The 66958-nt window shown below is 33.6% G+C and overlaps 5 protein-coding genes and 4 non-coding genes across 9 annotated transcripts in view; 2 read left to right on the top strand and 7 right to left on the bottom strand.

The window, feature by feature from the left end:
• Positions 1-47, bottom strand: part of LOC132602082 (uncharacterized) — a 1245-nt gene extending 1198 nt beyond the window's left edge. The window contains exon 1 of the mRNA XM_060315102.1: positions 1-47. This exon is cut by the window's left edge and continues 926 nt beyond it. Coding sequence (XP_060171085.1) covers positions 1-47 — 47 coding nt within the window.
• A 7341-nt stretch (positions 48-7388) lies between these two features.
• Positions 7389-7491, top strand: LOC132604683 (U6 spliceosomal RNA). Its single transcript, XR_009568797.1, has one exon. It is a non-coding gene; the product is annotated as a U6 spliceosomal RNA (small nuclear RNA).
• A 1353-nt stretch (positions 7492-8844) lies between these two features.
• LOC132602081 (norbelladine synthase-like) lies at positions 8845-10228 on the bottom strand. The gene is made up of 2 exons (XM_060315101.1): positions 9867-10228; positions 8845-9318 (listed from the first exon to the last, which is right to left on the bottom strand). Exons 1-2 carry the CDS (start codon positions 10048-10050, stop codon positions 9029-9031), a joined length of 474 nt encoding a protein of 157 aa, XP_060171084.1. The 5' UTR covers positions 10051-10228; the 3' UTR covers positions 8845-9028.
• A 1805-nt stretch (positions 10229-12033) lies between these two features.
• On the bottom strand, positions 12034-12105 carry TRNAG-UCC (transfer RNA glycine (anticodon UCC)). Its single transcript has one exon. It is a non-coding gene; the product is annotated as a tRNA-Gly (tRNA).
• A 6232-nt stretch (positions 12106-18337) lies between these two features.
• LOC132604710 (U6 spliceosomal RNA) lies at positions 18338-18444 on the bottom strand. Its single transcript, XR_009568816.1, has one exon. It is a non-coding gene; the product is annotated as a U6 spliceosomal RNA (small nuclear RNA).
• Positions 18445-29772: 11328 nt separating this feature from the next.
• On the bottom strand, positions 29773-31020 carry LOC132602080 (norbelladine synthase-like). Its single transcript, XM_060315100.1, has 2 exons — positions 30807-31020; positions 29773-30148 (listed from the first exon to the last, which is right to left on the bottom strand). The coding sequence occupies exons 1-2, from the start codon at positions 30976-30978 to the stop codon at positions 29871-29873; spliced, it is 450 nt and encodes a 149-aa protein (XP_060171083.1). The 5' UTR covers positions 30979-31020; the 3' UTR covers positions 29773-29870.
• A 9125-nt stretch (positions 31021-40145) lies between these two features.
• On the top strand, positions 40146-41580 carry LOC132602079 (norbelladine synthase-like). Its single transcript, XM_060315098.1, has 2 exons — positions 40146-40438; positions 41023-41580. The coding sequence occupies exons 1-2, from the start codon at positions 40255-40257 to the stop codon at positions 41310-41312; spliced, it is 474 nt and encodes a 157-aa protein (XP_060171081.1). The 5' UTR covers positions 40146-40254; the 3' UTR covers positions 41313-41580.
• Positions 41581-56932: 15352 nt separating this feature from the next.
• On the bottom strand, positions 56933-57035 carry LOC132604696 (U6 spliceosomal RNA). The gene has a single exon (XR_009568807.1). It is a non-coding gene; the product is annotated as a U6 spliceosomal RNA (small nuclear RNA).
• An 8338-nt stretch (positions 57036-65373) lies between these two features.
• LOC132601202 (uncharacterized) overlaps positions 65374-66958 on the bottom strand; it is a 2306-nt gene continuing 721 nt past the window's right edge. Inside the window, exon 2 of the mRNA XM_060314311.1 lies at positions 65374-66654. Within this exon, the coding sequence (XP_060170294.1) occupies positions 65374-66654 (1281 nt within the window). The remainder of the gene's footprint in view (positions 66655-66958) is intronic.

The raw sequence follows: 66958 nt of genomic DNA, 5'->3' as shown, positions 1-66958 counted from the left end.
GACAGCTCCACACCTTTATTATCACACAATTTTCGCAGATGTTTCATAATAATACTCCAATTTCCTCTATGCTTATCTTATACAGTATAATTTAAACAGAACCTAACTTCAGTTTCAATACAGAATTATGTCACCTAGATGAGATACTTATAGTGACAAACAAATCCTAATTTCTATAGCATTCGGGGCCGCTAAACAAAACCTAGTTTCTGAAAGAAAATATTTTATTCATAAACTCATAAATTTTTTGAATGCTCAGTACAATCTTCACAATATGTCTGGTTATGAGAATAGCTAGCAGCATCTTATTTATACTAGTATGAAACCTATCTATCTATATTATTTTAAAAGCATGAATATAAATGTTGATTCATGTTTGATCTTTTTTTATGCTTTCTATTGAGTCGAGGGTCTTTCGGAAACAGCCGTCCTACCTTGGTAGGAGTCAGGTCTACTTACATTCAACCCTCCCCAGACCCCACGTTGTGGGATTTCACTGGGTTGTTGTTGTTGTTGAATATAAATGTTGATTGACCAAAATACCCTTTAAATATTAAACGGCTTTTATACTCTTTTAGTCTAACTTTATCATATTTCCATTCTCTATTTTAGTGAATAAAAAAACGAAAAAGGGCCAAAATTACCCCTGAACTTTGGGAAATAGTTCATTCATACCCTTCGTTATACTTTAGGATCAATTATACCCTTACCGTTATACTATGGGGCCAATTATACCCTTATGTCTAAGAGCTTCCACGTGGCATCATCCTAGCCCTTCAAAATTATTTTCCCCTCAAATAATTTTTTACCCACTAAAATAACCCAACCCAACCCGACCCGAATTTTTTTTTCCAGCCAAGGGGTAATGGGTTGGGTCCGTATCACTTTGGCTGGAAAAAAAAATCGGGTTGGGTTATTTTAGTGGGTAAAAAATTATTTGAGGGGAAAATAATTTTGAAGGGCTAGGATGATGCCATGTGACAGCTGTTAGACATAAGGGTATAATTGAACCCATAGTATAACGGTAAGGGTATAATTGACCCTAAAGTATAACGAAGGGTATGGATGAACTATTCAGGGGTAATTTTGGCCCTTTTCCGTAAAAATAATACACGTTTGAAAATAGGATCGTAAACAAACACTACTTCTTAAATTTGAGTGTCAATCTAACTAATAGCCTATTTGGCCAAGCTTATTTTCCCCCCAAAAGTACTTAGTTTTTCAATAAGTGCTTATTTGAAAAAAGGTGAGGTGTTTGGCAACGCTTTTGAGAGAAAATAAGTGTTTGCGGAATAGCAGAAGCAGTTTTTCATAAGCTAAAAAAAAACAGCTTTTGCCCAAAAGCACTTTTTTAAAAAGTACTTTTGAGAAAAAATACAAAGAGAAGTACTTTTTAAAAGCTTGATCAAACACTAATTGTTGTTCAAAAGTATTTTTTTTAATTAATTGGCCAAACACAAACTGATTTTCGCCAAAAATATTTTTTTAAAAAATACTTTTAAAAAAAAAATATTTTTTAAAATAAACTAATTTTACAAGCTTGGCCAAACAACCTGTAAGCTTTCACGTTTAGATAAGGAAATATCACCGGTGACCGTATTGGCCTTATTTAAATAGTAATCTCACTTGGACGAAGAATTATAATTGGAATGACTTCCAAGTTCCAATTCTAATTTTAGATCTTTCTTGTGAATCGAACATATAAGTACTTGTACAAATTAAATTAGGCTATGTTCATATTTAATCAAATAGTGTAAATTTTATACACCGTCAACATTAAGGACCTGGCATAGTAAATTGCATTTTAATAGTGTCCTCACCAACGCTTATGCAATGTATATGATTTAGTTAAAATATACTTAGACGTGGACACTAAATGGATTAAGAAATTAAAAAATGCCACAAGTTTTAAAATAATAAGTCTACTCATTTTTTTGGTAGACTATTTTTCTAATATCATGTGGTACATTTTTTCTAATGGGTCAGATCTGGTTCGTTTAAAAAATGGGTACTTATTTTTTTTAGAGCCACAGAGATATCTTTTAAATAAACCAGACAATCCATAAGAAAAAAATTGTCACGTGGTTTTAAAAAAATGAGTAGACTTATTTTTTTTTAAAGTCACGTGACATTTTTTTAATTAAAAAATAAAATAACGATTTTTAAAAAAATTTCATCACAAAAAGGGTATATTTGCACCATTTGTGTAACGACAGGGGTATATCTGCACCACTATTTTAACGAGAGATATCTCTGCTATAAATCGCAAAGTCGAATGGTATATTTGCACCTTTGTCCTAAAATAAATATATAATTACAAATAATATTATCCAATATTTTTTACTATGATTGAAATTTTCTGAGAATAACGTGCAACTATACGTTTATAGAGACTAGTTTTGAATATAAAACGGGAAAACCTACAACTATATAAATTTAACTATAATTCTAACTAGACATAAATTAAAATATCAAATCCTAATCAATTTTGGCTTGCTACAACTTTGAATTATTTTTTCCAAAACAGTTTAAATCTCACAATTTCCACAGAAGTTTCATAATAATTAAATGGGTGTCTGATGTCTAGTCTAGGATCTGTTTAGCTTAAAGATATTAAAACATAAATTAGACCTCACTTTTTAATTTTAACTATTATAGAAGAGTGGGTGGGATCGTCGACAACCCAATAGTTAAAAAAAAAAAGGTGGGGTCCACGTGAAGAAGTAGGAGACAATTGCAGAAGAAAAAGAAAAAAAAATAGGACATTTAAATAATGATAATAAGTTCACAAAATGATAAAAGTACGCTTAGAGAAAATTTAAAGAAGAGAAATTCAGGAAAAAAAAAATAACGATTTAATTGAACACAAAAACCGCTAAAGAAGTCATAAAACCAAAAGATTTAAAACTTATACCTTTGGGTAAGGATAAAAATGCACTAATTTTAGACACATATGTCTCACACAAATAATGAAGAATAACATTAAGAAGACGAAATATAAACGGTCAAGAAACGTATACACATATTTTCTTAAAATGATGAAGTTGGTCTATACTTAATAATTTAAGACTACAACAGATGCTAACACATGAAAGCATTTTTCAGTGTTGTTAAGTAGAAAAAGATGATGACATGAAACTCGGTAGGAGAAGATGTATTTCAAATCTTTTAATTGGAGAACCAAACCAGGAAAGTCATAAATGGAAGAAACGGACTAAGTAAAATAATTTATTGATATTTTCAATTAATTGAATTATAATACTTTCTATATAAAAATTCCATAATTATATTACTAAAAGGTACTCTCTCTGTCCTAATTTATGTGACATAGTTTGACTATGCACGAAGTTTAAAAAAGAAAGGAAAGATCTTTGAAACTTGTGGTCTAAAATAAGTCATAGATATTTGTATGGATTTAAATCATTTCATTAAAGGTAAAATGAGAAGTTTCAAGTTAAATGATTTCTAAACATAAAAATATATCATTTTTTTTAGACAGATTAAAAAAAAATGTAATACTATTTTTTGTGTTGGGCCCGTGCTAGCACGGGCTATCATCATCTAGTTTAATGTGGAATTGTCACGAAGATGATATTTTTATACTGATATGTCCAAACGAATCCTTATTTCTCTGGGATTTGGAGCCCCAAACGAAATCAAAATTTTCCGGGAATTGGAATACTCTAGGGTTTAAATAGTTAAATAATTAAACTTTTTTTTTTCCTAAAAGAAATAATAATTGAACTTTCAAAACCAAAATAATGAGGAGATATTTATGTTTCACAATGGAGAATTTAAACTAATCATTTAATCCAAAACAATGTCCGAGATGATGTAGGTTAATTATAATAATTAATACTCTCTCTCAATTTATGTGATATACTTTTTTTTTTAGTCTGTTCCAAAAAGAATGATACATATCTATATATATATAAATAATTTAATTTGAAACTTCTCATTTTACCCCTAATGCAATGATTTACCGACACACAAATATCTATCACTTGTTTTAGACCCCAAGTTTCAAAAGTCTTCATTTCTTTTTTAAACTCACATGTCTAGTCAAATTATATTACATAAATTGGGATGGAGGGAGTAGTGTTTAAGAATATTTTTTATTTTTATTTTTTTTTGGAAAAAATGATTTAAAGTCATTTTGAATGAGCTTATGGCTTTTGACTTATAAGCCATAAGTTAGAAATTCTAGCTTATGGCTTTTGACTTAAAAATAAATTCTTAAAAGCACTTTTTTATTGGGGAAAGGACACGAATGGCCGGTCGGCCCAAACTTATCCCACTCAATGGCCTAACTTTGTACAAATCCAAATTATAACCACCAAAAAAATTCCAACCGTCAGTCACTTTCCCTTCTTTTTCTGCCTTCTCCATTTTTCTTCTTCCTCTTCCACCTTCTCCTCCTCTTTCCTCTTCCACCTTCTTCTCCAATTTTATTTGATGCCTTGAGAGGACGCCTTTCAATTTTAGTTAATACAAATTATTTTTACAGGAAAATGTTTACCTCATCAAATATCAAAACTGGCAATTGACAAACCAAAAGTAATATCTAGAGCCATGTTGCTCCAAATTTTAAATAAGCAGATTGAAGGATGCAAATAAAATAGTATAAAATAAACAAAAGAAAGAATGAGTAAAATATACGAACAAGTGCAAAAGATAAAAAACCAACAGTTCATAAGGGAGCACGTACGAAAGGACACATATGATTGTCGTTTTTTGTGAGCTGCAGGTTATGAAAATGGCAGAGGATTCATATGAAGACGTCATTGCAGGACTGGAAAAGCTTTGATGTATAGAAACTGTATCATATGTGTATATAATATGTAACCATGCTGTATATGTATATAAAATATATCATATGTATAGGATCTGTATCACGTGTATATAATATGTATCCCCGTTGTATATGTATATAAAATGTATCATATGTATATAAACTGTATCATTCTTGTATAGAAAGTGTATATATAATTCCAACATGTGTATATAAACAGTATCATTCTTGTATAGAAAGTGTATATATAATTCCAACATGTGTATATAAACTGTATCAGTCTTGTATAGAAAGTATATCATACGTATAAAAAATGTATTATTAAAACCATATCATTGTGGTATATAATATGTATCACTATTGTATATGTTAAAAATAAATATCATATCATTATTGTACAATATATGTATAATAAATATATAATCAACGTATAATTTATGTATCATAAATGTATGATTAATTCTAGCGTATGTATATAAATTGTATAATTCTTGTATATAAAGTGTATATATAATTCCAACATATGTATATATGTTGTAGCAGCCCTTTAGTAGCGGCGTTTTGTGGCAACTTAGTCGCCACAAAAAATCTTTTTTTTTTATAGCGCCTAGGCTGTTGGGCCGGCTAGCCTTGGCATTATTTTAGGCTGACCCGCCATTTTTTCGCATTAATTTGGGCCGACCGGACACCTAGTGGGATTAAGCCCAAACAGTAATTAAATGTGGGATTAGTTTTGCTGAGTGGACACACAGTGTCCTTTCCCCTTTTTTATTTTACCCAAACACTACAAAAGTGCTTAAAAGCTATTGACTTAAAAGCACCTAACATAAGCCTATCCAAACAGGCTCTCAACATACCGTACTAAATATAAGGATGATCCAAGATATATGTCCCGATAATATATCTAAGTTTATACATTTATCAATTGTAAAAGTAAGTTTAAGAAATGCACTATATATGATGTTGAAATATTCATTCAATTAATAGAAATTGCAAAAATTTGCATATGATATGAAATTAGATATTCCAAAGTAGGAGTTATAAATAACTATTCATCCAAACAATTAAATGTTGATAGTACTAACAAAATTATAATTTTAGAAGTCTATTAATTGAACCTCCAAAGCCACATATTCTTTTGTTGCAAAATAAAAAAAAATAAAAAAAATGAAGAAATCATCAATTGTGTTATATTCACTTGAGTGGAAAGATATTGAATACCTTTTTACGATATAAGTTATTATTTTACGAGATACAATTTATCTGAATTTAAGATATCAATTATAACAAATATAAACTAAAAAAATAAAATTTTCTTTTTTTCATCTAAATGAATCAATTATTTTGATTTGCTTTTTGTTATTGAATTGTGTGGGATTGCATACATTAAAGAAAAACTTACGAAAATAATCGTTGTCCACAAGTGCAGCTTCGAAAAGTTTTTCAATTTGCACTTGAGTATGAAAAAAGGAGTCTAAAATTGGGTTGGTATAAGCTATCCAAAGAAAATATAGTCCTCAATCCGTTATCGAGCTCTGTTCGGTAGGCCAAGCAAATGATTATATTGTTCATAGCATGATAAATAACGTATTGATCAAACATTTAGCAAGAGTGAGCTTGTTATGGAGGTGCGAAACTATTTTGATCGTTTTTTCACTACAAGATCCTTTTAAACGAGCTTCATTTAATCTCGAGCGTTTAACAGATCATGCATGAGATCCCAAGTTGACTACTACACTTATGGTTAATATTTTTTTTCAGTTTGGAAATACTAGAAGCAAGGCAATTGCAATAATTAGAAGATCCAAAATCTCAAGTACATCGGACCAAGGAATAAGAGAACCAAGCTAGCCTAAAGGCGCTTTGGCGCTTTACACGTATACTTTTAGAAGTATGTGTTTTAAATACTTAATAACTTGTAACAATTAATGTCTTATATATGTACATGTATTTTAATTACCTAGTAAAAGATTAATTATGTAACTACACTTGTACAATCAAAACATATTACATCTTTTTTTTTTTCTTTAAACTTTTTCTCTCAATCTTCGAGGGAAGACCAAAAATCACCTTCCCAAATACACTCAACTCCTTTTTAGCATTTTCCTCTGTATGGAGAACAAAATTATATCGTAGCATAAAAAGGAAGTAATTGCACAGTCTGTCCATAAAATGGGCCCTTCAAAATCGAACTTATGCATATAGGGCCATAAGTTCTTTAAGGGCGCCGACAAAACTTATGATATTATAACGCGTAACTTATGTCCCTATAGGCATAAGTTCGATTTAGAAGGACAAAATTTAAAGACCAACCCATTTGAAGGGCAAAAACTAAAGACCAGCACAAAATGCAGACAAAAGTGCAAATGACCCCAGCAAATACATTTTGTCCAGTGAAGTAAGATAAGAAAGAGGCTGGCCCATTACGATTAAGTCCAGGCTCAACTGGGCTTCGTTCAGATTAAATTGAAAAGATGAAAGCATGAATTTAGGCCCGTTCCAGCGAAAACACCAGACTAAGCAAGCTAGATTTCCCACATCGAATGCAGAAGCTTCGTAACTGAGTTTATATTGCGCACCATTAACAACTCGCTTTGTCCCTTCAGGGACATCTGATAAAATTGGAACGATACAGAGAAGATTAGCATGGCTCCTGCGCAAGAATGACACGCACAAATTGAGAAATGGTCCAAATTTTTTTCAGATGCTCCGGTTTAACAAAAAAAAAAAAATTTTTTTTGACTCGTCTTAATATGTTGAAAGTTTTACTAGAGGTCCGTTTCCAATCGTCAGCGGTGATGCTCTGGTTAAAAAAAAAAAAAAAAAAATACTTTTTTGCTCTTCCTATTAAGTCGAAATTTTCACCTGAGGTTAGTTTACGTTTCCGATCGTCAGCGGTGATGCTTCGGTGAAAAAATACTCCCCCTTTCAATTTATTTGTGTGGTTTCTAACTTGATATGAAGGTTAAGAAAGTAAAAATAACTTCCGAATCTTATGTTCCTAAATGAAAGATTGTGTACCACAATGACCTTTAATTGTGTGGTCTTGAACATGAGAGCTGTCAAAAAAGGAAAGAAGCATTTTTTCTTAAAACAGACTAAAAAGGAAAGTAACACAAATAAACTGAAACAGAGGGAGTATTTTTTTCATTTTTCTCGTCCTATTATGTTGAAATTTTACCGGAGGTCAGTTTTCGTTTTCTAGTGTTTGAAAACGGTGATTATACTGTTGCAAAGTTTAAGTTTCGGAAGTGTATAATGAAGATTGTATTTGAGATTCTTATTTTTTGTGAGCTATTTGGGGTTGCAAGATTTAGCTCAAATGGCAAAGGCTTTCTCTTTTTATAATTGTATATCAATTTACATGTCAAATACTTCCCAAATTGGGTAATAAATGTTGTGAACATATAATTTAACGTTTAATCAGAAGGAAGTGTTAAAATTTAAAAGAACATTTCTGTTGTTTGGTGTTAGAAATTAAAGAAAAAAAAAAAAGGCAACTTTAAAGGCTGACTTCTGTTTGGTACTTAGTTCTTTGCTTAAATTCAGTTTAATTACTTGGAATGGGCAGGATAAAGTGATTATAGAGTGGGAGTTATTTTGGTATGTTCAAATTATATCAGATGGGTATAGTATGGTTATGCTTATGCATACGTGGTGTGGTTATTTGAATTGGAAAATAATGTGTTTCAGAAAATGTTCTTTTTGTGACATTCATTTATCTCTCTCATATGTTTTCCTATATCCATGTGGATTGTTCATTGTTTGCTCATCGTTAGACAATTCTTAGGTAGGTTACTTGAGGAATTTCTTATCTATAACTTCAATTGGCAAACAGAGGGACTTGTATCTTAAGTCACAGGCCCAAGCCCTGCACCAAGCAACTAACTCTGGTACTTAAGTGGAGAAAGGTAGAGGGATGGACCCATCTTGCCCGAGTTTCGGTTGCGATTGGTCTAGAGAATTGGCTCCAGATGAATTTCTCGGTCATAAAAAAAAAGGCTCACTGAAATTCGCAGACTAATGAAGCTCCGTTCGAGCGATACTCAGCAAAGAGGGATATCCAAGTTAAAATAGGAAAAAAGGACAACAAACTAACAAGAAGATGATAATGTTATTTTTGCATTACATAAATGTAGCTTTCTTTAGTCTAGCCAGCTGAAGTACTGTTGAATTTGATGGAAATAAAAAATAGAAATTCGGTCTTCTCAATTAAAATGATATGACTTGAGGGACTCAATTATGTGTTTTGTTTGTCAAATAAGTCTTGGCAGATCTGATAACAGTCTGCAATGGCTCAACCATTGTGAATGCATGACTTGCAAGCTTCACATCTTCCACTTCATAACTCACTGTAAACTTTGTAATGCATGAATTTTCATCCTTCTCATTCACCTCAAACCTTATTCCATAAAAAGTATAGCCAAGATCAACATATCCACCTTCAATCACCTGTGATTGCTTGTATCTTTTCTCATCATCCACTATGTTGAATCTCTCCTTGAAATAAGGTACTCCTGGTGTACCTGTTTTAACAAAAAAAAAAAAAAATCAATATAGAAAAAATAGATTTGATTGTCAAATGAATGAAATATTTTGTCAACATCCCATACAATGGGTTAATCACTAAGGTCTTATACAATTTTATGTTGGATGATTTCCACGGGGGTTCGTATTACCCAAAGCACTGGAGTGATCCAGTAACCGGGAAAGGGGCCTAGAAGTGTCTACTACTCTACCACACTACACTTGGTTGTAGCGCTGAGTACTACACGAGCTCGTAAGTACGAAATTAGCTTTGTCTAAGAAGCAAAGCGACCTCATCTTTCTTGCTTCTGGCGGAGCTTCTAGCTCTAATAAATACAAGAGGTTTAGCTCTAATAAATACAAGTGTGATTTTAGTTGTATGATCTTTTTTCACAAACGATCAGCAAAAAAATAACGTAGGACATCTGTAAATGAAAACATAAGATCTTTGTAGGACTATATTCTTCTGTTCAGATTGTAAAAATGACATAATATATCTTATCTCGGTAAACATCAGTGTTTGAGATTATGATATGGTTTTACGTACCTTCAGGAAAAGTGATTTTGAGGACGGTTCCAGTACTACCATCACCTTCAACTACATCAACTTTGTTAAGAAGAGTAGGCAACTCTTGCACAATGAACCTAGATAGATGCAATGTGCCATAGAGCTCCCATGCTACATTTGCAGGCACATTCACTTCTATCTCATCTGAAATTGTCCCCTTCATCCTTCTAATGATATTGGCAGAGCACAGAGGCAATATACGCAGCTTTTTTAGCAAGCGATAGTTCGTGAAAGAATATGTTATGAGCTTGTTTATGCTTGTTTTAGTTTTTCTAGTGGCATTTATAGGAGTGAAACTTTTGATTAGGTAGAGAAATATAACTGATTTGTTATGAGGGATTTTGAAGTCAAAATAAAAATTAGGCAACTCTGTCAATGGGCTGCACTCGCCAAGTTTGAATTTGAAGATTAGTAAGTTTTTTGAGAAAACAGAAGAAAAGCAAATTGCAGGAGGGTCCCAGAATTCAATCTTGGCTGTAGAAAATTGTGTCCCATAAGTTGGGGCTAATTAAATACTCCCTCCGTTCTTTTACTTGTCCACTATACTAAAAATAATTTTCTATTTTTACTTGTCCACTTTAACATATCAAGAGAAAGACAATTTTTTTCCCCTTGTTTTACCCTTAACATTAATTATTCATTTTCAAATCATCTCCCAAATTTATTGAGACTATACACCAATTAATAAGGTAAAATACATACTTCATTTATTAATTCTTAAAATGAGTGTAATGTCAAAAGTGGTCAAGTAAAAGTCGCTACTAATAAATATTTTTTTGGTTTATCTACATGTTTCGTAAACATGCTTATAAGTCAAAATAAGCTCAAAGTCACAAGTAGATCGATCACATAGTTTTGCAACTTATAAATAGAGGCCGAATTGATATTTTTTATTTATGAGTTCTGAATCACAATTTCTCTTGGTTACTGGGTTTTGGATAAATTATTAATACATATCAAATAAACATAACCACCTAGTATTTTTTTTTTTTTTTTGCCTCTGTTAGGAAATCCTGAGACCTCATGATTCTCAAATCACTTCATTAACCACTAGGCCTCGCCCTTGAGTTTAATTTATACTCCAAATGATGTTTAAGACATTAATTATTATGTAGTACATTTGCTTATAGACCCTACAACTATTAAGGGGATTATTTTTACTTTATCGCTCACTAAAGGAGAGCCAAAAATCTCTTTATATTATCCACAAATACAATCGATCTAGTTTTAGGCGAGTTTGAATAAATTTTATGATAGTCTTTTTAGAGATGAATTATGAGGTCTTTTGACAGAGACACATTAGATTTATCTGCCTAACACGTTTTTTTGGGTTTTGCTTTTCTACTCGTCCTATTCGGTTGAAGATGTCAATCTTAAAAATTGCCCTTGGGGCTTAGTTCGGTAGAAAGAGTGCAAACTCTTAGAATCTGCTAGTTAGGCGTACGTGACGAGCTGCAATCACAAAACTTAGATATTTAAGTGGAGAAAAGTATTAGGGCATAATTAGTCACTGAATTTAAACGTGTGCCAACTGATCCTCGATAATTTCTTGGTATGAGGAAGAATCTCAATCTTCCAAATTATGCTTTCACCATGGTTGAGCTGTAATAGACCATCCTTTTTGTTTGGGCCTTTTTTTTTTCATTGCATGGTCGTCTAAAATGCGGCCTAAGAAATAGCAATGTATCAGGGGTTGAGAGTACCTTCCGCTCAGGAACAAGAAATGGAGCTATTAAGTGTTGGTACCGCTTTCCTTTTTCTAGCTCTTCTTTGGGTTCCCTATCGATGCGTGCAAGCGAAATGGAGGTGATCATAGAAACCAATCGGGTTCCGTGAAAAAATCGCAATATTGTATTCGTCTAAAAGAAAAACAAAAACTGCATTTTTATTATGGTCTTACAAAACGACTACGTTGTTAAACGACCTAATTACATGCCCCAAACCTTGGAGGGACGGATCGGCACCTGGTGGCTTAACTTGACTGAGCGAACCAATCTTTAAAAAAAAAAAAAAAAAAAAAAACTATGAATGTGATTCATGCATGAGAAAAATCAAATCTTTTCGTAAAACTTTTTTTTTTTTTTAAGTTTGCAATGTAGTAAACGACACTGTTTCGCACTTATCAATAAGAAAACCAAAAAGCAGATGCGTCTGCCGGGAGTCGAACCCGGGTCTATTGCTTGGAAGGCAATTATCCTAACCGTTGGACTACAAACGCCTTGTTGTGTACAGTCTCGGTTTTTACTGTTCTCATACATTTATTGGATTGATGTGAACGCCCACGTCAGTAAGTTTTTATCTATCAGCCATTGATTCTCCACTATGACCAGTCGACCACCACCATTTGATTGGATAGAGGTGAATGTGCTAGGGACACAAAGCATGTCAGCTGCTGTGGCGGTTCCAAAAATTAGAATGTGATAGTTGAGGTTTGAACCTATGATTTAGAATATTTGATTACTTGCGTTAACCAGTAACCAGGAGTTGATCGCGGGTCTATTGGTTGGAAGGAAATTATCCTAACTGTTTGCTAGATTCATATATGAACAAGAAACAATAAAAAGGAAAGTCTTATATTTATGTATGGCACAAGGCGCATATACATGTAAAGGATTTTAACTCGAACAAGTATAAACTATCAGGTAATATATCTATGTAAAAAGGATCACTTATTTTAAAAATCTCTAGAGCAAATGAACCACTAGCTCCAAAGGAAGTCTATAATATTTTTGCTTTAGCTTTTGCTAATGTTAAGGGTTGAAATCTCCCTATGAATTGGACGATCACATGCTTTCAAAGGGTGTAATCTCACTACCTCAATACCCAAGAATCACCTTGTGGGTTCTTCTAGTAATTGACCTAAAAATTAGCAACAGCAGCTACAATTATAAACAAAAATCAATTGTTTATTTCTCAACTTATAGTTATAGTTGTGCACTGACTTTTTACCTTGTTTTGTATAGCTATTGCTAGGCACACCATGAGCTGAGAGAGGATGTTATTCCTTTTTCTTCCACATATGTAACTGAACTTACCCTATATTACATTAGATAAGATTGGGAGCAAGTCATGGATATGTGAATGGTTCGGAGGTGGATACATTCAATTTCTAATAGAGTTTTCAAGAACCATATAAAGTATATGTGCAACCATGTAATACCATTTGACATAGGTGGATCAAGGCAAAAAGAGTCCAGAAACGCATGTACTAATTTGCATCTTACATTCATTTTCTCTGGCTCATTTCGAAGCAATCAACCCGATATACTTAACTATAGGAGTAATTAGAAACTGTTGGACTACGTACCCGGGTCTATTACTTGGAAGGCAATTATCCTAACCGTTGGACTACAAACGCCTTGTTGTGTACTGTCTTGTTTTGCACTTAAAGTGAGGATGAGAGATAAAAGAAAGAAAAAGACAAGGGTAAGAAACTTGAAGAGAGGAGAAAGGAGAGGAAGTGATGAGTGAAAAGACGCAATAGTGAAAAACAAGACAATACACAACTTAAAGTGAGGATGAGAGACAAAAGAAAGAGAGAAACAAGGGTGAGAAACTTGACAATTCAAGAGAGGAAAAGGAGAGGAAGTGATGAGTGAAAAGACACAATAGTGCAAAACAGGACAGTACACAACTTAAAGTGAGGACGAGAGACAAAAGAAAGAGAGAAACAAGGGTGAGAAGCTTGACAATTCAAGAGAGGAAAAAGGAGAGGAAGTGATGAGTGAAAAGACACAAAAGTGCAAAACAGGATAATACACAACTTAAAGTGAGGATGAGAGACAAAAGAAAGAGAGAAACAAGGGTGAGAAACTTGATAATTCAAGAGAGGAAAAAGGTGAATAAGTGATGAGTGAAAAGACACAAGGGAAAAGGTGCCAATATACCCCTCAACTTTGCGATTTAGAGCAGATATGCCCCTCGTTACAAAAGTGGTGCATATATACCCATGCCGTTACAAAAATGGTGCAAATATACCCCTGCAGTTACAAAATGGTGCAAATATACCCTTTTCACTAACGGAATTTTTTTAAAAATCATTTAATTTATTTTTTAATTAAAAAAAAGTCTACCTATATTTTCTTTAGTAGACACAATTTTCTAAAGCCACATGGTAATTTTTTTTTCTGGTGGGTCGGGTCTGGTAAGTTTAAAAAAATATCTCTGTGACTTTAAAAAAATAATATCTCCATGACTTATTTTGAACTACAAGTTTTAAAAGTCTTCCCTCTTTCTTAAATGTCGTGCCCAGTCAAATGAGTTCACATAGATTGAAACGGTGGGAGTATCTTTTTAAGTTGAAAGTAAATAATTACTAATTAGGGAAGGATATGGCATAGGCTTAATCCTTCCACTGTTTTTTTGGAAATATATGTGCAGATATCCTTTGGTTAGAGGTTTTAGTCCATGTTCTCCTCTAGCATATGTAATTTTTTGCATTAATAGACATGTTTGGAGTCAAACCTAATCCCCCACACCAAAGGATCACAACCTAAGGTGATGGCTTATATATAAGAGGACTAGAATGAAATCTAAAAGTATCAAGTACGAGGATCAAATTATAGATTCCCAGCATCCATAATACCCAGTAGCCAGATATGAGATCTCCTCTAAAAGTCCAGTTGAGTGATAGAATTATGTCAAGTAAATGATTTACTGGACCAAGTTTAAAAAAATGGGTAGACTTATTTTTTTAAAGTCACGGAGATATTTTTTTAAACTTACCAGACCCGACCCACCAGAAAAAAAAAATTAGCATGTGGCTTTAGAAAATTGTGTCTACTAAAGAAAATATAGGTAGACTTTTTTTTAATTAAAAAATAAATTAAATGATTTTTTTTAAAAAATCCGTTAGTGAAAAGGGTATATTTGCACCATTTTGTAACTGCAGGGGTATATTTGCACCATTTTTGTAACGACAGGGGTATATATGCACCACTTTTGTAACGAGGGGCATATCTGCTTTAAATCGCAAAGTTGAGGGGTATATTTGCACCTTTTCCCAAGACACAATAATGCAAAACAAGACGGAACACAACTTAAAGTGAGGATGAGAGACAAAAGAAAGAGAGAAACAAGGGGGTGAAATTTGACAATTCAAGAGAGGAAGTGATGAGTGAAAAGACACAATAGTGCAAAACAAGACAGTACACAACAAAGTGAGGATGAGAGACAAAAGAAAGAGAGAAACAACTGTAAGAAACTTGACAATTCAAGAGAGGAAAAAGGAGAGGAAATGATGAGTGCAAAGACACAATAGTGCAAAACAGGACAGTACACAACTTAAAGTGAGGATGAGAGACAAAAGAAAGAGAGAAATAAGGGTGAGAAACTCGACAATTCAAGAGAGGAAAAAGGATAGAAAATGATGAGTCAAAAGACACAATAGTGCAAAACAGGACAATACACAACTTAAAGTGAGGATGGGAGACAAAGGAAAGAGAGAAACAAGGGTGAGAAACTCGACAATTCAAGAGAGGAAAAAGGAGAGAAAATGATAAGTCAAAAGACACAATAGTGCAAAACAGGACAATACACAACTTAAAGTGAGGATGAGAGACAAAGGAAAGAGAGAAACAAGGGTGAGAAACTTGACAATTCAAGAGAGGAAAAAGGAGAGGAAGTGATGAGTAAAAAGAAACAATAGTGAAAAACAGGACAATATATCACAACAAGGCGTTTTTAGTCCAACGGGTAGTCTACGACACTGTTTTGCACTTAAACAATAAGAAACCAACAAGCATATGCTACTGCCTAGAGTTGAACCCGGGTTTATTGCTTGGAAGGCAATTATCCTAACAGTTGGACTACAAACGCCTCGTTGTGTACTATCTTGTTTTTCACCATCGTGTATGTTCACTCATCACTTCCTCTCCTTTTTTCTCTCTTGAATTGTCAAGTTTCTCACCCTTACTTCTCTCTTTCATTTGTCTCTCATCCTAACTTTTGTTTGATTTGAAAAAACCACTCCCTCAGTTTCCCTGGAAAAATATTATCTACTCCCTCCGTCCCAAAAAGATTGTCCTCTTTTGACTTGACACAAAGTTTAAGAAATAAAGGAAGACTTTTGAAATGTGTGGTAAAAAATAAGCCTTAGATATTTGTGTAGCTGTAAATCATCTCATAAAGTTAAATTGTATCTAATTATAGAAAGGAGACAATCTTTTTGGGACAGACTAACAGAAAAGGAGGATAATCTTTTTGGGACAGAGAGAGTATGAAGCATCATAAGAAAGTGGTGGCTCGCTTTGAAATCATGAATAATCAACTTTTAAACCATCATAATAAATAAAACAACTATTAAACCATCATAATAAACAAAACAACATGTACAAGACCATATCTTTCACAATTACTGTTGACTAAGATAATGTTGGAGTTATGGTCGTTTTCTCTTGTTTAGATAATGCAGAGCCAAAGAATCTTTGTGATCCCTCTTTTTATTCATTCTTGTCTTATGCGAAAGACATTTTATCCTTCATTGTTGTGAAATTAACTTTCTTCCTTCTTCTATTGAATTGTGTATTATTGAGCTTGTAAAAAGCTAGTAAAAGGGAGTGATCTCGCGCACGATTTGCTCCCCTGCGCGTGAGATATACGTGAGGCCAGTCTCAAAACAACAGCCTGATGGTGAATGTGCATCAAGGTACCTTAGTACCTAAGAATCACCTTTTGGGGCTGTATGAACCTAGTTTTTTCCTGAAGCCATCAAATGCTATACCTTATCTACTTATCTTTCCACCACGACCACCACACAAAAGTAAACTCACAAAGCATATTTCTTTGATTTGTAAATACCATACATGCCGAGATATAACTAATGAGATGATATCAAGAAAAAGAGGGGTGTGTGTGTGGAGGGATGCAATATGAATTCAGGAGCTATGTTATGGGAGATGAGCTAATGCTTGGGTGGTTTTACCTGGTGCAACTGGTGGAGTACAACCTGCTGGAAACTTGATCTTGGGAAGGAGGACACAATTAGTTTCATTAATTATGATCAGATTTCCTTAAATGTAGCTCTTTAGTTATGCATTTTAACCCAATTCTTTTTGTAATAGTTACTTTTAGACCCATTAGGTAGCTAGAATTCTTTAGTATATATTTTGTTGGTATAACCATTTTAGAGTTTATCAATGAAAATCAACCTTTAGCTCTCTTTAGTACAGCTTTAGCTTACCTTAGTTTTTAGCTAATTTTGCTTCTCAAATTCCACTACATCAGGAAGCCAAGTAGCTTGTTTGGCACACATCCTATATATATGAGATGCAAAACAATATAGTTCATAACAAATTTGGCCATATCTTACGTGTGCATATCATCCTTGCACAATAGCCCTGCTAATCAACCCCATATCGTTCCAATGGTTTCCGGATATACACAACGGTGTTAGGCATCGAGCTCTATGCAATATAGGGCCTGTTTGGATTGGCTTATTTTAGGTACTTTAATTTTAAGCCAAAATAGCTTTTAAGCACATTTGAAGTGTTTGGGTAAGATTTTAAGTACTTGTTTTTAAGCCATAATTAAGTTATAAACTCATCCGAACAGGCTCATAGTCAAAACTCAATTTTCTCTCTATACAGTAATCGTTGCTGGTTTAGATTTCGTAAAGACTGGATGTCCTTCAATGCCGATGCCCACATCTTGTGCTTGAGCTTTCCAAATCAATTCTTCCATCTATATTACCTTCTAGTTTTACCTGCTTTTAAGTAATTGACCTAAAAATAGCAACAATACTAGCAACAATTATAATTAACACTTAATTCTCAAGTTATAATAACAAATTATGCACTGCCTTTTCTAGCTTGTCTTGTAGACTTATTGCCATGCTGAAAGAGGACGTTATTCGTTTTTCTTCCACATATGTAACTGAACCTTATATTAGATTAAATTGGGAACCGGTCATGGATAAATACGGGTACATTCAAATTCCGGTAGAGTTTAAAGAACCATATGCAGCCATGCTATGGTTTGCTCAAACCTTCCAAAAAAGTTGCCACAACCACGTCGAATCTTAAAAAAATGCGTAACTATTGAAGAATTCGACACACATTCATACGGGGGCGGTCCTATGTGGTTTCAAGTGGGTTCATATGAATCCACTTTGTTGAAATATAACACTGTATATACATGTATATTTAATCTGTTTTTAAAAAATATATATGTATATACAGTGTTATTTATATATTTCTTATAGATTGAATCCACTTGTTAAAAATTCTAGGTCCGTCACTGCATTCATAGTGTCTTTGAAAATCCAAGCAACATAACAACCATGTAAAACCATTTTACTTAGGTAGATCAAGGTAAAATGAAGATTCCAAATATATGGACATACTAATCTGCACTTTCTATTCACTTCCTCTTTCCCATTTCGAAGCAATTAACCCAACTCACATAAGAAGAAAAAACTATGAAACAGAAGTCATCAACATTAATTAATTTCCAAATACATAAAAATCCTCTTCCCTATAATTAACACTGCAAACGCAAGAGGCATGTTAATTTTCTCTGTATCGTTCCAATTTTATCAGATGTCTCCGGATGGACAGACGTATTTGATACTCTTCTGTTAAATAAACAAAGCAAAAAAGCTTTCTGCAAACGATGAGGGACAAATAGCTTTCTTAGTTGCGCCTGGGCTGCTGTTTACTCGTTTTGCCCTTCTATCTGAACAAGCCCACTGTATCTTAAGATTTGTTGAGTGAACACCTTTGCCTTCTTTTGGAAATTGCATTTTGTTACAATCTTTTGCCTTTGCCAAAACGTAATATTAAGATTGGTTGGACAAAGATTTGTTCGGATAGCAGACCGACCAATGGAAACCGAGACATCACAATTTGCGGGAGCAGTAGAGATCAATATTTTTTAACAAAATAATTTATATTACATAATTATGATTAATTGTCTTTAAAGTACGAAGATTCAAGTCTCTTCGCATGTAAATGATCAAATTCCAAAGTATATAGGTTTATTTCAATTTTACCTACTTTAAAGGTGAGAGGAAAATGGAAAAGTATGTTTAGCTCTAATATTTTGCTAAACAAACTTAGTGAAAATAGATTGAAAATCTTTAGCACAATTAATATATTAATACACTATATATTAGATATAAATTCAGAATTAGATTAAATAGATGCATCTAGAGAAAATTCGTTAGACCTTTTATTTTTAAAGATTTGAGTTCATCACTAAAGGTTGTGGTGGAGTTGTTAGTATCCCTTGGTGGAGTTGTTAGTATCCCTTCATCCTTAACTAAAGGTTTTGAGTTCGAGCCATGAAAATGTATAACGCCTTTAGAGCCCGTTTGGATTGGCTTACAGCTTAAAGCTGTTTGCAGCTTATAAGCTGAAAAAAATAAGTTGGGGTAGTCCAACTTATTTTTTTTGGCTTATAAGCTGAAACAGCTTATAAGCTGCTTTAGATAAACTAAGTCAAATGGGTCCAATTATTTTTTTGAGCTTATTTTAAGCATAAAATGACTTTAAGCTGGTCAGCCAAACACTCAAAAAAGCTGAAAACAGCTTATAAGCCAACTTATAAGCCAATCCAAACGGGCTCTTAGTAGGGAGTGTTTCCCCAAAGCAGGATACTCCTGAGACAATTGATTAATAGGGCTCCAAAACGGATATCGAAAAAAGATTGAGCTAAATTAATTGAAATGAAGTCATATGATTGGAGTTGATGAGATATAGTTTTCAAAAAAAAAAATATGATCATACATCCCAAAATCTTAAATAAGTAAGAAGTGAACTTTGCTTATTCGTCTCACTGCAACGGTACAAGTCAAAATCTATATATAATATAAAGCTAGGCATAGACAATCCTATGTGGCACCTCTCTATGGCCTCCATTGGCATTTATCTTTTTTCTCCTTTTTTTGGATTTTTATGCTTCAAAAACAACACAACAAAGGTAAGAAAAAATTCTAAAAAAGAAAGAGGACACACCAATTGATACCTCCATTTCAGTTTTCATCTTAGCATTAAATGACACAATTAACAAGGATTAAGAAGCCGTTATACACTGGATCAAACGAAAGATTCAAGAAAACTTTCAAGTTTCCACACATATATGCTACCAAAACATAGTTAACTACTCATTCTGAATGGAAAAAAAAAACACAGTTAACACTAGAGTAGGAGAGAAAGATAATAAAAAAGGGATGAAGAAAACAAAAACGAGAAGAACTAATTGAGACCTAATCTGAAAGATGTAAAGGAGGAAAGATTTGGAAAAAAAAAGTAGTAGCAACTTTAAAGCTGTAAAAAATAGTTGTGCGACCATGAAACTGGCGGTAAATGCAGAAGTGGCGGAGTTATGGTGGCCCAGCCTCGCAGGTCAATCCTTCGCCTCTTTAATATGATATTTACTTTCTTCTCTGTCACATCAAATCACAAAACTTTGGCGTTCTCTATCTTAATTCTCTTAACAGTAAAATTCCGGTGGGTTTGGAAATAATATTCAGGAACAAGTGAGAGATAACTAGAAGCACTGGAATAGACCTATAAATTTGAAGGTAAGAAATGTTTATCGGAATATATTTTTTAAGCCACAAATGTACATATTTTATAATTATGGTTCGAATGAACATTATATTTGGGACAAAATGTGTTTACACTTCAGAATTGATTAGAAAAAGGAAAGAAAATAAATACAATCATTAAGAATGCAACGTATATCTCTGAATGATTCTGCCATAATTAAGAATTAGTTCCAAGAAATATGAAATTTGCCTTTATAACATGTCACTCAAAATCTTATATGAAAAACCCGTTGATTGTTATCCAAAATCTTTTCCTTCTTTTCACATAAGTCAAGTGGTTGAAACAGAGGGAGTTTTTTTCCCAGCTCTTTTCATATTTTAACAAAGTCAAATTAAATCAATAATTTTGCATAATCTACAGGCTTTTAGATATATATTCATTTTAAATACTCTTTCGGATAGAGTAATCCTTTTAACTATTTATTGAATATAAAAATTCTTGATTATCTTAAATTGATATGTGACAATGGATTATTTTGCTTAGGGGCGAAAAAGAAAATAAGGAAAATAGTACTCATTTTTTGGGAGCAGAATTCAGATGTATGAGATTAAGGAATATTATAAAAGAAAAAGAAAAAAAAAGAACCATGATCGGAAAATAAAGAAATACATAGCGAAAACTTGCTTTGCTATTTAATCTCTTTTCTTCTTCTTTTCTTTTACTTTTTTCTACTTTTCCTTTCTTTTTTTTTTATTTGAATAGAAGAAACTTTAGAAAAACAAAAGTTTAAATAACTATTCAAAACACCTGTATAACTGTATCCACTATAGAATTAGATCAACAATTATGTAGTAAAATGCCTACATATGCACACTAAAATCTAAGTTTCAAAACATTAGATTAAGAAGTTCTAATTCTAACAAAAATATTTAGATTTTAGATCTTAAAATTCTTTTATAACTGCGCGAAGCGCGGCTAGAATTTATTATTTATATGAATATTTTTCTAATTTTTACCATCATATATATGGCACAAAAATTTTAAATACTTTAGATGCAAATTTTTTATCACATTATTTTTCCTCATCTTATCTGAAATTTCTATTTTTGAAGTGTTCTACTCTACTATGTTGGGTGGTTATATATGATTTTCTTATTTAAATTTACATGTACCATTTTAGATTGAGTTTTTCATATTTAATCTATAATATTTTGTACAAACTCTTTCTGCAAAATAATTATATACATATTTTTTTATGATTTTAATAATACTAAAATAATAATAATAATAATAATAATAATAATAATAATAATAATAATAATAATAATAATAATAACCGCGCGAAGCGCGGATAAATGCACTAGTTAACAATAAGAAAAAGACCCAATGCAACGTTTTATTTAACACCAAAAAATAATAGAATACATCACTTGAAAGAGCAATAGCTACACAACATATGAAAATGCATGAATCCCAATAAAATTTAAAAGTGTTAGCTTTTACTTGTTCTTCAAATAGTCAGCAGAAGCTTTCATGATGGTCACAAAGGTTTGAAGGTTACCAATAGAAAGATGGTTATTTTCAATATCTTTAGTCTCAAAATCAAGTGTAATTTTGATAAGGCATGAATTTTCATCTTTCTCTAACACATCCCACTTGATCAAATGGAAATTGAATCCAAGATCAAGAAATCCTACCTTCAAAAATTTCTACTACCTTCACCCGTTTGTCATCATCGATTGATATGAAGTTCTCTTTATATGGAGCATCGCCAGGTGTCCCTATTATAATTTTGTCCAAACAAAGTACCAAATCTCATTATGCAAGTCAATTTTTTTTGAAAAAAAAATTGTAATAGAAATATATCAAAAGAGACACAATTACTTTAATGTGGATTGGCGCAAGATTTATATGTTCATTTTAAGAAAAAGAAAATTCAATTTTGATAATGTGTTAAGAGAAAAAGTAAAACCAAATATCATAAAAATAAAAATAAAAAGACCAGGACAATTATCTAGCACGTTTAATCCATTCCAAAGAAATTTACACACACAAAAAAAATAAAAAAAAATAAAAAAACAATAATAATCTAGGGAATGAAATCTAAGAGGAGAATAACAATTTTGATCCCTCAATTATTTATAAATTTTGATTTTGCTCATAGTGATATCTGACTAAGCATATTAAACCTTCAATTAATTGAATTACTGCACTTTTAATCCTTATGCTTATGACTCTTTACAAATTTACGTCATTCTTAACCGTTAGACTACTTAAATTATCCATGTGTAATACTATTACTCAATATTTGAGCTTAATATATTTTTAAAAATAGTTTTAATGTAGTATATTTCCTACATAAAAAGACCAACAACACACATTAGGCTGAAGGGGAATTCACATGTAACCAATTTTAGTTGAAAATTAGCACTTTTCAACCCCTATAATTGAAAAAAAAAATAGACTTTTTAACTCTCGAGAGAAATTTTCAGTTGGGAGCCATTTTTTTTTTTGCAGCTAGGAGACAACCATTGTTGTGTGGTCCATTCGAGCGGTTCCTTCTTTTCTTTTTTTTGATGATTTAAAGAGAGCCTTTAGCACAAGAGCGAAGGATGACGACTGCTTCAATTGCCCTCTCTACTCCTTGGCTCGGGAAGGATGAATCGCTCCTGAAAAGGAATCGACTGATTCTCTCCCAATTGGTTGGACCGTAGGTGCGATGATTTACTTCATGAGCAAGGTCTCTGGATTGAGAAATAGCAACTGCCTAGATTTTTAACTTCTAAGAGTGAAAGTCTAAGGATAGTGACTATTTTACATTTACAAGACTACAAAATGATTAGCCCATGCTATTACTATCATTATTTTTTAAAAAAAAAGTTAAATTTTCTATATCTGATACATCAAGATCAAAATTTAGCAATAATTGAGAGACTAAAATTACTATTATCCGATTTTTTTGAGGATGTTGAAATAAAATAACTTACAAACTTGCAGGACTGAACCAGAGCCACCATTGCCTTCAATTAGCTCAACTTTTTCAGCAATCTGTCGAAGTTTTCCAACAACAAATTTAGCAAATTGAAGAGTGCCATAGAGATTCCATACTTCACTTGTTGGTGCATTTATTTCTACCTGCTCTGAAAATTTTCCCAACATTTTTTTTTGATGAACTATTAATCATAGCATGTACTAAATATTAGGGGTGGGCATTCGGGCCATCGGATTCGATATGAAATTTTTGGTTTGGATATTCGGCTTTCAGATTGAAGAAATTACAATCCAAATCCAATCCAAATAAGTTCGGATTGGATTGGATATTTTAAGTTCGGTTTTAGTATATTTCGGATTTGACTCTTGAGACTTAAGACAAACTTATTAGGAACGAAATTCTTGTGTTAGTTCCACAGAGGTAAATCTAAATCTTAATTGCTCAGTAAATAAAGCCTTCCAGTTCAAATTAGGAATAACAAATCCAAGTCATGTCCAACATAGTAAATCCATACCAAATAAAAGAAATCTAGAAAAGTGGAAATGAACAAAATAAAATCTAAATAGTCATCTGGAAAAATAACAAAGAACTCTGTCGTGAGTGACATTAACGTCAGACTTTTGAGACTTGAGAAGTAAGAAAATCCTATATTATATTTGATTTAGTAGAGAATTGTATATTAGATTTAATATTTTAATGGGCAGGGCCTTAGGTACTAATCTATTGGACGTTTAGAAACTAGACTTATTAGTACTGGACACATATGATATAAGTAGGTCTAGATATAAGGTATAAAAATTTCGGATTTTCGGATATCCAACAATTCATAGCACTAAATCCATATCCAATTCGAAATCCATAAATTTTAAAAATAAAATCCGAAATCTAATCCATAATCCAAATATTCAAACCAAATATTTAAAAAATTCGAATTTCAATTTGGATTTCGGGTTGGCCCAAACTGTGCCCACCCCTACTGAATATATAGTCATGGGACATGCATGTGGAGTTCTTGTCTTGCACTTTACCTTAACATCCTCAAAATATTTTGTATTGAAAATTCTAGTAGCAAAGATGGAATTTGTCTACATTTTGCCTTAATTTCCTCAAAATAGTTTTGTGTTGAAAATTCTAGAAGCAAAAGATGGAATTTGTCTTACATTTTGCCTTAATTTCCTCAAAATAGTTTTGTGTTGAAAATTCTAGAAGCAAAAGATGGAATTTGTCTTACATTTTGCCTTAATTTCCTCAAAAACATTTTGTATTTAAAATTCAACTGTAGAGATGGATCCAAATTTTGAAATTTATGAGTTCTAGAATAGATATCGAAAAGGAGACTAGAAGAGTATTAATTTTTACAATATTTCAAATTGTGTCCCGATTCTTTCTATTCATTTTTTAAAGCTCTGTATTTAATTCTTAGGGTTGGGCTAGGTGAACAAATAGATGTGAACAAAAGTTAAAGAGAGTCCAGGCTATGAGTCCTCTCTCATTGTTGTTCCAGGACCAACCTATCTCTTCCTTCCCCTTCGCCAACGAGTAGCAATCGCAAAATAATATACAACTAGTGAACTTATCCGCGCTTCGCGCGGTCATATATTATATTATAAATTTAGTTGTACAAATAAAATAAATATTTTATAATACCAAAAATTACGCACAAATATATCGTAAAAACATGTAGAAGCAAAAAAAAAAAAAAAAATTATAACAAAACATACATATAAAACATTAAACATAAAAACAAATCCATGCATACTTTTTTTGTTAATTTATAATGAAAAAGTTCTTGCAGAAATGAATTATCGACCATTTGGGAAAAAGAAATTAACTTTTATTAGTAATTTTATTTAGATGTAGTTTTCAGTTTTCATTCATAATGAGAGATCTTTTATATTATGAAGGCTCTCTCACTGAAAAATAGTGTTGTTAAATGCTTAGTTAAACTGTGCCTAAATCCTGAAGTTCGGTAAAGTCAGGCTTCACCTCATCTTATCTTTTGTACTTTAGGATGTTAAGCCACGTGCATCTTCAATCTCCACGAATGAATTCTATCTTTATTGACACAACACTACATACATAAGTTAATTAATTACATATGTTTTCATTATTTTGTCCAAATAATTAATTCTTTGTGTTTATAGTTATAACTTACAACTTTTTATCTCCAGTGTTAACCCAAAAAAAAAAGTTTTTATCTCCATTGTTAACCCCCCCAAAAAAAAGTTTTTATCTCCATCACTTTTTAATATATGAGTTTACAATTAAATTTGGGTAGTTAAACTTTGTGGGAATTTGAATGCCTCCTCGTTAGACAACTTTTCATTCTATCTTTGGAATGAAAAAACATAAGCACGTTTAACTTATATAATTAACAGAGGTGATTCATAAAAAGGAGAAACATATAATTATACTTCTTAATTAAGAGAGGTGCCACATCACTCTTTTTTTCACTTAAAGCTCCAATATAATTAACGCTTTTGACACTTTTCGCTCTTGAATACTTTGCTCATAATTAAACATAACAAATTAAATAGTTTATTGCTCTCACCGAAATATTTTAAATTTTTATATTTTATGATTTTGAAAATGCAAAAATAAATATTGTTCTTAGCAAGGATTGGAGAAGTGCAAAAAAAAAAAAAAGGATTTCTCATAAGTAATTTATTGAGATCTCTCTATTAAATTCACCATTGTACAACGGTCTCTTATTCTTAGTCAAGTCTGTAAATATTGATCATGTAGTGATAAGTAGTCGTATTTGATCATGCTGCAAATTATTCCTGCTACATAAAGCTACATAAAATTGTAGCCGCCAAGTAACACTATCGTCACTATAATAAAATATTGTAGCCAAGTAACTATACCGGTACTATATGCTAATCTTGTCTAAGCAAAACAATAGCGAGTTATAATTAACACTAAAATAGAAAACATATAATTGAACATCAATTCTACTATGATTTCTTGGTAAAATAACAATCTTCTCCATGAAAAAAGATAATGAATAGAAAATACGAAAAATAAAAAATTATCAAGAGGATAATCATGTCTAATTAAGTTATCATCAAGCACGTCCAAGATGCTCCCCGCAAAACGTTAGTGATGAACATCAATTTGAACTATGATTTCTTGGTTAAATGACAATCTTCTTCAAGAAAAAAGATAATGAATAGAAAATACGAAAAATAAGACAATTATACAATAAAAAGATACCGAGAGAATAATCGTATCTAATTAAGCTTATCATCAAGCGGCACTACACATTCAAGATGCTACCTGTGCTTGGTTATTTTCCTTTCTCTGATGAAATCTCTATTGTTGGATATTGAGGATTTACATGAATGCAATGGGTGATGACCCAACAACCACAATTGTTATATAGCCTACCTTCATAACTTACAACTTTTCATCTCCATACTTTTTAATATATGAGTTTATTATTATTAAATATAGCCATTATTGGGGTAGTTAATTTTTGTAAGGACTTCAATGCCCCATACTCTTCAGATGTTTCGATATTAATCTACGTTTGGAATGAACAAACTTTAGCACATTTACGTTTCATTCATTTTTGGAATTAAAAAACTTTAGCAGATTTAACATATATAGATAAGAGAGTTAATTAATTATTGATTTTTTTTATTTTTTTTCCTTAGCATATAAATGAAAAAAATAGGGAAAATATCAAAAAAGGAGAAAAAAGATAATTGTGTTGCTTGGCCAAAGAAAGGTGTCACATCATTTTTTCTATTCCTTGCTTATATATATATATATATATATATATATATATATATATATATATATATCATGTTGGTGCTTTTAATTAGGTGTCATAACTTGTATACTAAAGTAGAATTATGAAATTAATTACTAATACTAATTAATATAAATTATGAAGATGAAGGAATGTGAGTTATAGAGATGAATTTTTAAATTGAAATAAAATAATTAAAAATGATATAAAAAGTCAAAAAAAAAAGAGAAAAAAGATAAATTGAATCCTTGGCCATGTGCCACATAAAATTGTTTATTCCTAGCTTTATTTTATATATTGATTAATATCCTGAATCCTATTTTACACGATTTACAATCCCATCGAATTATTATATTTCAACAGTATTGATCTTTGCCTTTTCAAAAGCATATGAGAATAAAAACGTTTAGCATCCGAAACTTCTCAATGACTTTTTATATAAAAGGTATTTTTTATTTTCTAAAAACATGCCTAACTTTTCCTCTTTTCCACAATGGTAGTCTAACATATGCAAAAGAAGATTCTATCTGGAGACCTTTCTCTTCTTCTTTTTTTCTTCGTGAAAATGGCGTGAGATGACCAGCTTTTTAGGCCGCTTTTAAATACTAGTTTTTATTTGAAATGTAATTGAAAAATTAATAAATTCAAATAAAAATATTCTTGTCTAAAACACAAAATATTCTAGCATACTATGCTGGAAGTCAAAATTATACAAATGAAACTACATATTGTACTGGCTTTGGCTGTTTCAAGAATGCAACTAAAATTTTTACGTCCAGTCGAAGAATTATTAAATTAATTGAAATGAAGTGATATGACATTTCTTATTAAAGTGAAGGAATATATTTAGGCGGATCAGTTGACCATCCTATTCATTAGCTCAAGTCAGTTTGATTTGCTCTGACTTCAGTCCAACACACCTAATTGACACTCCTATCAACATAAACAATAAACAATGACCTTATATACTTTGGGGAAAAGGACATAAAGGGCCGTCCGGCCCAAACTATTTCCACCGGATGGTCCATGTTTTTTCAAACCCAAAGTGTAGCCAGCACGACCTTTTGTGGTGACTTTAGTCACCACTAAAAGTCTGCTGCAAAAAAAGGACTATGTGTGGACGCTTTAGTCGCCACTAAAGATCAATTCTTTTTTTTTTTTGGGCAAAAGCCACCGAAGATTAACTATGTATAGAAAATGTATCATACGTATAAAAAATGTATCATTGTTGTAAGAATATGTATCCCTACGGTATATGTATAGAAAATGTATCATAAGTTTTTATAATTGTTGTGTAATTTGTGTATAATAAATGTATCATCAACGTATACTCACTAATCATGAATATATATTATGCATTAGTATGTACATTATACATTGATTCTAAACTAATGATTCACATATTATATATATTCCATACATAATATGTATCATCAACGTATAATCACTAATCATACATACATTATACAATGATTATACACTAATGATTCACATATGTATTGAAAATGTATATCTCTAGAAAATGCATCATAGATTTGTATCATTGTTGTGTAATTTGGGTATAATAAATGTATCATCAACGTATACTCACTAATCATGCATTAGTTATACATTGATTATACACTAATTTTTCACATATTATAAATATTCCATACATAAGTATAGAAAACATATAATTGTTGTATAATTTATGTATAAACTGTATCGTTCTTGTATGGAAAATGTATCATACGTCTAGACAATGTATCATACATATGCAATATATAAACTGTATCATTTTTGTATAGAAAGTGTATATAAACTGTATTATTCTTGTATAGAAAGTGTATATAAACTGTATCATTCTTACATAGAAAGTTTATATATAATTCCAGCATATGTTATAAACTGTATCATTCTTGTATAGAAAGTGTATCATACGTATAAAAAATATATCATATATATACGTATAGAAACTGTATCATTGTTATATAGAATATGTATCACTACTGTATATGTATAGAAAATATATCATACGTATAGAAACTGTATCATTATTGTATAATATGTGTATAATAAATGTATAATTAACGTATAATTTATGATTAATAAATGTATACTTACTAATTTTATTAGTTTGTAGTTGATATATTTTAGTTTGTTAAGTTTTTGATGATGGTTACTTTAGTTTATTTATTTAGTTCTTCTTTTTTAATCCCTAGTAGAAGATAGAAAAATAATGGAAGTTTGCAGCGAACCTTTAGTGGCGATTGTTTTGAGATATTTCTTGAAGACTCAATCAATGTATAAATATACACATACTATACATGTATTGGAATATTTTTTGAAAGTTTAAATACTGTATAAGGATACACATATTATACATGTTTTGAAACATTGTGCAAGGCACAATATGAATTTTAACCTTTAATGGTGACTTTTTGAATTGCCCATTTAAAAAAAAAAAAATTGATCTTTAGTGGCGACAAAGTCGCCATGTAAAGTCTTTTTTTTTTTTTTTGTTTATAAGGCGTTTGGGCTGTTGGGCCGGCCGACCAACTCATGATATTAGGCCCAAATGTGAGATTATTTTGACGTGTTAGCCATTGTATGTCCTTTTCCTGATACTTTGCTTTATTCATGACAAAAAAAAATAACATCCAGTACTAAGGCCATCATTATACAATATATTACCCAAAAGAGCAATAACAACAAAGTAAAGGGGAAACAACATAAATTAAGAAAAATCCAATAATAGAAAAAGATTATTTTTCTAAATAATCAGCAGAAGCTTTCAAGATGACACCAAAGGCTTGGAGGTTGCCAATAGTAAGATGAAGTTTTTCTGCATCTTTAGTCTCAAAATCAATGGTAAGTTTGAGGATGCTTGAATTCTCATCACTCTCTATAACTTCAAATTTAACCCCATAGAAAGTGAATCCAAGATCAAGAAATCCACCTTCAACAACCTCTACTTCCTTCACTCTTTTTTCATCATCCACTGAGACATATTTCTCCTTATATGGAGCATTTCCAGGTAAACCTAACATATTGGTCCAAAAACAAAGTATTAATTAAACCATTCATCTAATTGTTGCATAAAAATATATTTGTACCTGGATTTTTACACCAAATCATTTAACAAACCTAGCCTTTTTACTCCCTTATATTGAAAAGTGGAAAAGAAGAGTATCAAATTGCCTCGTAAATAGGCAGAATATGTCAAACCTATAAATGTAAGATGTCTTGTATACACATATTTATCACTTAATCGAAGTTAGGTGGAACCCTTCAATGTTTCGTTACTCAATTTAAATTAATAGTTTGGTGTAAACATCATATGTGAAATGCAAGACAGAACAGAAAGCAAGGAAGGTGAAAGGGTGTTGGCAAAATCCAATACAGAATGTCCCGAGGAGGCATGGTTGAATGAATTTACTTTTGAACAACCCGTTATAATAGGAAAGCCTTATATCTTGAAATTAATTCATCAAGTTGATGATAAAATCCATGGGCGTTCCGTTCCATGAGCCTTCTTTGAGATTTCAGCACCACCAGTCCATGCACAAGCATTTACAATAGAAGTCACCAGCGAACAAAGGGAAGGGGAAAAAAGAAAAAGAAGACTGGGCTATAATGAGACTGCATGTCTTGCATTTATTGAGAGTATGAAAATATTTTGAAGTAAAATAGTAACTTACTAACTTGCAGGACAGTACCAGCTCCTCCATTGCCTTCAATCACCTCAACTTTTTCAACAATGCGTGGGGTTATTTCAACAACAAAATTTGCCAATTCAATAGTGCCATAGAGTTTCCACACTTCACTTGCTGGTGCATTTATTTGTATTTCCTCTGAAAATTTTCCCAACATTTTTTATCTTTCCGGTAACTATATAGTCAACAAGCACTAAATATATAATACTAGTAGTTGCTAATGAGACACACATAATAATACAAGTTGATAAGATCAATTTCAACCACAAGTGTAAATGCCGTACATAATCATAATTGGCCAGCCCGGCCTTCATATTTTAATTGGTTAGCGTGACTTCCTTAAATGCCAGGGCATTTGCATAGGGATATTTTGGCGTTGTTATTTAAATTGTCTTCATTTATTTTTTTTAATGTAAAAATAGACTCGGGCCTAAAATTGACAGATTCTTGCTTTTCTTATTGAATACTAGTTTTTCACCTTTCTCTAGTACTGATATACTCTTCCTCAACAGTAATACATGTAATCTGTGAATTTTTATTCCTTTTTCGAAGTGAGGTAATCTAACACAAGTTTGAAATCAATTGAGCTATTGAATTGGAATTTTTTTTCAGAGATCTGTTTTAAGGTTCAATTTGGGTACTCCGAAGTGAAGAGTGGACTCAAATTGGGGGTTTAAATTCATTATCTCTACACTGTAAATTGAATTGGTTTCATGTGTTTATACAAAATATATAAATGTAAATATCTAGCTATACTTTGTATACACGATAATTTGAGTTGGTTTCATGTAGTTATACAAAACATATGCATTATGTATACAAAGTATATTAATATGTATATATATTTATACAGTACATATATATTATCTATACACCGATAATACAGTAGTGGATTAAATTGACTACAAACTAGATGTGTGAGCGGTATGTTTAGGTTATTTCCTAAAAAATTAAACAGAAATAAATAAGAATAAAAGAACGGTTTGTCTCCTAGAAAGATTCTATTCTTCCAATTGGCAAATGACTTCATCCGTTGTTTCTTTTTGGACATTTGTTTAGTACCGTTTTCATTTTTCTAGCAATACACTTTTTAGACTACGGTTTAAAGATCTCTTCATACAAATTGAAAATTATATGAGAAAATGTTAGAACCATGCATAATCTAGAAGTTTATAAGTCATTAAAAGTATTAAATGACATACTAATATTTTGTCCACAAGTTTGAACAAATATTATGTCCGAGTATTAACATTGTCTGTAAGAGTAATTTTCTAAAGGCTACAGGCTTTAGCCTTTGTTATTTAATATTTAATATTTAAAAATAAAGACCAAATCTAATTAATTATCTAAAACAGAGACAATTGCGTAAATCAGCCTCCAATGAGTTGGATGCAGCTTTATTTCATTTTTATTTTTATTTTTCTAATATTTTTTTTTTAACAAAACAAGTGTTTTTATAGTACTTTTAATGTTATTAGAAATTATGTTAAATTTGTTTGAAGAACAAAAAATCAATGTCTCCATTCATACTGAAAATAAATTCTTTTGGTAAATTACTTGCTTATTCATATACATTAATGAAAAATACTTTTGAATTCAACAGACATTGATTGTAAAAGTAACCTAAATAAATGTATTTTTTTATTTCTCTGTCTTTATCCAAGTGTTCTTATCCAGAGACCGGACAACAAGTTGATCAATTCAATTTAAAACAATATACTTGGTTACTAATAGCTCAATTTTAATGATACGTATGGTTAGGCAGAAAAATCCAGTGAGCTGGATGCAATAAAACTAATAGCGTTGTGTGTAATAATTAAAACTAATAGCTCAATTTAATGTTTGTATATATTTTGGGGTCACCTATTATAAAAATATTAATAGTGTATATAACTTTTAACTCTCATTTTATCAGGTTACCTAGCTATTAATGCTTATCAAAAGATATAATATCTTATAGTGTAAAGATTCTTATGTTGACGGTTGTATATAACGTAAACTCAAAAATTATACTCCATCTTATAGTGATTTGTTTGTGTAAACATTATTTACACTATCAATACTTAAAACTTAAACTCATCTGAGAAAGAGTAGGAAAATTTATGCTCCATAATTACATTTTATAGCGGTATTTTGAAATCTATATCTATATCTAACTATCTATCTACATCTACATATATTAAAAGTATGAATAATTTTAGATAAATGTTGAACGACGAAAATATCCTCTAAATGTTGATTGATTTTTATGCCCTTAATTATTTACATTAATTTTTACAAGAACTAATAAAAAAGGACACAATTGAAAATATGCGTTAGGATGAAGAGTTTGTGGTAAACTATATTTGCATAAACGGACAGTGTTGTGCAAGGCCTACACAAATACAAAGAGTTAAGACTCCAAGTTTGAGTCTACATGCAATGCCATAAGTTGCACACGTCTAAACAGTTACAACTTCACCTATATAATTCCATGTTGGATAATTAAGGTAATTAATCACAATTTTCCTAGAATATAGTTATAATTAAAGTGGTAATCCTGAGTTGCAAGAGAATTGCATGAGTCCTATCCCAATCAAAATATGTAATTGTGGGAGAAGCATATGTACCAAGGGATCTCAATTAAAGGTCCGATTATATAAAAAGTAAGAGAGCTATCACTACATTACAAGTCTTCCTGGTTTTCCATTTTACATCTCGTGTCTGAAACAACCTGGATCAATCTAGTAAGCCACTTGATCTTATAAGTTACATTTAGTGTGTTCTTCTCACCATTACCAAATCGAGATTATTGTAAGTCGATCCAATGTTATTTTTCCCTTTATGGTTTAATTTTCTATTGATGTAGAATTTTTTCAATAATCTCGATTGGGTACATTGGACCGGAGGCATGCACTGGCCACCTTTGGATCCTATAACAAATATCAACGTAATTATATTATGTGTCAAACGCTATAGTATAAGGTTTGTCATATCTTGAGAACAATTATGATGACAAATCTATGATTGTAAGGCTAAGGCAGTGATTTTATTAATTCAATTTCAACCCTTTGTTGTGGTTATCGCGGTGAATTTAGCCATCCATTGGTCGAAAGTCTCGTATTTTGATTATGATTATCGGCACACATGTAAACTAAAACACCGGCATCAATGAAAATTAGCTAAAAGATCAAGTTTCTTTATTAATTTTAACTTAGTGATTAAAATTGTGGAAGAATCCTAAAACTAAACATATTTGGCTCATTTTTTTTTTTTTTTTTAAAAAAATTTTAGTTAGTCAAAGACTCTTTGTACTAACCATCAAGAAAAGAGATTGACTAGGAATAAAATGCTTAAAATTTTCGTAGAGATCAATATCTATCTATTTATATCTTTTATTTATTAAAATACGATTAACAATATTGAACAACAAAAATATCCCTAAAATATTGATCAACTTAAATTCTCTTTTAGTCTAAGTTTAGTATATTTTATTGGCTATTTTAGAAATAAAAGATATCACAGTGAAAATAGAGTTTGAAACATATATTGATTCTCAATTTCAATCCTAATATAATTATTAATTGAAGACTGTTGAGTATGTAAAATTTTAAATCCAACATAGACCGTAATTAGGCATAGGTGTTTTTATTTTACCTTCTAACTCTTATGTTTGATCTTAAAAATATAAAGAGTCATTAAACTAAAATATTTATTTTAAGACAACGAGTAAATCAAATACAAAAATGCTGAATAAAATTTGTAATAATCTTAAAAATTTAATCCAATATCTAGGACTTTGAATTCTTGATTAACTAATACCAAATATTACTAAATTAAGCTACATAATAAATTCGGATGTGTTAGGTTACTTATGTGGACCAATAAATCAGTACCATCTATTTAATTAAAGTCATACAAATGAAATATTATAATTTCATTAAAATGAGAGACGTTTTTAAACGTAAAGACAATTGGGGTCCTAACATGTGGAAGGAGGGGCATTTTTAACATGAAAATTAAGGTTTAGGGCAATATGGGTCCAATAGATGAAAAAGGGCAAATTTAAATCATTTTCAACACGTTAGGGACACCTTTTACCATTTTCATTTCACATTTAAAGGCATTCACATAGGTCAAAAACGTGTGAAATATTGATTTAATAATATTAATCGATGTTATGCCCTTAAAAATTATATTATTTTTATAAGAAAATTATTCTATGTTGGATAAAATTGAAATACTTGATAATCATTTTTCTAGAATATGTTGAAAATTTATTATTTTAAAGACACATTTCATATTATTTGACACAAGATATATTCGTGCGAGACACTTACATAGAAACTAGTTATTATAAAAGTATGAATGTAAATGTCGATTGACCAAATATTCTTCAAATATTGAACGACTTTTATACCCTTTGAAAGCTAAATTATCTCTTTAATGAAACCATTCCATGTTGGATAAAATTGTACTGTTTAATATTAATTTTGCCTAATGTTTAGGATGTTTAAATAGATCGGACCTTTTAGATTTGTAGTATAATAGACTTCAAATTTGATTGAAGCAACTTGGGATAGTTAAAAGTTGTGGAAGGATTGATTACTTGGGTTGCTTATTCATTCGCGTCTAGTTTGATCCAGGGTAATTCCCACTTGTGCTAATAGCTCTCTATTAAAGGGGTTAACTTCAATTATGCTTGATATTAAAGAGATTATTATAAATATTGTTTCAGGTCCCATAATTTTTTTCTCCTTGACGTGCATAATGCCCATAATCCAAGAATAAATTTTTTCTAGAAATTAATACACTAATCTGAATCCTTCTTGAAGAATATACCAGCTGAAAGTAAATCGTATTGTTTGTAAAAGCTTTATGCTATGAATTTTGCACCTCTATTAATGGGCTTGGTTGAGTAGGTCAAGATGAATAGCATCTAAAGTGTTCCACGTACTTCTGTTCACTAGTAATTAGCATCATAAGTAGTGTAGTTTCTGTTTGGGTTATGTAAACAATTAACTTTCAGAATCTTATAGATGACTGTTGATTTAGAAAAATTAGATATTAACCTTGTCTCTTTTCTTTTTTTCTTGAAAGCATATACTGTATCTTTTTAATTAAAAATAAAACAATAATGATTACAAAGCGGAAATATCAATAACAAAGAAAATGAATCAATTCAAATACGTGTAAAAGTAAAAGACGATGACGAGAAAGAAAAATAATAGCCAAGAGATCAAACTAACAGTTTATTTATACGATTGAGGTACTAATTTTGTTGGAAGCAATGTAGTTGATTAAACTCTGTGTACACGTATCAAAATTTCATTGTGAAATCAGGCTATGTGTGAAGTAAACCTGTCAAATAGGCTGGGCCGGGCCGGGCTGGTCCAGACCATTTAAATGTCAGGGCTTGGGAGGGAAAAGGGTGTTCGGTCCAGCCCCTAACCGGATAGGGGTACACCATGAGCTAACCAGGCTGGACAGGTTTTACCTTTTTGTAAAAAAAAAGAAAAAAAAGCCTAATACTAAAATAGACATTTACATTTATTAATAATAATAAAATTAACATTTACATCTAATTAAAATTGCTAAACTGAAAAAAAAATAGTCGTTGTTCAATTCAAAAAGCTAGCTGTTGCAAATTTAAAAAACTAGTCCTTGCCAATTTTATTTGAACTCCTAAGTTTATTAATAAACTGCACTTTCGCCATATTTCAAAACTATAAACACCTCTACATTCTTCTTCATTTTCATTTTTCACACAATTCTTTCATAAGTCCGAAGCGCCGGGTATTTGGGTTGGGGGGGGGGGGGGGGTTACCAGTGTGTTGTGTAAGCACTTGGTGGGAACTTTGAAGTTTATCCATTCTTTAAATTTATCCATCTATGTTAGCCGTTTAATTTGTCTGTTTTGAACTTTTGATTTGCAATATGTTAGCCGTACAAGTTTGTATGTTTTGAATCTGAAACGTTATCAATTTATGTTTGAAGTTTTATTTTAAATTATTTATGTATTCTTGTATCACAGTCTCAACTTTTTACGATTTTTAGCACTTAAAATATTTAAATGAATTATTATTATTATTATTATTATTATTATTATTATTTTAAAGTCGTTTTTTGGGGTTTGGTCATTTGCCCAATGACTATTCTTGCTTAAATATCCAAATAGCAGTTGGAGATCTTCATTCCAACAACATATGCAAGATATACGCAGTTATACAATCAACATATACAAGATATACACAAATATACCAACAAAATATACAAGATATACACAAAGATACAATCAACATAGACAAGATAAACACAAATATACAAACAAAATATATATGTTTTTTTTTTTTGGTCGAACATATATAAGTTATTTTGATATGTCTATATATGTTTAAGTAATACTTCCTTACATTATTGTTAAATTATTGTAGTGTATGAATTTTGAAACTAAAATTAAACTTTGTATTACATTCAAATTATTGTGCTCTAATCGTATGTAAATTTTACATTAGAGATAACTATTTGAACTTCGAAGCCTAAAAATGCAATAAATAACATACTTAAAATACATTACTTCCTCCGTTCCATTTATGTGACACCATTCAAATTTTGACAGTCAAACAGTTTTTATTTGATCATAATTTTTTTTTATGTCTTTTAAATATTTTAAATTATTAATTATTGTGACTTATAGTACTCTTTGGGTAATTTCTAAATATGTAAATTTTAATTAAAAAAACTTGAAGATTTTATGTCCGAATTTAAAAGGGGCACAACACACCACACACACACTTCCACTTATGCTCCAGCATAGAGAATTTTCTTAAGTATCTAATGAAACAAGAAGTCATAGTTAAATAGAAAAAACTTAAATAAGCATCTTTGGTAGTATAAAGTTTATATAACATATAACTATATGCTCAAAATATACTAAGTATATAAACTAATAGATGATTTAACTCAAATGTATACTCATTATTTATAAGCATTATCTTTCTAATTAAAAAAAAAAAAAAGGAATTGAAACCTTTTTTCACCATTGATCTTTGGTGGCTGCGAGAAGCACAAACAAGTTTATTAGTTCTATTATATATCAATAATATTCTATTATATACATTTCAATATTTTGTATAATAGTATGTGTTTACCATTTTCTATATGCTCTATATAATAGTATTATACTATGTATATAATAAGTATATTTAATTTGGCTATTAGCTGATGATTTAGCTTTTATTAAAAAAAAAAAAAAAGAATCGGGCCGGGCTAGGCCCCCCAGTGGCCATCACACGGGCTTACTGGTTGGCCAGGTTGTCCACCTTGTCCGGTCCAACTCCTTAACAAAGCCCACCTAGCCCAACCCCCTACCCCCTTAGTGGGCCCATTCAGGGCCATGATGGGCCGGGCTTACCGGTCCTGAGCCGGCCCACTAGACAGACTTAGTGTGAAGTGAGGAAAACTAACTGAAATTGAAGTATTTTTCAAAAAACATATCTTAATTTTTGTGATTAATTTTATTTCTTCTAGAAAACAAAGATACACCAAAACTGAAACAACTAAATTATCTAATATCTTTTGTGATGATTAACTTAGTACATGCATTATTATTATTATTATTATTATTAAAAAATAATTACGAATATGAATGTTGGTTGATCAAAATGTCATTTAAATATTGAACGACTTTATACCCTTCAAAAGCTATTATTTCTTCAACAAAGAATTACCAGTTGGACAAAATTGTAAAGTTAAATCATCTTCCGAATGTGAATTTACATGTAATTCTAAAATTAATCAAGTTCAACTTCTTTTATATAATGTCCTACCCACTCTTGAAGTTTTAAACCATACAAAATCATGATTGATAAGAGCATTAAACCATTTCTTACCACCGTATGAAGGATTTAGTTGCCTCGTGAAATTCTTTAATAGATGGCTTTGGTAGCCATTGCCGCAGTCTGTACACACGAAATATCAGTTTAGGTTAATCTTTGATTAATTTGTGAAGACTTTTAATTTCGTAAACTCCTCTTTTGGATGAGAAAAGATCATTTATGGTCATAATTATGACTCAGGGACATAAGAACTCGAGTTTGAGTATTATCGAGAATATTAATCTCAAAGAAGAATGTATCAGATACAATCCTAATTATAGTAATATCTTTGTAGCTCATAAAATAAATGTATATAATTACAAATAATATTATCAATTTCAAAGAAGAATTAAGTACATACAGTCCTATATTATAATTATATTTTTGTAACTCACAAAATAAATGTATAGAATTACAAAAGAGCAAAAATATTCAGAGTTGAGGCGCATGAATGATGATGTGCTGGAAAATCAAAAGAGCAATGGCTATTTTCTTAAAGACTCAGAGCCTTTCCAGAAGCAATATGCTGCCGTGCTAATACAGTTAAATGAAGTCAATTAGCAGGTATGGTTATCCTCGTATTTTACTTTACTAAGATGCACAAAGTTTGCTATAGCATTCATTTGCTTTGGCAGGTTTGTTGCCCAAAACTTCCGTAGAGTTGAAACTCTGCTCGAATCATGCAAAATTCTGTCTTAAGACATGCAAAACTCTGCCTTTGCGAATTCTTTTTTAATTTTTAACTGAGTGGGGGATCGAATCCAAAAACCAAAGGGTTCTAACGAAGGGCAAAAATTCAAAACCACCAATTTAATGGGCAAAAAGTAAAGACCACCCAAAATAAGGGCATTCCTGTGAATTGCACAATATAATATAATGCTGGCTTTCGTTTGGTTCGATTTGCTTTATTCAGTTAAAGCCAAATTATAGCAATTATGGTCGGATTGTTTTCACATCAAACCAAATTACTTGTCCTTTGTTTCCGATTTGACTCGATTTATCAGTTTGACATGATTTGTAAATTTTCCTTAAACACCCTAATTATAAGTGAACTTAAGTTGATGAAGTAGACATTGACAGTACAAAGAATTTAACTCATTACCTTATAATTAATCTGATTATATAAATAATTTTTACATTATCAATGTATATTGTCCAATATCAGTTGGAGCAACATTGACTTTGAAAGACCAATTATATAAAATCTATTCTCAGCGGCACGTTCATAGAAAATCAAGTCACAACATATTTTATTTTTACATTTTCCAGTAGCCAAGATGGAATTCTAGGACCCTCGTGCAATTTATTTACCTCTCCTCTCAACATTTTTTGTCAAATTCAAACTCGGCGATTGCAGCCATTGACAGATTAGCCTAATTTTTACTTTAACTACAAAAATCCTCATGAACAAATCAATAATATCTCTACCTAATTAAATGTTGTACTACTATAAAAACCATTAGAACTAAAACAAACATAAAAACAAGTTCATAACATATCCTTTCACGAATCATCGCTTACTAAAAATTTCTGCATATATTGCCTCTGTGCTCTGCCAATATCACCACCGTTAGAGGATGAATGGAGCAATTTCAGATGAGATAGAAGTGAATGTGCCTGCAAATGTAGCATGGGAGCTCTATGGCACATTGCATCTATCTAGGCTTATTGCGCAAGAGTTGCCTACTCTTATTAACAAAGTTGATGTAATTGAAGGTGATGGTAGTACTGGAACTGTAATCAAAGTCACTTTTCATGAAGGTACGTAAAACCATCTCATCATCTCAAGTATGATCTATTCTATGCCTACATACAATATGAATAGAAGAATGTATATGACCCTATAAGGATCTTTTGTATTTCATTTATAGATCTCTCGTGTTATCTTTTACCGATCTTCTGTGAAAAAGGCGATATAACTAAAATCATACTTGTAAGAACTACAAAATCAAATCTCTTGTGCTAGTAGAGCTAGAAGCTTCACCATGAGCAAGCAATATGATGTCCGTATGCTTCATAGACAAGGCATGTTTCGTGCTTTACTTACGACCTCGTAAAGTACTAAACACTAGAGCCAAGTGTAGTGTGATATAGTAGTAAGCACTTCTTTCTAGGCCCCTTCCCCAATTACTGGATCGTTTCAGTGTTTCGGGTACTAGAACCCTCGGTCAAATTCATTCACATAAAATTGTGTAGGACCATAGTGATTAATTTAACTTATAGCGTAGACAAAATATTTCATTTCATTTGGTGATCAACATCTGGTCACAAAGGGGTATCATTCACTTACTTACATGTATTTAGTATATATTGATTATGCTTTTTCTTTAATTTTGTTTAAATAGGTACACCAGGACTACCTTATTTCAAGGAGAGATACAACATAGTGGATGATGAGAAAAGATACAAGCAAGCTCAGGTGATTGAAGGTGGATATGTTGATCTTGGCTATACTTTTTATGGAGTTGGGTTTGAGGTGAATGAGAAGGATGAAAATTCATGCATTACAAAGTTTACAGTGAGTTATGAAGTGGAAGATGTGAAGCTTGCACATCATGCATTCACTTTGGTTGAGCCATTGCAAACTGTCATCAAATCTGCCAAGACTTATCTAACAAACAAGACACATAAATGAGTCTTGAAGTCATATTATCTAATTAATTAAAACGACCAAAAATCAAATTAATCAGTTAGTTCAGCTGTCAAGAATAAAGAAAGCTAGATTTATGTGATGCAAAAATAATATTATCATCTTCTTGTTAGTTTGTTGTCTTTTTCCAAGTTCTAATATTCAGCTGTCAAGAATAAAGAAAGCTAGATTTATGTGATGCAAAAATAATATTATCATCTTCTTGTTAGTTTGTTGTTTTTTCCAAGTTCTAATATATCATTCCATGTGCTAAGTAGCTTCCGAATACCGAATGGAGCTTTTATGCATCTATGCGTTTTTTCTTGGTAAGGAAAAAAAAAGAAATCAATGCATGTAAAAAAATATTCCTGTCACTTTAATTTCATTTTATGTGAAGGTATTTGACTGGAAATAGAGATAAAAAAAAAAAAAAAAAACTTCTCAAAATTGTGATCTAAAATATACCATGACGTACTAGAAAATCATGTCATTAATGGGTATATTAATTAGGAAGTTTAAACTTATATAATTTTTAAATATAAATAGCTTAAATTCTTTTCGAAATGAATTAAAGAAAAAGTGTCCCGGCGTGGTGCTGATCAATGAGCTAGGTCATTGGTCGTCAAGTTAGGCTCTTCTATTTAGTTGCAATCGTATTAAATTTGAAAATTCGGGGAGAAAAGGACACTCAAATCGCATTAATCGTATTACATGCTTACACATAAGCAATCATTCTCCTTGAAGACAAATCCGAGAAATATTTTCTCAACCAACTTAACTTACATAAAAAGTGTCGTACCTAGGTAATTATAGGAATTCATCAAACATGCATGTACCCATTCTAGTACATGTATCTGAATTTAAATATAAACTGATAAATAGTGTAAATATGTAGTAAAAGAATATTTTGTAAATCTTCTATTTTAGGTTAGTATAGTTTGTATCCTAATAGGACATTGTCACTATGGTATATTTACCAACTCAATCAATGAGAATGATCACGGAATTAATCTCTTTCATGGTATCAGATACTAGGGTTTCTTTTCCTTCTCTTCCGCTGCCCTAATTCTCCGACGTCCTCTACCTACTTTTCCGACGTCTTCTTCTTCTTCGATTTCCGTCCATTTTTCTTGCCTTCCATCAATGGCAGACACCAAGTTCCATCCTGCTTTGGCTGTCTCCAACATCAAGAATCACATCCCAATCATTCTTGAGATGGAAACGGATCATTATTCGGCTTGGGCCGAATTATTCAAACTTCATGTCCGGTCTCACCGTGTCCTTTCCCACATTCTGCCAACCGGAAAGGAGAAGGCTCCTACCACCGACGACGAAAAGGAGTTGTGGTCCACTTTGGATGCCACGGTACTTCAATGGGTATATGCAACCATCTCCACGGACTTATTGCATACAATCATCGAATAAGACCTATCGGCAAAGGAGGCCTGGGATCGCCTCCGTAATCTTTTTCAAGACAACAAAAACTCCCGTGCCATTGCTTTGGAACATGATTTCTCTCATGTCAAGATGCGGGATTTTCCAAACGCTTCGGCGTATTGCCAACGTCTCAAGACCTTGGCCGATCAACTTAAGAGTGTGGGGGCTCCAGTGACCGACAACCGCCTCGTTCTCCAACTGGTGGCTGGACTCCCAGAGGCATACAAGAATTTGGGTACCTACATCCGCCAAAGTAAGCCTCTTCCACCATTCTCCGAAGCTCAGTCAAGTTTGTGCCTTGAGGAAAAGGCGTTGGCTGAAATGCACGATGACTCGCCCGCGGCTATGGTGGCTAATTCCAAACGTGATTTTGATGACTCTTCTCATCTGGAAAATTCTGGTCGTTCTCACCATCATCGGGGCAAAAATAACAACAAAAACCGCGGCTCTAGCGGCGGGAATAATAACGGCGGTGGCCGTGGTTCGGGCGGCGGCAGTGGCAGCTGGCGCCGTGGAGGACGCCCCTCAGGTGACCAGCAGCAGTGGCAACAACCCTCCTCACCGTGGCAGTGGGGTTGGATGCCTCAGTGGGCTCCCCCTTGCCCGTATCCTACCACGCAGTGGGCTCGGCCACAGCAGCAGTGGCAGCCGCCATCTTCTTCGTCTGACCCGAGGTCGCTGGCCCAGCCTGGCATTTTGGGCTCGCGACCACAGCAGCAGGCATATGCAGCCGCGGGCCCCCCGATGCAATGGACTCCGACGGATATTGAATCGGCCTTGCACACGATGACGTTGAATCAACCCGATTCGAATTGGTATATGGATACCGGCGCCACGTCCCATATGACATCCACAAAAGGTACTCTCTCGTCTTATTTTAATTTGAGCAATCGTAATACTGGCATTGTTGTTGGTAATGGTAATTCAATTCCAATTCGAGGTTGTGGTCATGCTAAATTGCCTCCCCCGAACCCTCCTTTATTGTTAAACAATGTCCTTCATGCGCCAAAACTCATAAAGAATTTGATATCGGTTCGTAAATTTACTACTGATAACTATGTGAGTGTTGAATTTGATCCTTATGGGTTTTCTGTGAAGGATTTCCGGACGGGGATGGCTCTCATGAGATGTAATAGTAGGGGTGCTCTCTATCCATTGTCCACCTTCAAATTTTCCACCAATTCACCGTCGACTTTTGCTGCCTTGTCTTCTACCCGTTGGCATGATCGTTTGGGCCACCCGGGAGCTTCTATTTTGGATTTTCTTAGGCGTAATAAAAGCATTGAATGTAATAGTTTTATTTCATCTAGTATTTGTCATTCTTGCGTTCTTGGTAAACATGTTAAGTTGCCATTTGCTAGTTCTATTTCCGAAACTTTGTTTCCATTTGACATTATTCATAGTGATTTATGGACTTCTCCAATTTTGAGTTCTATGGGTCATCGTTATTATGTTCTGTTTTTGGATGATTTTACCAACTATTTGTGGACTTTCCCTTTGGCTAGAAAATCTGATGTTTACTCAAAATTCATGGATTTTAAGACCCATATTCTTACTCAATTTGAACGTCCTATCAAGAATGTCCAATGTGATAATGGGAGGGAATATACTAATAGCCAATTCGGAAAGTTTTGTGCGTCCAATGGAATTTCTTTCCGTCGTTCGTGTCCTCATACATCCTCTCAAAATGGGAAAGCAGAAAGAAAAATTCGTTCACTAAATAATGTCATCCAGACTCTTCTTGCTCATGCTTCCATTCCTCCGTCTTTTTGGCATCATGCATTGCAAATGGCGACGTATCTCCATATATTTTACCAAGTAAGCTATTGGGTCACAAATCACCTTTAGAGGTCCTTTACCAACGGAAACCATCTTATTCTCATCTCCGAGTCTTTGGGTGTTTATGTTATCCCCTTTTTCCGTCTACTACTATTCACAAGTTGCACCCTCGGTCAACTCCATGTGTTTTTTTGGGATATCCACCAAACCATCGTGGCTACAAATGTTTTGATTTATCTTCAAATAAAATCATTATCTGTCGTCACGTTTTATTTGATGAGACTCAATTTCCGTTTTCCAAATTCCATACTCCGGCTCCCACCACTTATGACTTCTTTAATGATGGCCTCTCTCCTTACTTGATCCATCATATAGCCGCCAGCCCTCCATCGCTGCCCTGTCCCACTCCGTCGCTGCCCGCGACACAGCACCACGCCGTCCCCTCCCAACCCGGGCAGTAGCCTCCATCGTCCTCTACGCAGGACCAGTCCGCCCCTCTCCTCTACCAGCTTGCCACCAGCCCGCCAAATTCGACCATTCCTACACTTGTCCAGCCCAATACCCGCACTCACATGGTCACTCGTAGTCAGCGCAGGATTTTCAAACCCAAGCACCCATTTAATCTACATGCGACGGTTACCAAGTCCCCCATACCTCGTAAACCGTTGGATGCACTACGTGACCCGAATTGGAAATACTATAGTCCCTAAAAAACATACTGCGAAAGCGAAGCACCGTTTCTGCTTCCAAGAGTCATATGAGAAGAATTCATCCTGATGATCGACGAAACTCCTTTGATAACCGAATTTGTGATACAAATACTCGAGTGGTATCATAGACTTCTGCAAACATTCCACACCTTTACCCTCTCTGAACCCGAAGCTGTCAGCAAATTCTTTTGGTAAAGGTTGCTTCGGAATAATCATGCCACAATTTTGCCATTTTCTTGGTTTACGTAATAATGCCACATTTTCTATATAGCCTCCTATTTCCTCTAACAACGGAGTCATCTCAATGTTGCCAAATCTAAACACGACCCTCTTTTCATCCCAAAACACAGTCGCAGCCTCGATGATGTCTCTGCAGGGTTGGATATCCATCAAAGACGGGAAGTGTCCCAATGCTCCACGTACAACCCGCTGTCCGTAATCCCCCAAATCAACCCACCATGCTGTTAGTTGGGAAGGGACGCTCAAAACCATGCTGAATCTCGGGTAGGCATTGTGTTAACTCATGGTTACCTGCGTTCACAAATGGTTAGTTCTACCTAAAGAGCACATGGTCCACATAACGCACATTCATCCTTCAAATCAATGCACATAACATGATAACCGTCGCTCGGGGTCATAGACCCACCTGGACATTTGGAAGAGGTTGACTAATGGACTTAATACACCCTGGGTATTAAGCCTCCTAGGTTCGTGCATGCCCTTAAAGGGTTTTGGCTTAGCTCTATCTTAGGCTGACTAGGAGTTGTTTTCCTATGACGCAAGGCTCCCCCAAGCGGACAACTTGGGAGTGGAAAGTCCGTGGCCGTCGACTGCACCGCTGATCGACTAAATCCACTAGACCAATCCAACTAAAGGGGTAATTTAGTAGTGCACGGGCGCAAACTGCGAAGCCGCTTTAAGTGTGTGAATATGTGTGAGTTTTCCAGGAGTGAAAGAAATATGAGCGGAATGCCAATTTAAGGAAAGCAATAACATACATATTACATAGAAAATTTACATAATAAAACAATCACGTAAAAGAACATAAAAATAAATAAAGCAACAATAAAGGCAAAAAATAAAGAAAACAACCAAACATCCAACAAATTTAATTATTAACCTAAGTTGTTATGGTTAAGAACCTAAAAGTCCCCAGCAGAGTCGCCAAGCTGTCACACCCCATTTTTAACCCGGGAGTTGAAGCGGAGTACAACATATTGGAGACTCCTAAATTGCTTTGTTTTAAGGAGTCGCCACCTAATTGATTTTTACGGTGAATTAGGACACCTAATTATTAACTTAAGGTAAAGTTAAAACTAAACCTCTGTTAATAGTCTGCTTAACCAATGTGATTCTAGGTAAGGGCTCTATATTATCCTAAAGGGAAGGGGTTAAGCATCCTTTAGAATCCGTTAACTTACGGTTATCCGACCAGACTTAGGTTAATTAATTAAAATGTAAATATAATGTTTAAATTTTAAAATGGTTCGCAAATGTTTGCTAAAGTTTTAAAAGGAAAATAATATTAGTAAAAAATAAGATTTACAAAATTTTAATATAAAAGAAAACTGGAAATGCCATTTTAGAATAGGACTTATAAATATCGCTAAGACTTTAAATGAAGTAATAATGATATTGTTTGAAATAATACTTGTAGAAAACATAATAGCGTGCGTAAAAGAAGATTCTGAAAAATTAAATGAGACTTGAAAATATTGATGAAGCCTTGAATAAAAGATAATATTTACTAAGATTTATAGGAAATGTGATAATTTGCATGAGATAAGACTTACAAGCATTGTTAAGATAAAAATGCCATTTAAAGAAGACTTATAAATATGGTTAAACTTTTTTAAAAATGTTGTTTAACATAAGATTCGTATAAAATATGACAATTCGCCAATTAATAATAGCTGTTGAGAAGAGATTTGATAATTTTGAATTTTGAATAAATCATACTATTTGATTATAACAATGTAAAAAAAATAGAATTTCAAAGGAAGTGGGTTTTCTTCATCATTTCTTATTTACTATGATAATTATGCTTAGCTAAAATATGCATGATTGATTCAAATTTGAAAGGTTATCTATAAAAGTATACTAATAATTGCGTACTAGTGACGCTTTGAAACGTTTATGATAAAAATGTGATTCCCTTTACTTAAAATATATAATCATGTCATTTTGCAAATTTTATTATTTCAAATAAGATAAAAGCAGGAGAAGGAAGGCATAACTTATGGGATTAACTGTTAATCTTCCTTAAACTAAACTACCCACTATTAAAACTAAACCTATTAATTCATTAGGACTTATCTAAATTAAGAAAACAAAACAAAGTAAAGGGTTAGTTGCATAATACAAATTAATATGCACAAAATAAAATAAAAGAGGTAAATAACTATCTAATGGGCCAGCCCATTTTTTTCTGGGAACTGTCCGCTATTAGGGCCTTGGCCCAAAATTTCCATCTTTCCTTTCTTCGGGTTTTTTTTTTTGCTGCGGATTGGGCTGATCAGGGAGCTGACTCGAGAGCTGAGTTATGTTGGGCTTTTAGCCCAACCAAATGCGGAGGAAAACGAGTCCCTCGGACTCGTATACGATGATTATGCATAAAACGAAAGAAAAGGATTAGTACCTAAACAATAAATAAGATTAAACATATATAATATAAATTCAGCACAGATCAGTGGATTATGTATATATCGCGTATATTTGCATAATTCAGGTACAACAAAATTTAATTTACAAGCAGAACAACACTTAGACATGGCAGAATCCAAAACCGTGTAGCGTTTGTGCATTTAAGCATGAACAGGATTGGGATAAGCAAATAGAATACGAAAGTGTTTTATATCATAAGGACGGGAAACAACAGGTATACCACTGATACTGAAAAGCAATTGGAAAGCATGGTATACCACTGATACTGGAAAGCAACTGGAAAGCATGGTATACACAGGTATACCACTGGTATACCACTGATACGCCCCCTTTTCCCCTTTTAAATTTTCTAAGCATAGAGTATGATATACATCAACGTACCACTTAAATATGATGTTTTTCTCTGAAATTTACTGAGTATAGGCAGCTATATATATACCTGATATACCTCTCATATACCTAGGATATAGAGCTCACATTATGTCATATATTGATACTCAGATTTGTACTCTCAAACTTAATAAAACACTGCCCAATAAACACAACTTGGAATCAGATTAACAAGAAAGGTCCAGCAAGATCAAAGTTTATTGGACACAGTAGGTTTTTAAAAAAAATATTCTGATGCATAGCACATGTTAATTAGCATATATGAAGACGAGTAGCATGATACTAAATTCATTTTTATATCCAGAGTTTTATAATTAGTCTCAGACAAGCAAACAAAACCAAAGGGAGACATACCAACTTTCTAATATATCATAGTGAGCATTATCTTCAAGTTTACAAACCAATGATTCAAACTGATGGTGCATACTAAGTCAGGGAAGAGGCACAAATTACGACTTCCAACTTCAAAGAAAAAAAAAGAGAAAAAAATACAACAGCAGGAGCAGAACGCATGATCATGGACCCTGAAGTCCAATTAAGCAGACACATGGAGAAGGTAGTAGAAAATAGTGTTATCATTACTGGGCATAGCAGAGGATAACAAGCAGATACCAGACATTGCATTTAATCAATGCATATTTGGGTGTTCTCATTTTAATATATTAACCAGATGTAGCAACTCATTATTCATACAGATTCCGATCAATATTACAAGTTGAACGCGTACAGAGGTAAGCAGATATACAATGTCACCAATAATAAGCAGGGACATTTTGAACATGAATATAGGCAGACCAAACATTGGACCCTCTAGGGCATTTAAAGAAGCATGCTTGCACCCCTTTTATTCTGGCATGACTACTTAAAGGACTGAGTAAAGCATGTTTTTTCTTTATGGAGTATGGCAATATCGCAACTTTCAGGTTTAAACAAGTATGACATGGAGATGTGCACTCAACTGATCCCCGTAATGCTCTTGAATGGCATTAGTGAATAAAGACAGGCTTGTATTCGACAGAGAGTGATCCTTTAACTAATCTATATGTCATATAAAGGTATAGCAAAAAAAAAACACAGAAATCTGATGCTCAATTAACTAGAATTAGGCATGTATGGAACAACTAAGATGAGCTACAGACCTGAACTGATCAATGAACAATCATCATCGAGCATACAAACTGTACCTAAACTGCTATGGGCTGAATACATATGACTAATTCAAGTTGATACATGATACGGAACTGAACAACTACAAACTAGAAAAAACAGGAATAATCTAAGCTTAATCATGTGTAATACAACTAAAACAAGTACAAACAAGAACTAAACCATAACCAATCAAGCAGATCCTATAAATAGTTTAAAGCACTCAAATAATTACTAAAGCTTAACTAAGGGAAAGTGGATTACATACCAAAGGAAGAGAGCACTTAACTGATTTCTTACGAATACAGGAAGATAAACTCATACATGAAAACCAAGGCAAGTAATTTTCATTCGAGGCAGGGGAGGGGCAAAGTCATAGTGAGGACAATAGCCTCCAGGTTTCAACTAAGCCTAAACGTAACAATGTTTCCTCAAATTGCAATAGCTAAACTAACATCAAACTAAACCATACGAGCACACAAGTGTATACACTGAAATACAAGGAAACAAATGCGATTTTACTGACCTTTTGCAGGCGCAGCGAAGTGGGATTTTGAATCTCCGATCTACGCTCGAATTCGTAAGGTATTAAAGATCCCTTTTGGTGCGGTATTCGTTTATAATGAAGTCGAACCTTCGTTTCTAAGACTGGGATTTACTCAAACAGAATGAAACAGAACAAAAAAAAAAATGAAAATCCACAAAAAGGGATCGGACTCGACAAAAATTCTACTGCTAAAACTTCCCTTTTTTTTTTTGATGACTGAGACTCGATATCAAGCGACGATGCAACTGCTGAAACACTAATTTTTTTTTTAAGGAATTTAGGCTGCTAAACTTGTATTTTGTAGGGGGGATTCTCACGATTCAAAAGGTCTCAGTGCTTGGGGAATTTAAAAATGCAACAGATTTCTTCGATTCCAAAAAAAAAACCCCCTTTCTTCAACTAATCAAACCCTCTTTTATAGGGTTTTTCATCGACGAAGAGAGAGAGAGGAGCGGGGGAGACAAGATCAAGTGGGGAACAGGAACCAGTGGGGGACAGTGGAGAAGAAGGAAGAAAGGGAAGGAGAGAGAGGAGCGGCGGATAGGGGCGGGAAAGGGAGAAGGAGGAAGCGGCGGAGGGAGTAAAAAGAATGAAGGGAAACCCTAGGGTTTCCCTTATGTTGAAGCTGATGCGGGTTGGACCCGGTTCATTTATGGACTGGGTTGATTTTTTGGACCGGGTATTAAGAGAATGGGCTAGGGAATTAAAAACATGGGCTGGTCTAAAAATTGAGATAAAAAATATGGGCTAGCCCAAAATATTTAGGAGCTAATTGGACTTTGATTCGGGGTCCGATAAATCAAAATACGGACCGAGTGCAAGAAATAGTTTGGCTTCTAAATTTGAAATAAGAGACCCATTTTAATTAATGATGTATTAAGGGTGCCAGAATATCACCTAATACGGAAATATGTAATTATAAAAGATCCGGATAATAAAATTATATGATGTTGCAATGACCGTGCAATAATATTTAATAACAAACGCTATCATTTAAATGTGCGAAATAAATGCGATGTGTATGCGGAAGTTGGTAGAACGTTGAGAAATGCAAGTTTCAATAATACTAAATAATAGCAGCAAATAAATAGCGGTAGTAATACTGCTAATAATGATAACAATAATGATAATGGTAATAATGATAATGCTGATGATAATGGTGATAAAAATAATAATAGATATAATAATAATAGTAGATAACAAATATTGATAATTAATAACAAAAAATAACAATAAGAATAATGATAATAATTAATAATAATAATAAAGATGATAATAATTAATAATAATAAATAACAATTATTGATAATAATAAATTAATAATAATAACAATAATAGTGGTAATAATAAAACAATAATGATAATAAGAATAAGAAATAATAATGATGATAATAATAATAATAATAATAAATAACAATTATTGATAAAACAATGATAATAATTAATCATAACGATGATAATGATGATTAATAATTAATAACAAAGATAACGCTGATAACAATGATTAGTAATCAATAATAATAATAATAATGATAATGGAAATAACAAGAATAATAATAATTAATGACAATTAGTAATAAATGATAATTTTAAGAATAATAATAATAATAATAATAATAATAATAATAATAATAATAATAATAATAATAATAATAATAATAACTGCAGTGGGATAATAAAACGGGGCGTTAATAAAAGACTAATAATTATAGTAAAATTAAAATGCATATTTTTTAATTTCTCAAAATACCAGAGGTATAAATAGGTATTTCGGGGGAGAGGCGGGACAAAATTGGGTGTCAACACTTGCGTTCTTGGTAAACATGTTAAGTTGCCATTTGCTAGTTCTATTTCCGAAACTTTGTTTCCATTTGACATTATTCATAGTGATTTATGGACTTCTCCAATTTTGAGTTCTATGGGTCATCGTTATTATGTTCTGTTTTTGGATGATTTTACCAACTATTTGTGGACTTTCCCTTTGGCTAGAAAATCTGATGTTTACTCAAAATTCATGGATTTTAAGACCCATATTCTTACTCAATTTGAACGTCCTATCAAGAATGTCCAATGTGATAATGGGAGGGAATATACTAATAGCCAATTCGGAAAGTTTTGTGCGTCCAATGGAATTTCTTTCCGTCTTTCGTGTCCTCATACATCCTCTCAAAATGGGAAAGCAGAAAGAAAAATTCGTTCACTAAATAATGTCATCCAGACTCTTCTTGCTCATGCTTCCATTCCTCCGTCTTTTTGGCATCATGCATTGCAAATGGCGACGTATCTCCATATATTTTACCAAGTAAGCTATTGGGTCACAAATCACCTTTAGAGGTCCTTTACCAACGGAAACCATCTTATTCTCATCTCCGAGTCTTTGGGTGTTTATGTTATCCCCTTTTTCCGTCTACTACTATTCACAAGTTGCACCCTCGGTCAACTCCATGTGTTTTTTTGGGATATCCACCAAACCATCGTGGCTACAAATGTTTTGATTTATCTTCAAATAAAATCATTATCTGTCGTCACGTTTTATTTGATGAGACTCAATTTCCGTTTTCCAAATTCCATACTCCGGCTCCCACCACTTATGACTTCTTTAATGATGGCCTCTCTCCTTACTTGATCCATCATATAGCCGCCAGCCCTCCATCGCTGCCCTGTCCCACTCCGTCGCTGCCCGCGACACAGCACCACGCCGTCCCCTCCCAACCCGGGCAGTAGCCTCCATCGTCCTCTACGCAGGACCAGTCCGCCCCTCTCCTCTACCAGCTTGCCACCAGCCCGCCAAATTCGACCATTCCTACACTTGTCCAGCCCAATACCCGCACTCACATGGTCACTCGTAGTCAGCGCAGGATTTTCAAACCCAAGCACCCATTTAATCTACATGCGACGGTTACCAAGTCCCCCATACCTCGTAAACCGTTGGATGCACTACGCGACCCGAATTGGAAATTGGCCATGGATGATAAATATGATGCTCTTATTAAAAATAAGACGTGGGATTTGGTACCCCGTCCACCTAATGTGAATCTTATTCGGTCTATGTGAATTTTCACTCATAAAGAAAAGTCTAATGGTGATTTTGAGAGGCATAAAACCCGTCTTGTAGGTGATGGAAAAACACAGCAGGTTGGCATTGATTGTGGTGAGACTTTCAGTCCGGTCGTTAAGCCAGCAACGATCCGCATTGTCTTAAGCCTAGCTCTATCTAAGCATTGGCCCATTCATCAGTTGGATGTCAAAAATGCATTTCTTCATGGCGAGCTCAAGGAGATGGTTTATATGCATCAGCCTATGGGTTTTAGAGACCCATCTCGTCCCGATTATGTGTGTTTGTTGCGCAAGTCCTTATATGGGATTAAACAGGCACCGAGAGCTTGGTATAAAAGATTTGCTGACTTTGTTTCTTCCATTGGTTTTGCTAATAGCAGGTCTGACCACTCCTTGTTCATCTATCGCAAAGGCCACCACTTGGCTTACATTTTACTATATGTGGATGATATTATTCTTACTGCTTCGTCAGATGCTCTCCGCTGTTCTATTATGGACCTTCTTGGCTCAGAATTTGCTATGAAGGACTTAGGTCCTTTGAACTATTTTCTTGGCATTGCGGTGACCCGTCACAAGGGGGGGTATGTTTCTATCACAACGAAGTTATGCGGCGGACATTATTGAACGTGCAGGAATGTCCTCGTGTAAGCCTTCTTCCACTCCGGTTGACACTAAACCGAAGGTCAGTGCCTCTTCTGGCGATCTGTGTGAAGATCCCACTCATTTTCGGAGCCTTGCAGGTGCTCTTCAGTATCTTACCTTCACCAGACCGGATATTTCTTATGCTGTCCAGCAGATTTGTCTTCATATGCATGCTCCACGAGATACGCATATGCTTGCTCTTAAGCGGATTATTCTGTATATTCAGGGTACACTTGATCATGGTTTGCATCTTACGCATCGTCAGTTACTGATTTGGTTTCATACACTGATGCTGATTGGGGGGATGTCCAGACACCAGACGCTCGACGTCGGGTTATTGCGTGTTTTTGGGAGATAATTTGATATCCTGGTCATCTAAGCGCCAACCTACTCTTTCCCGCTCTAGTGCGAAAGCAGAATGTAGGGGGGTCGCTAATGTTGTTTCTGAATCATGTTAGATACGTAATCTTCTCTTGGAACTACATTGTCCGATCCCTAAGGCTACTTTAGTTTATTGTGATAATGTCAGTGCCATTTACCTGTCAGGAAATCCAGTCCAACATCAGCGCACCAAGCACATTGAGATGGATATACATTTTGTTCGTGAAAAGGTGGCGCGCGGCCACGTCCGTGTCCTTCATGTTCCGTCCCGATATCAGCTCGCCGATATTTTCACTAAAGGACTGCCACAGGTCTTATTTGAGGATTTTCGGGACAGTCTCAGTATTCGTAAACCTCCCGTTTCGACTGCGGGGGTGTGATAAATAGTGTAAATATGTAGTAAAAGAATATTTTGTAAATCTTCTATTTTAGGTTAGTATAGTTTGTATCCTAATAGGACATTGTCACTATGGTATATTTACCAACTCAATCAATGAGAATGATCACGGAATTAATCTCTTTCATAAACATTTCTTATTCCTAGACCCTTGTTCATGAATAAAAACATTCGTGCATCCTAGCATTAATTTCTAATACATGAACTAGGTAAATTCATATATTTGGAATGAATTTAGTTTAATTTTTCAAACAATTGGTCGTCAAGTCATGCAAAACATATGTTGCTCAGACTAATCATAGATGCTCAACAAGCTAAGCAGCTACTTAGTAGTATGGTGTATCAAATTAGGCAGCGAAAGAATGCAGTGGCAGAGTAAAAATTGTGGGTCATGGTCTCAAAGTCGTAATACAGGCCAGACAACACAAAACCCTTTCTTCTTTAAGTGTCATAGAGATAGTAAGGAGTGACTTTCCAATAAAAACCTAAATATTTATGCTGTTGGTAAACCCTTTGACTGATGACTACTTAGAATTTTTCCAATTCACGTGTGGTATGTGATTTCTTATCAAACATTCCATCAATCAAATATTGTTTTTAGCGTGTTGTTGTCACTTAAGGAATTGCAAATCAGTATACAATTTTCTTCTTCTGAATGTAGCTTTGTATGTTAGTTTTAAGAAGATTGGGAACGTAACCCCTTTAGCATGATTGTCAACAGAGTCCCGATTTTTTTTAATAATGTATTGTATGATTTTATTTTCACTTTAGATAATATTGAAGTTTGTGGAAAAAATGAAAAAGTAAAAAAAACTTTATTTAAAAAAAGAAAGAAAGACTCAATACTTTTAAACACTAGAAGATATTAAATTTTAAATTAAATTACTAAACTATTTATATTAATAAATAAAAGTTTTTTACAATAATATCCAAGTTAATGTATTGGAAACACATGGCTAACATCTTATTAACTTGAATTAATTTTTACTACTACTACTAATAATAATAATAGTATTATGTGAAATTAAATACTATATGTCTTTCAAGAATATTATATTCAAATCACAAGTATGAAAACATAAGTCTTTTATACCATACCATATCACATGTATTACTTGCAAGGAGGACTCTTCTTCTTTACATTGAGATTATGAGGGTGTTTGGATTGTCTTATTTTAAGTGCTTATTGACTTTTAAGCATTTTTTTTAGTATTTGTGGTATTTGACAATGATAAAAAGTGCTTAAATGCACTTACTTTTAGGCATGAAAAATACAAAATAAGTCTAAAGCCAAAAGTTAAGTATTACCAACTTATGCCTTTTGGGTTTTAGTTTATAAGTTACTTTTTAAAAGTCAATTCAAACACCCTCTATGTGTCATATACGAGAGGAGGACTCTCCTCTTTGCAAGAAAAACCTAGACCTAAACTAACGCCTATGTCTCGGAGCAGTCCTCTACGTCATCTCGGACGCAAGATAAAGATGTTGCTGACATACCGTTTGAAGTCGGTCCTTGTCTCGGGCTAGCACATATGATTATCTATCCAACAATCAAATAAACCTTCACTCCTTTGAATGATGCGCCTTTGGTAATACACGTGGATCGTGCTTGTTCTTGTGACACCTACAAACAAATCAGATTAAAATAATATTATAAATCAGATAGATTTTTAAAAATGATTTTTAAAAAAGTCATTTTTTTCTTACTCAGAGATATTAATCTCTTATTGCTTGGTGATTCATTTTGTTATGAATGAGATCGAATCTTGACATGGTGTTGCAATTTTTGTTTTCCTGCAGACTCTTGATTGTTTCTTGTACTTTTTGATTCCTAATATTTATTCAACATTTGAGTTCTTTTTCTTCACTTACGTGTTTGGTGTGGCCTTGATGTTCCAAGCGTCAGAGCTGATGATCCATAGGCTGCTATTGCTCTCGAGTCTCGAACCGAATAGTAACTTACATTGCACTGTTTTACAGACACTCTGTATTTTGCTTTGTAGTTTTATATAAATTAGCAATCACTTCAAATTAGCCACCCGGTAACATACAGTTGTCGGAGCGACAAATAAGCTTAAAAATATTTTTCCTTTGACCAGTCGTTCTACCGATGATGCATCAGCTACAAAAAAAGTATATTAACCTTAAAATATACATAGGCATCATGTAAATTTATAACAAGACAATGTAATAAACACTGCAAGTAGGAATCCTTCGACTAATGACTACTTGGGATTTTTTCAATCCACGTGATATGATATTTGATCAAATTTTAAGCAAGCAATTAAAATTTCAGAAAGACCATATACAGCGAGACTAACCTCAGGTGTGGATATTTCAAAACCCAAGAAAATGGATAAACCTAAATAGCAGAAAAAGCTATGGAGATTTAAAATATAAAATGGAAAAAAAAGATTAAAATGGAGAAACTCAAATTGCAAAATGAAAAAAAGCTATGGAGGGTAAAAAAATGATAAAATTTTTGGACCATTTCTCGATTTGTGCGTGTCATCTTTGTGGAGGGACCATGTTAATCTTCTCTGTATTGTTCTAATTTTATCAGATGTCCCCAAAGGGACAAACACCTGTCTTAATATTCTGTAATATAAACTTATTGAAGCTTTTGTCCGTAGCCAATGAGGGAGGGAGAAATAACTGGTTAGAGTTTTAGAACAGGCCTGGACTCCTTTTGGGCTTGTTTCTTCTTTCCATTATTCTGAATAAGCCCATTTTTGTGCCTGGACTTAACCAAAATGGGCCAGCCTTCTTATTCTACATCCCGTAGTGATTGTCAAGAAGAAAAGATTGCCTGATCTTTCGCCAAGTTTCATAATTTAACAGAGAACTCAACATATATACACTGGTGTCTTGAAGAACATCCAGGTTCGAGATAGGTCAACAATTGTGGAGAGCTCAATTGCTATAATGTCTTTTTTGGTACGTAACAAAGTTTAGCAATGAAACTAACATGACAGAGTAAAAATTTCTTTACATTATCGCTCATGTAGTTTAACTTGTGACTGTGATAGCAAGTCAATTATCACTTTTACCAGATTATTAGTTAATGCGTATCACAGAAATTTACAAATAAAAGTAAAGTAATTTAATTGCGTAAATAGTCTTTACACTATCAATCAAGGGCGGATCTACATTTGAAGTTAGGAGTTCGTCAGAATTCAATAACTTTAGCTTAGACTCTGTATTTATATTAAGAAGTTCACTTAATATATAGAAATATTCTATCCTAATTCGAGTAAGCAAAAAGAGTTGTGGTTCAGCACCCATAAACTTAAAAAATTGAATCTTCCCCTGCCTATCAATGCAAATTAGTTAAACATGTGGATGTGATAATAAGTTAGACCATTATCAGATTATCATATACTTATCAAAAGGTTTTTCGTGTTACAGATTTTACATTGACAAAGACCGGTCTCTCATATAGCATAAGTAAGTTGTTTGCGTAAATATTCTTCTATAAAAGAGCAGCCGGTGCATAAAACATCCCCCGGTAGATAAATTGTTTGACAAAACGAGAGTAGTAAGATTTTAAGGGGTGTGGTCACTTGGTCTTGTTTGATAAAGACAACCTACTTAACTTCTTAGCACCAACTGACAGTTCCAACTCAACAATTTTGATATATGTGGTCCTCAAATATTGTTAGCCATGCTCTTTGATATCATTGTAATGGGCTCACACCTACCTCTCAACTAGATTTGTGGTTTTCCAAGGCCTTAGAATTTGAAAACAAATTCACAAAAGTCTGATTTACGCAAAGGCATATGAGCCACAAAGAGTCATCTATATGGTCCAAAAGGTGTCCCTTGCTTGTATACACTTTCCCTCTCCTTGATGTAACAATATTTATTTATTGAAGCCCAAAGTCATAGATGGACCCCTGAACTTGTCCTGATTTTCCATTTAGACCCCCCAACTGAAACGTTGACCATCTGAACCCCTGAACATAAGATAAACTGTGCCATTTGAACCCCTCGTGCCAGCTGGGCACACGCGTGAAGCTCACTTGCTATGACATGAAAAGATAGACCAATAAAAATAAGCCATGTCATGTTGCCTGTTATAAAAAAAAAGCCATGTCAACAAAAAAAATTAATTTTAACAAAAACTCTATTTTAAAATCTATTTAAATAATTAAAAAAATTGAAAAATCCAACCCATCCTCTCCGATAGCCCACTTCACCGCCGCCACTGCCCCGCCGGCGCTCCAAAAATTTAATTATTTTTTAATTATTTAAATAGATTTTTAAATAGAGTTTTTGTTAAAATTAATTTTTAATGATTAAAAATTTAAAAAAAAGAAAGCAACGACAGTGGTGGCGGTGAAGTGGGCTATCCGAGAGGATGGGTTGGGTTTTTCAATTTTTTTAAATTATTTAAATAGATTTTAAAATAGAGTTTTTGTTAAAATTAATTTTTAATGATTAAAAATTTTAAAAAAGAAAGCGGCGGCGGTGGAGGAGGCAGCGGCGGCAGTGGCGGTAGTGAAGTGGGCTATCGGAGAGGATGGGTTGGGTTTTTAATTTTTTTAATTATTTAAATAGATTTTTAAATAGAGTTTTTGTTAAAATTAATTTTTAATGATTAAAATTTTTAAAAAAAGAAAGCGGCAGCGATGGCGGAGGAGGCAGAGGTGGCGGTGAAGTGCGATATCGGAGAGGATGGGTTGGGTTTTTCAATTTTTTTTAAATTATTTAAATAGATTTTTAAATAGAGTTTTTGTTAAAATTAATTTTAATGATTAAAAATTTAAAAAAAGAAAAAATTTGGTCTCTCACGCTCTATTTAAAGCAGTGAGCTTCACGCGTGTGCCCAGCTGGCACGAGGGGTTCAAATGGCACAGTTTATCTTATGCTCGGGGGTTCAGATGGTCAACGTTTCAGTTGGGGGTCTAAATGGAAAATCAGGATAAGTTCAGGGGTCCATCTATGACTTTGGCCTTTACTGAATACAGAATTTAAAAACATCAGATTAATTAATATATTGTTTGGGTCAAAATTCGTATTTTACCCAAATAGTCGAATTTGTTCTAAAATTAACCACAGTTGGTAGTAATTTGATACAGATGTTAGTTTTAACACAAGTAAGTTATTAATAATTGATAAAGAATAAGTAAGTAAAAGAAAAAAGTTGACTTATGCCAATTGTGACGAACAACAGTATTGGATTTCCATGTTCCCAAGAATGAGTAAGAACTTGATGATACAAGAATAATGATAATGGTAACAAGCAGAGAATAATAATCAATAATAGTATATTTTTCAGTCAGTCTTGGATGATCTGATATACTAGTGAAAGCCCAATTAATAGGTATCTGGTCCTATCTGGTGCTCTTTCCGTTGTGTGTCGTAACGACAATCATTAATTACTGAATTAATGATTGTCATTTAATTCCTTGATTCTGTCTGTTAGAAATCATTTTGCCGTTACTGTATTAATTCTATTTAATGCACAATCAAGAGGGTTTTGTGTGTTGTCTCCGTTGATGCTCTCTTCGTTGACTAAGTCTTCGATATCTGCTATTTCTTAGTAAATGCTTTGCTCGGCATTACCATCTACGTCATTGTATAAATTGACACGTGTCGACTACATGTTGGTCCACGTGTTAGGTGCGATTTTTTACCCATACAGATAGTCCCTCATTTTTTCGGATTCATCACCGAGATGTTCCCGAGAAATTGTCTTGCCGATTCTTATCAACCTTCCCTAGATTAGTCATTTGAATCGTCTTCTCGCGGAATAGGAAATGTTGTAACTGACGTTAGATTGTGGCCCACTGACGTGATAGGTATGTGGCATAATCGCAGAAGTTGAAAAGACTCGCATTAAATGATGAAGTCAGATATGGGCCACATGACCGTTGTCGTGCCCTTCATTTTCTCGCCGTTTCCCAAGGTAATGATAACGGTTTTACCTTCTCTACAAAAGTTTAAATTTTACCTTTTCATTATTTTATCTCAAATTTTCTGCTCCAAACTCTCAACTTCAAATTCCTTTGCTTCTTTTTCTTCAACTTCTTTGATTTCTTCAATTTTTAATCATGTTTTCTCCTTCATCTTCTCAAAATATTTCATCAGAAAAGACTGTTATTGTTGACGCTTTTCCTCCCCGTGTGGGCGCTGAAAAACCTAAGAATAGAATGCATCCCAAAAAATTTATGGGTGATGCTATCGCTGCCGCTGCTATTCCCAGGCCTTCATCTTCATCAATTTCTGATGTTGGTGATAATGAAACTGATATGGTTAATGTGAATCTGCCTTCTGTTTATAGTGTGACTCCGAAGAATCCTTCACATACTACAGATCTAAATATTTCTCTTCCAAAAGGCGAGTGAATGAATGGTTTTAGTTTCTTCAATTATTTCTCAAGTTACTGAGGAGTCTCTTGATTCTGTCCGGAAAAGGTGTCACTGGACAAATCCCAATCTTGATATAGTAGTTCCAGGAAAGGATATGCCCGCAACTGCTCATCTTCTCAGATATTCAGCGGTGTACATCTACCCTTTTACTAGCGGCTTTACTATGCCTCTTCCGTCATTGATAGAAGAATTTTTCCGCCGCTTCAATATTTGTGTGGCACAAATTACTCCCGGGTTCTTGCGACTGTTTCAATTACTCGAGCATGTTGCTCATCTATTCGGAGTAGATATTACTCTCAATCATAATTTATATTTGAATTCGATCTGTTTTATCCGGGGCTCTATGATTATGTTTAGAGCTCCGGGATCTAGTAAATTGTTTGAAGATCCCAAAAATGGGCATGATCGGCATTGGTTTGACGAGTTCGTATTTATCTCCGCTGCTCAGCTGGTGAACGGGAATGTTGGTACCTTCCCGGAGAAATGGAATGTGAGAGGTAATATTATTTTTCTTAATTTTCTTTATTGCCTCAATTCTTCTCTTTGAACTCCTCCTTTGTTCAGTAGCTTTTAACCCTGGATTGGTTAAACCTTCAAACATAAGGGAGTTTACTAAGGCTATGATTTAAGCTTCGGCGAGTGTTCGTACATGGGGGCGTATGCCGTTTCGAAGGGTATTCGTACTCTCAAAGAGATGAAGCCGGATGGAGCCTCTACGAAAAGGAAGAGGTAAAGATATTTGAAGAAATATCTTACTTTTCCAATGGCGAAATAGTTTATCTTATATTCATTTTATTTTTCTCAGGTCCTTTGAAAAAGGTGAAACACGTAGTAAAGAAACGACTGACTCTTCCGAGTGATGAAGGATTGGCGTTGGAAAAGATAAGAGCTCTTACTAGTAAGAGGTCTAATGCCGAAATTAAAGATTCCAAGGCTGTTGATGAGCCTGCCTTGAAGAAGAAAAGATTGAGAAAATAATTTCTTGCGGAATCCTCAGATGTTGTTCCCGAGAAGATGGGAGGTATGCCTAGTGAGTTCAGGCTAATTGATGAGAGTAATGATTCTGAGGAAGATCCTCCTTTAGTTTTACATCATAATAGGTGGGTTGAGCTTCCAACCTCTTCTGATATTGTTGTCATTTCAGATGAATTCCGATGAAGAAGATGGAGAAATTAACCACTGTTACTGAGTTCCATAATGAAGGTGACAGTGCGTTTCTTGAGGCGGATACCACTGATAATGTTGTGGCCGATAAAATTGAGACCTGTCTTCCTGGTACTGTTGATGAGGTTGAAGTTGAAGTTCCTTTTCGCAAAACTGCTGTAGCTGATGTTGAGGACTTGGTCGATACTGAAAACATTGATGTCAGTGCTGCTGATATCCCTGTTGGTATCTACTTCTTCTTTTCAATGGCGAGGAATAAGTACCCCTACTATCCTTTATAATACCGCTCAACCTGTTTCCCGCTTTGATGTTGCCGATAAAGGGAAAAACATTTGGAGAGAAGGAAACACTTTACACGGGGTTGATCCTCGATCACAACTTCTTCAGGCGGATGATCCTGCCACTATGTGGATGAAGACTTTCGTTCTTCTTACCGTCAATCATAATCGTTCATTTGAACTGTCAGATGAGGACAATCTTTTGGCCAATCCTCATGTGATGAGCCGTTTTGCTTATAACTATATTGGTCCTAAAGAGAATATGATTTTGAAAGATATGCCCACTCATCAAATGAACATGGTTGCTCTCAGGCTTATGATTCAGGCTCAAACATATTTATGTGGGATTCTTGAACGTTCTGAAGGTGAGGCTAAACTTATTCAAAGGCTTTGTGAGGAGAATGCCATACTTGCTCAGGAAGTGGAAATTTTCAAATCTTCCGTTGCGGAACTGGACAGGGCCAAAGACGAGATTGTGGCGCATCGGGCTGAAGAAAGGAATTTTCGAAAACAAATTGATGGTTTTGAAAAAGAAAAGGCCGAGGCTTTTCGCATAGCGAAGCAGGAAGAGTTGGTTATTGATGATCTGAAGCGAAAATTAGTGAAATCGAATTAGCTTCAAATTGATGTTCAAAACAAATTGCTGGATCAAAGTGCCAAATTCAACAAACTTGAATCTAACTTCCATGCCTTGGAATTGAAGAACGTCAAAGACTCTGGAGAGCTTGCACAGGCTTTGATTGATCCAGATCAAAGTAAACACGCTATCCAAGCTCTTCGGAAAGATTTGATGGATAAATATCGGGATCTCAGTAAGAAAAATGTTATGTTGGCGGAAAACCATAAAAAATTCTCGAAATTTATGGATCGTTCTAAAAATTTTCTTGATTACTCAAAGAAACTCCTGGATCGGAAAGACATGTACAAGTAAAAAATGGAAAAAATGGAGAAGGATTTTGAGGATGAAAAACAAAAGATTCTCAGTTGGGCTGTTATCAAAGCTCGTCATGAGTTTTTGAAGACTTTCAACCCTTCTTCTTTTGATCATGCTCAGGCTCTCGCTGTTGCTTAGCGAAACATGAAAGAAGCCAGTGAATTCCTCGGATATGATGTGGAGGATGAATCTATGGTTGAAGAATAAATGACTGAAGAGGAAGATGATGTTGGTACCTCAGATGAAATGGATATGCTATCCGGAGATGCAATTATTATTGCTTCTGAGGAAACTGTAATCGGAGAGGATCCAAACATTGATTCAAATGTTGGGTATGTTCCCGAGGGTGATCCTGTGCAAATTGCTAAAGATGCCCTTCTTCCTCTTCTTCAACGGTTCCTTCTTCTCATGTTTGAATGCTTTGTACTTTGTGTCAAATTCCATCGGTTTTGGGAAGTTTATAAGGCCTTTTTTTATGAATAAAATTTATTTTATTCATGTTTTTCCTTTAATATAAACAATCTCTTGGAAGTTTTCTTTAATTAAAACCTTTCACGGGTGATCAATCCGATTAAAAATTTTAATATCAGAATCCTTGTAAGTAGACATGTAATTTTGATGTTGCTTTTTTGGGAAGTTTGCTAACGACTTATCGGATTATAAAGAAGTCCTATGTCAAATTCCATCGTTATCAACTAATGGAATCGGAAACTTCCAGCATTATGAATGCATACTAGTATGTATGATCAGAATCGTGAATATATATATCATTTGTACAATGTATGTATGATCGGAATCATGAATACATTATTTGTACAATAAATTGAAAACAGTAATATGTGTGTATGATCGAAACCATGAATACACCATACAAATTTACAAAGATCATGTCATAATCAACTTTTATTGCTAACATGATCATAAGTTTATGAATCGAACTCGGAGGCCTTTTCCGTACATTTTTGGGGTGATAGCCTCTATTATCAGTCCCTGGTGATAGTCCCCCATTGTTTTGTTGTGACGTATGAGGAACTAAGTAATGATGCCCGTAGTTCATTTCCCATACATTCTACTTACTGCCTCGTTAAAAACCTCCCCGGTAAAACCCAAACGGGATAAAACTCGAATAAGGGAAAAAGAGTACAGTTTGTCGAATGCAACTAGATGTTTAGGAATGGAAGAGCTTTAAATTTCTTATGTTGGAGTTGTTGGAGACAATCTTCTTGTCCAAGGTTTCTAACTGAAATGCTTCTTTTCCTGCATCAGCTATAACCCTATAGGGTCCTTCCTAATTTGCTCCTAGTTTGCCCTCGTTCGGTATCTTGGTGGCTGTAGTTACCATTCGCTTGACCAAATCTCCAAGTTTAATTTGACGTAATTTGGTCTTGTTGTTGTAGTATTTTTCCACTTGTTGTTTATGTGTTGTTAACTTGATCAGAGCCAATTTTCGGTGTTCTTCTAGTAGATCAAGTCCATCCTTCATTGCTTCCATGTTCTCTGCATCTGTTGCATGTGCATATCTTATGCCTGGCTCCGTTACTTCAATTGGTACCAATGCCTTCGCTCTATAGACTAATGTGAAAGGTGTTTCTCCAGTACTAGTTTTATGCGTAACTCGATAAGACCAAAGAACTTCGGGAAGGACATCAGGTCAACTTCCTTTTGCATTGCCGAGTCGCCTTTTCAATACTCTAAGTATCGTTTTGTTTGTTGATTCTGCCTGTCCATTGCCAAATGGATGGTATGGTGAAAACGTTATTTATTTGATCCCGATATTTTGAAGAAAATTTGTTATATCGGCTCCAATAAATTGCTTCCCGTTATCACAGCTTATTTCTTTTGGAATACCGAATCGACATATGATGTCTTTCCGAAGGAAATTAATAACTTGCTCCTGTCTAACCTTTGCGTATGCCCATGCTTCAACCCACTTAGAAAAATAGTCAGTTTCAACAAATAAGAATTTAACTTTACCTTTGGCTTTGGGGAATGGTCCCATGATGTCGAGTCCCCATTTCATGGACGACCATAGGGTAATGACTGAATGAAGTGGTTCTACAGGTTGATGTATTGCAGATGCATATGCTTGACATTTTTTGCATCGTCGTACAAAGTTTTGTGAATCTTTGCCCATTGTGTTCCAATAATAAACTGCACGCAGCAAACATCAGGCTAATGATCTCCCATCGGAGTGATTTCCACAATATCCACTATGCACTTGTTGCATAGCGGGTTCTGTGTTCGTTGGGCCTAAACACTTGGCGAGTGGCGCTCCAAAGGTTCTCCGATATAACTCTCCGTAAACCAAGCAATATGTAGCTTCTTTTACTCGTAATTTTCGTGTTTCTTTCTTATCTGTGGGTAGAGTCCCTTGTTGCAAATAATCAAGTATCTCATTTCTCCAATGATGTGCTGATCCCGTTGTGCGTACTTCAATTTCGCAACCAATTAGATGCAATAAATGGATCACACTTCTGCTTTCTGGTTCTGCGGGATCAGCAGCTGATGCCAATTTTGCTAAGCCGTCGGCCTCGGCGTTGCTTTCCCGTGGAACCTGCTCTAATCCCCAGTCTTTGAATTTTGCAAAGAGGTCTGATATCTGCGTTTGATACTTCTGCATTCGTGGTTCTTTTATACTGAAAGTTCCATTCACCTGGTTAACCACCAATTGCGAATCATAGTGTACCTTGATGCTTTCTGCTCTATATTTCAAAGCAAGCTTTAAACCTGCAGCAACAACCTCATACTCAACTTCATTGTTAGTAATCTTTGGGAATTTAATGGCTTGGCGGACAATTTCTCCGCTGGGTACTTTTAGCACTAAGCCTAATCTCGACCCACTTTCATTAGTTGCCCCATCCGTGTACAGGGTCCATATCCCAAAGAATGACCCTGAAGTTGTGATGGTTTCTTTTTCCACTTCTAACGTTAATTTTGAACTAAAGTTTGCCACAAAATCGGCAAGAATTTGCGATTTTATAGCATTTCTTGGTTGATAAGTAATATCAAATTCACTAAGTTCAATCGCCCATTTAGCCAATCTGCTTGATAACTCCGGCCTATGGAGAATACTCCGTAGAGGGAATGTCGTTACCACGACAATTGGATGACTTTTAAAATAATGTCTTAATTTTTTAGCAGCATGTATTAAAGCTAGAGCCAATTTTTCTAAATACGGATATCTTGTTTCGACATCTAAAAGTGTTTTACTAATATAATAAATCGGAGACTGTTTACCTTCTTCTTCCCGTACTAGAGCTGCACTTACTGATACCTCTAAAACGACAAGATATAGAAATAGCTTCTTCTCGGGGTTAGGTTTTGACAGCAACGGCAGACTTGAAAGATATCTTTTAAGCTCTTGCAATGCTTGTTTACATTCTGGCGTCCACTCAAAATCTTGCTGATTTTTTAGTACAGTGAAGAATTTGTGGCACCTCTCCGATATCTTGAAATAAATCGAGATAGCGCTGCTACTTGACCAGTCAAAATTTGAACCTCTTTTTTGCTGTTGAGATCATCGGGAATGTTTTCTATCGCCTTTATTTGGTCTGGATTTATCTCTATTCCTCGCTTTGAAACCATGAATCCTAAGAACTTTCTGAAAGACACGCCAATTTCGAGGTTCAGCTTCATGTTGAATTGTCTTAGTATTGCAAAGGCTTCTTTTAAATGAATCAAGTGATCTACAACTCTTTCCGACTTCACAACCATATCATCAATGTACACGTCCATTGTTTTTCCCAGTTGAT

This window comes from Lycium barbarum, chromosome 7 (genome assembly GCF_019175385.1).
Source record: "Lycium barbarum isolate Lr01 chromosome 7, ASM1917538v2, whole genome shotgun sequence".
NCBI lineage: Eukaryota > Viridiplantae > Streptophyta > Magnoliopsida > Solanales > Solanaceae > Lycium > Lycium barbarum.
The sequence above is the reverse complement of the archived record's forward strand: the minus strand, read 5'-3'. Positions and strand labels throughout refer to the sequence as shown.

Excerpts from the sequence above, each read along its gene's own strand:
- LOC132602081 (XM_060315101.1), bottom strand. The coding sequence starts at position 10,050 with ATGAAGGGGACAATTTCAGATGAGATAGAAGTGAATGTGCCTGCAAAT. Across the intron at positions 9,319-9,866 it reads CAAAATCACTTTTCCTGAAG|GTACACCAGGAGTACCTTAT; the intron begins GTACGTAAAACC and ends TTGTTAAAACAG.
- LOC132602080 (XM_060315100.1), bottom strand. The coding sequence starts at position 30,978 with ATGTTGGGAAAATTTTCAGAGGAAATACAAATAAATGCACCAGCAAGT. Across the intron at positions 30,149-30,806 it reads TGGTACTGTCCTGCAAGTTA|GTTTACCTGGAAATGCTCCA; the intron begins GTAAGTTACTAT and ends CCAATATGTTAG.
- LOC132602079 (XM_060315098.1), top strand. The coding sequence starts at position 40,255 with ATGAATGGAGCAATTTCAGATGAGATAGAAGTGAATGTGCCTGCAAAT. Across the intron at positions 40,439-41,022 it reads CAAAGTCACTTTTCATGAAG|GTACACCAGGACTACCTTAT; the intron begins GTACGTAAAACC and ends TTGTTTAAATAG.